Genomic DNA, 72089 nt, shown 5'->3' with positions numbered 1-72089 from the left:
ATAATGGCCGTGATACGTCTGGGCATTGAGTCAGAAAGTGGATGGCGTGTACAGGTACAGCTGCCCATGCAGCTTCGATACCACAGTTCATCAAGAGTAGTGACTGGCGTATTGTGACGAGCCAGTTGCTCGGCCACCATTGACCAGACGTTTTCAATTGGTGAGAGATCTGGAAAATGTGCTGGCCAGAGCAGCAGTCGAACATTTTCTGTATCCAGAAAGGACCGTACAGGACCTGCAAAATGCGATCGTGCATTATCCTGCTCAAATGGAGGTTTTCGCAGGGATGAATGAAGGGTAGAGATACGGGTCGTAACACATCTGAAATGTAACGTCCACTGTTCAAAGTGCCGTCAGTGGGAACAAGAGGTGACCGAGACATGTAACCAATGGCACGCCGGGTGAACGCCAGTGTGGCGATAACCAATACACGCTTCCAATGTGCGTTCACAGCGATGTCGCCAAATACGGATGCGACCATCATGATGCTCTAAACAGAACCTGGATTCATCCGAAAAAAATGAGGTTTTGCCATTCGTGCACCCAGGTTCGTCATTGAGTACACCATCACAGGCGCTCCTGTCTGTGATGCAGCGTCAAGGGTAACCGCAGCCATGGTCTCCATGCTGCTGCAAACGTCGTCGAACTGTTCGTGCAGATGGTTGTTGTCTTGCAAACGTCCCCATCTGTTGACTCAGGGATCGAGACGTGGCTGCACGATCCGTTACAGCCATGCGGATAAGGTGCCTGTCATCTAGACTGCTAGTGATATGAGGCCGTTGGGATTCAGCACGGCGTTCCGTATTACCCTCCTGAACCTACCGATGCCATATTCTGCTAACAGTCATTGGATCACGACCAACGCGAGTAGCAATGTCGACATACGATAAACCGCAATCGCGATGGGCTACAATCCGACCTTTATCAAAATCGGAAACGTCGTGGTACGCATTTCCCCTCCTTACACGAGGCATCACAACAACGTTTCACCAACAACGTCAACTGCGGTTTGTGTATGAGAAATCGGTTGGAAACTTTCCTCATGTCAGCACGTTGTAGGTGTCGCCACCGGCGCCAACCTCGTACGAATGCTCTGAAAAGCTAATCATTTGCATATCACAGCATCTTCTTCCTGTCGGTTACATTTAGCGTCTATAGCACGTCGTCTTCGTGGTGTAGCAATTTTTATGGCCAGTAGTGTATTTATGCTACCGGTTTGGGCATCTCATAAACGCCATTCCATGTATAGAGAATCAAATTCATCGATGCATGCACGCACGACCAGAGTCGTCAGTACCCGTACACCGTAAATTTTTTCTTGAGTGTGTATTTCGGAAGACCTGACAGCTGCTCAAGTCAAGCTGTTGTGAAGTCTCCGAAGTACACACTCCAGAAAAGCATTCACGGAATCCAGGGATTGATGGCTCCAGTTGTGCACGAATCGATGTATCTGATTCTCTATGCATGAAGTGCATAGAGGTCTGGAGATGGCATTAACGAGCTGTCGAAACTGATCGTGTAAATAAAATAACGATTTTTGAAAACATACGGCTAGTTGGTGATTTTTCTTTCGTAAATTCGTTAATTGTCATTGACTTTCATTAACAACTTACTTTTTAAGGAGGTACAGATGTGTTAGTGGAGTCAATAAAATAAAAACAACTTTTAGCACACTCTTAGCAATATCAACAAACTCTCAGTAGCTTGTACCGCCAATTCAGGGGACAGGGGTGGGGGTACTTTATGCTAACGCTAAACAAGTTAAAAATGCAACATTCGTTAATTTTTGTTGACTTGATCTCACAACATACTTTTGAAAACGGATGTCGATGTGTAGGTAAGGTCCAGATCCTGAAAATATTGAACGTTACGTTCATAGAGGAAAGTGACTTCCACTACTACTAACAAGGGGAGGCCACGCCTTTCGGACCACCGATTTACTCTGAACTTTGCTTGCGTTTAGTAGTCGATTTTTTATCGTCTAACTTATGGCGTTATGGAAGACGTAATAGCATTCTTATCTAAATTAACTGTGTGTCAAGTGTATTTCTCAAACTTCCCGATGTAAGCTTCACAAACTGAATTGCAAAAGAATAATTATCATCACGTAAAACAGTATGTACTTTTATGGTAGCCAAACAATTTATTATTGTTATTTTTGTTGCCTTTAGTTTGAACACTGGTTTGATGCAGCTATCCTTGCTACTCTGTCCCGTTCAAGCCTCTTCATCTCCGAACAACTGCTGCAACCTATATCCGTTGGAACTTGCTTATCGTAATCGAGTCTTGGTCTCCCCTTACGGTTTTTATTCCTGCACTTCCCCTTCGTTATCAAATTGACGATTTCTTGATTCCTCAGTATGTGTCCTTTTAGTCAAGTTGTGCCATAAATTTCGTTTTTCTCGAATTCAGTTCAGTACTTCGTCATTTATCAGTCGTTCTACCTACCTAACATTAGGCATTCTTCCATAGCACAACATTTCAAAAGCCTTTATTCTCTTCTTATTTTAAATGCTTATTGACCATGTTGATCTACATACAGGGCTACACTCTTATTAAATACCTTCATAAAACATTTCCCAACGTTAAATTGGTATTTGATGTAAATAAATTCCTCATTTCTTATTACCAGTCCTTTCTACTTCAACCAACATCAGTCATTTTACTGTCTAAATAGAAGACTCCATGTACTACTTCGCGTGTCTCATTTACCTATTTGATTCCCTCAGCATGACCTGATATGAAATTACAATGAAATGAATACCTTTAGCTGCATACAGGCGTTGATGTAAGTCAACGGGGATAGTTGAAAATGTGTACCCCGACCGGGACTCGAACCCAGGATCTCCTGCTTACATGCTAGACGCTCTCTCCGTCTGAGCCAACGACGACACAAAGGATAGTGCGACTGCAGGAACTTATCTCTGGCACGCCTCCCGTGAGACCCACATTCGCAACTTATTGTCCCGCACTATATTCATAGTGCCTCTGCTCATTAAACTCATTACTTGCGGCTTTACTGCCGATTCTCGTAAGAGCTCGGGCGCTGTTTGTGGATCCGCACAGAAGAAGATGGTCAAATGGCCGGCGAGCCTCAACTATACATACAGGGTGTTACAAAAAGGTACGGCCAAACTTTCAGGAAACATTCCTCACACACAAATAAAGAAAAAATGTTATGTGGACATGTGTCCGGAAACGCTTAATTTCCATGTTAGAGCTCATTTTAGTTTCGTCCACCTACGCTCAATGGAGCACGTTATCATGATTTCATACGGGATACTCTACCTGTGCTGCTAGAACATGTGCCTTTACAAGTACGACACATGTGGTTCATGCACGATGGAGCTCCTGCACATTTCAGACGAAGTGTTCGTACGCTTCTCAACAACAGATTCGGTGACCGATGGATTGGTAGAGGCGGACCAATTCCATGGCCTCCACGCTCTCCTGACCTCAACCCTCTTGACTTTCATTTATGGGGGCATTTGAAAGCTCTTGTCTACGCAACCCCGCTACCAAATGTAGAGACTCTTCGTGCTCGTATTGTGGACGGCTGTGATACAATACGCCGTTCTCCAGGGCTGCATCAGCGCATCAGGGATTCCGTGCGACGGAGGGTGGATGCATGTATCCTCGCTAACGGAGGACATTTTGAACATTTCCTGTAACAAAGTGTTTGAAGTCACGCTGGTACGTTCTGTTGCTGTGTGTTTCCATTCCATGATTAATGTGATTTGAAGAGAAGTAATAAAATGAGCTCTAACATGGAAAGTAAGCGTTTCCGGACACATGTCCACATAACACATTTTCTTTCTTTGCGTGTGAGGAATGTTTCCTGAAAGTTTGGCCGTACCTTTTTGTAACACCCTGTATATGAAGATGGTATCTGTTCTTTAGGACAGTCGGGAGGATGACGGTTCAAATCTCCTACCGGTCATCCTGATTTAGGGTTTCCATGATTGCCCTAAATCGCTGAGGCAAATATTGGTAAAATAGTTTTGAAAGGGCACCACGGCAAGCAGCCTTCTCCAGCTTTGCAACAAACTAGTTCCGTCTCTAATGGCCTTGATGTTTAGGGAATGTTAAACTCTAATCTTCCTTTCTTTTCAATTTCTTTTCACCAGAAAACACTGATTTCAAAATTAATTACAAACTTTTTGAATAAATTTAATCTGACCTTTTAGCTTCCAGGAACTTCTTAAGATGACAGAAAGTGGTTGTATCGTTTGCAGATCAGTATAATAAAGGAAGCAAGTGTTGCTTGGTGGGAGGATACCTTCAGCCTGAAATGGTACTACCGACGTTTTTCCGGCTTCAGGTCGCATCACTGGGGTGAAGGGATGACTGCCGTAGCTACGTGCGCCTTACTTCAAACGAGCGAGGCAGCGCAGTGGTTAGCACACTGGACTCGCATTTGGGAGGACGACGGCTCAATCCCGTCTCCGACCATCCTGGTTTAGGCTTTCCGCGATTTCCCTAAATCGCTTCAGGAAACTGCCGGAATGGTTTCTTTGACAGGGCACGGCCGAATTCCTTCCCCATCCTTTCCTGATCCTATGAGACAGGTGACTTCTCTGTTTGGTCTCTTCCCCCAAATCAACCCCAATCCTTGTTTCAGTGAACTGAACCTACCGATATCGTATATCAGCTTCGACCAGAAACGTAACGATGATGTGCCGTTGACGCCACAAGTGCGCGAACTGTTTAATATTTTTGGAATGTAGTTTGTGGTGCAAGGACTTTTTAGTAGCATAGCTTGAAGCCTACGTTAGGTTGAGAGGTTTGATTGTGAGCTGACAAAACTAACAAATGTGAATACGAGTCCTTGGATGTGGTGACGATCTGAGCCCGAAGTCTAGGTTTGGTTGAAAGATGACTTTTTGTTTGGTTGCTGGCGAACTGGTATCGGACGCTTCAGTTAACCAGAAAATATGGCCTCGTCGGTGCTTGGCGAGCGCTGCCCCTCGGCGGACAGTCGCCAGCTGGTAGCCGCTGAGTAACGAGATCCTGTCGGCCTTGCTCAGCCTCAGGGTTCATTCAAGCGGAGGACTGTCGCTGTCGCTATTCATTCCCGAGTTAACCGTACCGCCCGTCCATGGTTGCTCGACTGAGTTTGCGAGCAAGAGGCAGCAGTGCGTAAAGTCGGGGGACATTTACGGCTCTTCCGCTTTCAGTCGAAAGTTGCGCGGGCGCTCAGAAACTGCGTGGCGTTCGTTCGCATTTTTCCTCGAATGCGTTTACGAAGACGAAAGTCCGACGTTCATTTGTAGAACTCCGCTACTATCTGTGCTATAGTTCTCTACTACGCCTCCCTTTGCGCATTCTTTTCCTCGGAAGTGTTATCTTTACTTGGAACTGGTCCTCTTCTTTTCGCTGCTTTGTCCTCTTCCAGTGTCACTTTGCCTTCTGCGTGGTCTGCTTCCCTGAACCACCTCTTAGACTCTGCCTTACGTATTCTAGAAGTTTTCGAAGACTAACATTTGTACCATCGGTTTGTGCAATGGGAAATGGTTATTGTGACCTACCATACATTCTTCTTGTTCCCTTTCTAAGGCTGACACTATGTTGATCAACATTCGTTAACTGATTGTTAGAATACAGCGTGTGTTAGTCACATTTTTTTCCATCATATCCGATTCCATGGGAATTCCCAGCCAAACATTGTGATCCGTTTTCCTAAGGATTGTTCATAAAACGGAACGAAGATTGGAGCATAAAGTTCCTTCTACGTGGGGGTGATTAGTAACGGAGAACTTAGTCAGCTGGAGGTGGATAGCGGAAGGAACTAGCCGCGATACTTTTGTTAAAAACAGCCGCGTATTCGCCTGAAATGTTCGGTAAAAGTGCTGTCCAACTAATCTAACCGCAGCACCACTTTGATCGGTGTGTGGCATTTCCTGCGGTATGATGAAGTCCTGAGGCAGAACCTCTTCACACCCCAACCTAGAGAGCAGTGTGAGTGTGTGTGTGTGTGTGTGTGTGTGTGTGTGTGTGTGCGTGTGTGTGTGTGTGTGTGTGTGTGTGTGTGTGTGTGGTGTAAATAGCAGAAATGAGTTCTTGAGCAGTGTTGTATTACTTCAATATAAGCCGGCCGGGGTGGCCGAGCGGTTCTAGGCGCTTCAGTCTGGAGACGCGTGACCGCTACGGTCGCAGGTTCGAATCCTGCTTCGGGCATGGATGTGTATGATGTCCTTAGGTTAGTTAGGTTTAAGTAGTTCTAAGTTCTAAGGGACTGATGACCTCAGAAGTTAAGTCCCATAGTGCTCAGAGCCATTTGAACCATTTTTGAACTTCAATATAAATACACTCATGGAAAAAAATCACAACACCAAGAAGGAATTGTGCTACATAAACGAAAGGTTCGTACATCTGAAACATTAAGTCTACCCAAATTTTGCACCAGTCTCATTAGAATGGCGCTAATAGCGCCGCTATGAGAATACAAATCAGGTTTTGCTTTAAATACAGGTTGTAATGGTCATGAGCGTTAGGTACCTTTCAGATTGGACGAGGGGAATTGATGTTAGTCAAGAATGCCTTTAAGGCAACAGACACCATTATCAACATCTTACAGAGTTTGAACGTGGTCATGTATATTAGGATTATATATTAATATCTTCAGCTGCTGCCAGACGTTGATATATATCAACGGGGACAGGTGAAAATGTATGCCCCGACGGTATTGGAACCCGGGATCTGCTGCTTACATGGCAGACGTTCTATCCAGCTGAGTCACCGAGGGCGCATAGGATAGTGCGACTGCAGGGACTATCTCACGCACGACTCCCGCGAGACTCACATTCACACCTTTTAGGTCCACACACTATATTCGTAGCGTCCCTTCCCAACACACTTGAGGACTCGTGGAAGACATTCTTACCAAGTCCCGTAAGAGTTCGGTTAAAATGCGTGCATCCTCGCAGAGAGAGAAGGTCATGGCCGGTATTGCCAGAACTGTATACTTATATGGATATGGTGTCTGTTCTTTCGGACATGTCCTAAAGAACAGACACCATATCCAAATAAGTATGTAGGTCATGTATATGGCTACGAGAAGCTGGATGTTCCTTCTGCGATACTGCAGGAAGTCCTGACAGGAATGAAAACACTGTACATGATTGCTGGCAACGATGGTGACGAAAATGTACGGTCACAAGAATTCCGGGCTCCGGAGGGCCATAGGCACTACCTTGAGGGAAGACCATCATGTTCGGCGTATGGCTCTGGCGCATCGTACTGCATCTGCAGCAGCAATCTGAGCTGCAGTTGGGGCCACATTGATACAACGAACTGTTAAAAATCGGTTACTTCAAGGACAGCTCCGAGCCTAACGCCCTATGCATTCCAATGACCCCAACCCACCGTCATTTCCGACCTCAGTGGTGTTAAGCGAGAGGTCATTGGAGGGTAGGGTGGAGGTTTATTGTGATTTCTGACGAAAGCTGGTTCTGCCTCTGCGCCAGTGATGGCCGTGCGTTGGTTATAAGGAGGCCAGTTGATGGCGTGCAAGCAACCTGTCTGCGTTCTAGACATACCGGACCTACACCTGGAGTTATGGTCTGGGGTACAATTTTGGTTGACAACAAGAGCGCTCTCGTAGTCATCCCACGCATCCTAATCTGTCAGTCAAACTGATTATTCGACCTGTTGCGCTGCCATTCATGAACAGCATTCCAGGGGGTGCTTTCCAACAACTCACATACCACTATTGTAACTCACGTCCTCTACAGCGAGTTGACACGTTACTAAATCTGTTCCAGCGTCTGGCCATCCTGATTTAGGTATTCCGTGATTTCCCTAAATACCTCCAGGCAAATTCCGGGATGGTTCCTTTGCAAGGGCACGGCCGACTTCCTTTCCCATCCTTCCCTAATAAAAAAAATGGCTCTGAGCACTATGGGACTTAACATCTATGGTCATCAGTCCCCTAGAACTTAGAACTACTTAAACCTAACGACAGCACACAACACCCAGCCATCACGAGGCAGAGAAAATCCCTGACCCCGCCGGGAATCGAACCCGGGAACCCGGGCGTGGGAAGCGAGAACGCTACCGTACGACCACGACATGCGGGCCTTCCCTAATCCGATGAGACCGATGACCTCGCTGTTTGGTCTCTTCCCCCCAAACAACCCGACCCAACTAAACCTGTCTCCAATCGAGCACATATGGGACACTATTGGACAACAACTCCAGCGTCATCCGCAAACAGCAATAACGGTCAATGTTAAAAAATGGTTCAAGTGGCTCTGAGCACTATCGGACTTAACTTCTGAGGTCATCAGTCCCCTAGAACTTAGAACTACTTAAACCTAACTAACCTAAGGACATCACACACATCCATGCCCGAGGCAGAATGTGGACCTACGACCGCAGCAGTCGCGCGGTTCGAGATTGAAGTGCCTAGAACCGCTCGGCCACACTGGCCGGTTAACCGTCTATGTACTGGCCGACCAAGTGCAGCTTCATCGCATAAACTGACATCCGTCATCTATACAACGCAATACATACACGTTTGCATGCTTTCATTCAACAATCTGGCGGTTACATCGGTTACTAACATATCAGAATTTCACATTTGCAGTGGCTTGTCTCTCGCTTACATTAACCTGTAATCCTGCAGTGTTAATCACTTAAATATGTTACCTAGGTAACGAAATTTCACTACTCTACATTAATTATTGTATGGTGCTGCGATGCTTTTGTGTTAGTGATCGTCTCGAAATTCTCTGTCCGTATGTACTTACGAAGACATAACTAGTGCTGGGACACCTTTCAACGGGAGGGTACCAGGTAGACTGGACACAGTCACATATCTTGGGGTACACGACTAAGGAAGTGCTAGACGCGAATTCTTTGAAACAGCCACGAAATAACCTTTTGCTCTAGAAAAAACATAATACTTACAGTACGTAAATTGAGTTTAGTTTCCGATCTGTAAGTTATGTCGGGTATGCACAAATTTAATTTCATTTTAGCCTACATATTAGCTCATATTAAATATTTTCTTTTGCCTGAAAATATATGCAATTTTTAAAATTACCCTGTGATCGCATGTCAAAATCGTGTGAAAGGAAGTTGGTTACATCTGAAGATTGTATGGAAAGTCGCGAGTTCGTTATTTTTTGTATGGCAGAAAAAATATAGAGAACAACTAATACGTTTTTGAATGCATGTGACATTGTAAATCTTCGCCCTTTTGATTAACACGAGTATATCTCTTTAGTATGGAAATTAGGGGTACTTCAGAAGGAACGATTTTAAATGGCAGTTTTGCGTCGCAGTCTCTCTCTCTCTCTCTCTCTCTCTCTCTCTCTCTCTCAGAGAGCTAGAACCGCGCGACCGCTACGGTCGCAGGTTCGAATTTTGCCTTGGACGTGGATGTGTGTGAAGTCCTTAGGTTAGTTAAAGTAGTTCTAAGTCTAGGGGACTGATGACCTCAGATGCTAAGTCCCATAGTGCTCAGAGCCATTTGAACGGGCACAGTTACTGTGAAAACGATACAGTCTCTATTTTCGCCATTCAGCCGGTAGTGCCTGGTGAGCAAGTCGTCGACGGAGCGTTAAACATAATATCCGTTTCTTTTTACTTTCCCTCTAGTCCTAGAGGAGCCGTTGCACCACCCACGGTGGAGATGTTAAAGAAATTGTGAGTCCTAGAGACATAGCTTGCATAAAAATATTGTAATATAAAATCCAAGTGCACCCAGCTCACAAATATGGATGAAATGTGTGTCTTATAATGTCTGTGATTGTCAATGTGGATTCGTTAAAAAAAAACTCATTTGTTTGGAGCTGCACGAAGCATATGTGAATTTCTGTACCTCATGACCTCCTTTGTATCTGATCGTTGCAAAATGACCTTGACGATTTGTGTCCCTGGCAGTGTGGCGTAAATCGTGACCTCAAATGACAACCCACCTTATGATATCCCAAGTGTGGGATTGTTTACTTCAAAACCGCTCGTAAAGATTAAATAAAGTAGCTGTTAAAGAAATTTTCCCCTCGTCAAAACTTTTCAGCTACGAACCCATTTTCACTGAAATGGAGAAAATTAATCATTTCTTGAACAGCTCGATATATTCTGTCTTGAATATTCACCTGTTTGCCATGGTCACTCAAATAAAGTTTCTGAATGTTGTAACGTTAACAAGTATCTCCGTAAAATAATTTACCACCTTTTTGCATCACCTGGAACTGCTCATTGACCACCGTGCGTTTTGTGCAAGCATTCTGGAATACTTGTGTACGGCAACAATTCCCTTAAAAGAAGTACGAACACTACGTTTATGGCAGCACATATTGCGCACCTGCGTTGGTAAAAGCTTGAACACAGCCTGAATGTTAGTTTCAGAATGAAAGTGTCCCTTAGGTCAACGTAATTCTGCACGAGTAACGAAAAAGTGTCGACCACTTGTACTAACATCTGAAAAATTAACTCCAAACACCAGCATTAATAACCTTGCCTTTCCACCTGCTGTTGATGCAAATGTCCTGATAGCGAAGCCAACAGCTGAAACGTCGAAGCCAGCATCTGATTTATGTGCCGAACTGGTTTTCGACGGTATGAATAACGTTGTAGATTGTATAGTAACCGGAAAGGGTAGTCCTGTTACAAATGTCGTAATTAAATATCTTACTCGATATAATCTGAAATAGGTGAAATGGGAGAATTTGTTAAGGGAGAGCTGCACGACTGCGTTAAGTGAATAAAAATCACCACAATAAATGTGGTTTTTTTGACTAAGTGAAGAGTGGTAGTGAGACTGTTCCACGACATATCACCAGAAGCCACATTCCTACTGATAAGGCTTTTGCTTTTCTCATAGTACTGCATAATGTAATAGTGCACAGGAGATAGTTAATCGAGCTAATGGAGTCATACTGGAGGAGCGGGATTTAATCAAATTCCACGTAGTTTTTTTAATATCTGACTGGGTTAAATAAATAAAAATGAATAAATTCGGTATGTGAGGATGCGGTCGATTTTCTTTCCCCAATAGAATTACAGTAGTCCTCTTCTAACGCCACGTACACGGACGGGATATTTAATGTTCTTTCTTTTCAAAAACTGACGGCTAACAATTCTCGTTACTGAAGCACACTCTACGTGCCGAGTGCTTATAATTAAACTGACAGCGTTCAGAATGCTGCAGCGCGGGCTGTATACATCGCAGGGCGCTGAAACGTTGTAGGTATCTTCATTAACTGGCGCGCTCGTAGAACACGCTGAAATAATAATAGTTCCACTATCTGACACCAGGTAAAAATATGGCGCTGTACGCAGTCATAAAGTGAAATGTTTCCTGTTTGACGTCAGTGTGCTGTTTGCATTTGCCGAAGTGAGCTAATTTCCTTTAAGATGTGACTGTAGGTGTAAAGGATTGAGAAGTTGCACTTTTTCGTACGAAATGGATTGGCTATTGAGAAGAAAGACAGTGCGCTGCTGGTGAACTTATTTTACCATAACGGCAACAATAGCAGCGCTACATAGCAGGAATATCGTCGACCGGAACAGCTGCGAAGAGGGCTAAAGAATGTGATCAAGAAAGTTGAAGAAACAGCCCAGTCATGTGGTGCAGTAGAGAGAGGGAGACGGCCTATTTCCATAGCAGTTGTTGATAAAGTTGCTGTAGCTATAGCCGACCGTGCAGCACATGCCTCAAATTCTCCACCCAGTGCTAGAGCTGTGTCACGGTAATTCTCTCCCTCGCTCAGTAGTTCAAAAGATTTTGCGGATAATCTTACACTAGCAGCCCTATAAGATTCAGAATGCTCACCAAATGAAGGCTCAAGATATTCTACAACGTCGTGACTGTGTACTTCGCTTTTTGGCATACTTGGAAATGGATGACACTTTGCCGGGGAATATTCTTTGGAAGGACGAGGCACATTTTACTCTATGCAGAACTGCCGCACATGGGGCTCTAGTCCGCCACATGTTGCGCATCTTTCTGGTCTGAAATTTGGTAACCGTGGTAGCGTTACGGAGATGTTTAACAAACTCAAGTGGCAGACTCTGCAAGAGAGGCGCTCTGCATCGCGGTGTAGCTTGCTCGCCAGGTTTCGAGAGGGTGCGTTTCTGGATGAGGTATCGAATATATTGCTTCCCCCTACTTATACCTCCCGAGGAGGTCACGAATGTAAAATTAGAGAGATTAGAGCGCGCACGGAGGCTTTCAGACAGTCGTTCTTCCCGCGAAACATACGCGACTGGAACAGGAAAGGGAGGTAATGACAGTGGCACGTAAAGTGCCCTCCGCCACACACCGTTGGGTGGCTTGCGGAGTATAAATGTAGATGTAGATGTAGCGTACGACCCAAATTTCCAACTTCTTGCTCGCCGCACCACAGAGATCCCCGCCCGTTAGCACCCTACTCGTAGATTTCCGATTTCCCTAGGAGTTGGACCGTTGGTTCTGCACCTACACTGAAACTTTTTCATCATACAGCCATCGTGCTCATAGAGCTATAGAAGACAGAACAGGCACGGGTCATATGCATAATTGTGTCTTCGGGTGATGAAATCGACTCGATAGCGAACTTCTTCCGCGGACAATGTGCATGGGGGCTTCATTAAATATGATCGAAAATATTTTTGGTAGCTGTTATGTCCGATTACGCTGTGTCTCGTAAACGGTTGGCCCTGACTAGTTTTTGTACGCAATCTGACTGCATAGAATAACAACAAACAATGAAAGAAAATTTTCGGTAACACAGTTAATTAATTAAGTCCCCAGCAACTATAAAACCTACTAAACCAAAGCACAAGTATATCTGTTCTGTATGTGGGAGTGTGACTCAACGTACACATCTGGCACGGTTCTTCTTCAACAGGACAAGAAATTTCAAATACCATTTATACTGACGTGCTAAAAAAAAAATAGAAATACTATAATTGCGTAAGGAAAGCAGAATTGCACTCTAATACAAGAACACAAGCCAGATGCTTTGTTGACTGAACCTGTAATGACGCATTATTTAGGACACTGAAATAATGAGAAAAAAGAAACGAAGTTTGTTATCTCATTTATATTGATGAAAATCACTCTAATCCTTACAATATATCTCCACACCGACTCTCTACTACCACATCTCAACAAGACTCTTCAGTATCACATCTCAGCAAGCACTGCCTACTAGCACATCTCAACAAACACTCTCTGCTACGAGTTCTTAACAAGTACTGACTACCACGAGACCTCGACCGGCACTGACTGCTACGAGCTCTCGACAAGCACTGACTTCTACGAGTTCTCTCCAAGCACTGTGGAGGCGGCAGAATAATACTCTTTGGCGCAATCTCTGGCGCAGTGGCTCAGTGTAGCCACCTTTCAAATGGCATTACGACCCATGCAGCAGTTTTCATTATTCAGCCTCCTGTTCGTTCCTTTTTGAAACCTAAACCTGGACAGTTTGCACAGCTCACACCAATACCCAAGAAAGGAAGCAGGAGTAATGCGCTGTATTACAGACCAGTATCACTAGTGTTGATTTGCAGGAGGATTTTGGAGCATACACTGTGCTCTAACACTACGGATCATCTCGGAGAAAACGATTTTTTGCCAAATAGCCAACACGAATTCAAAAAATATCGTTCTTGTGAAACACAACTAGCTCCTTATTCTCACGATCTAATCAACAGGGGACGCCATTTGATTCCATATTTTTAGATATTTAGAAAGACTTTCACGCTGTTCCTCGCAAGCACTTTCTAATTAAATTGCTTGGTTTTGGTGTGTCGCCTCAGTTGTGTGACTGGATTCATGATTTCCTGTCGCAGTTCATAATAACTGAGGGAAAGTAATAGCTGCCGTTCCCTTCTGTTGTTCCAGATCTACATAAACGATTTAGGAGACAATCTGACGAGTACTTTTAGATTTTTTGCAGATGATGCTGTCATTTATAGTAATGCAGTGTCATCAGATGACCAAACGAATTGCAGAATGATTTAGACAAGATATATGTACGGTCAAACAGTGGGAATTGATTTTAAATCAAGAAAAGTGTGAAGTCATTCACATGAGCACTAAAACGAATTCGCTAAATTTCAGTTACACGATAAATCAGACAAATCAAAAGCCTGTAAATACTTATGGGTTACAGTCATGAATGGTTTAATGGTTCAGATGGCTCTGAGCACTATCGGACTTAACATCTGAAGTCATCAGTCCTCTAGAACTTAGAACCACTTAAACGTAACTAACTTAAAGACATCTCACAATCCATGCCCGAGGCCGAGCGGTTCTCGAGCGGTTCTAGGCGCTTCAGTCTGGAACCGCGCTACCGCTACGGTCGCAGCTTCGAATCCCGCCTCGGGCATGGATATGTATGGTGTCCTTAGGTTAATTAGGTTTAAGTAGTTCTAAGTATATGGGACTGATGACCTCAGATGTTAAGTTCCATTGTGCTTAGAGCCATTTGAACCATTTTTATACCGATCAGCCAGAATATTATGAGCACCGACTTACTGTCGATATAAACCCGTCCAGGCTAAAGCAGCGTCACCTGGCGAGGAATGACAGCTATTCAGACACACGCACGGTGCATATAGTATCAGTGAGCGTACTGTCCGTGTGTAGAATGCGCAAGGCGCGCGTTCTATCTGAGTTTGACTGGGGGCAGTTTGTGATGGCCGGGAGGCTCGGCATGAGCATTTCGTTAACTGTACCACCTCCCGGGTGTTCGAAGTGTGCTGTTGTGTTTGTCTCCAACACGTGGCGAAACCAGGGTGAAACTACGTCCTGAATGCAGGGGGTTGGGCAGCCTCCCCTTATTGTAGATATGAACCATCTTCGTCTTCATATAGGTGAGGCTTGCCGGTCAATGATTTTCTTCAGTGCGGATGCACTCACATTGCTCAAACTCTTACGGTAATCGGTAGATTGACTGGCGCGAGTAATGAGTATAGTGGGCAGGGGCACTACAAATGTAGTGTGTGGGCCGGCCGGAGTGGCCGAGCGGTTCTAGGCGCTACAGTCTGGAACCGCGCGAACACTACGTCGCAGGTTCGAATCCTGCCTCGAGCATGGGTGTGTGTGATGTGCTTAGGTTAGTTAGGTTTAAGTAGTTCTAAGTTCTAGTGGATTATGACCTCAGAAGTTGAGTCTCATAGTGCTCAGAGCCATTTGAACCATTTTTTTTTGTAGTGTGTGGACAGTATGTTGGAAATGTGCCAGCGTTAAGTCCCTGCAGTCGCACCATCCTCTGTGTCTTCGATGGCTCAATCGGATAGAGCGTCTGCAGTGTAAGCAGGAGAACCCGGGTTCGAGTCCTGGTCGGAGCAAACATCTTCAACTGTCCCCGTGGATATTTATCAGCGCCTCTGTAAGGAGCGAATGGTCTGAATTTCATTGTAATTTCATCCTTATTGCGGATGTCGGACATCGTAGGCTGGGCAACTGGTAATACAGGATAGGTGCGGACTGTGGCGGAACTAACATCAGAGTTTAACGCTGGGCAGAGTACAAATGTGTCTGACCACATAGTACACCGAACACTCCTAACGTTGGGCCTCCGTAGCCGAAGACCCACGCATGTGCTAATGTTAATACCACGACATCGGCAGCTACCATTGAAATGGGGACGTGACCAACGCCTGTGGACGCTGCTGCAGTGGCAGAGCGCTGGATATTCTGATGAATCCCGATACTTTTTTGATCACACCGACAGGAGAGCGCGAATTCGTCGTCTTCCATGCGAACAGCTCCCGTACACCTGTCCTGCGAGATGGAAACAAGCTGGCAGGGACCCCATTATATTCCGGGGCCTCCATTGATCCAGTAGGGCTCGTGCAAGGCACCATGCCGGCCAAGGAGTATCGTCACTGGTTGGAGATCACGAAAACCCCTTCATGACGATTATGTTTCCCGACGGCAGTGGTATTTTTCAACAAGATAATGCCCCGTCAGAGGGCCAAGAATGTGATGCAGTGGTCGCCCTCTCCTCCTAGTTTACGGGAATTAGATTACATGCACGTGTAGATGTGCTGCCAACTATCTCCAGTGACCTAACGTGGTTAGCACACTGACCTCGCATTCGGGAGTACGACGGTTCAATCCGACGTCCGGCCATCCTGATTTAGGTTTTCCGTGATTTCGCTAAATCGTTCTAGGCAAATGCCGGGATGGCTCCTTTGAAAGGGCATGGCCGACTTCCTTCCCCATTCTTCCCTAATCCTATGAGACCGATAACCTCGCTGTTTGGTCTCTTCTCCCAAACAACCAACCAACAACCAGTGACCTAACAACGTCTCATAGCTTCCATGCCACGACGCGTCGTCGCTGTCATCCATATGAAAGGTGGACACACCGGCTGTTTCGTAGGTGGCCACAACGTGCTGGCTATCCACCCGAGATTCATTTTCGTTCTTCTTCCTGGATTTTGAAACCTCCGCAAACGTTAGGGAGCACAGTTGAGAGCAGATCTCGACACCTGATGTTCTGGGGCTAGTCCTCCGCCTGTAATGACCTCAACGAGGAGGGACCGTTTAACTTTCCTCCGACTTGTGGAGGAGGTGGACCGCATGCTTCTCAGCCGCTCACACGAAAGTGTGCGGAGGTGGGCAGCACTGTGGCGCAGTCTCATTAAGTGCCGCCGGAGAGGAGGCGAGAGCGGCTCGTTAGCAGTGGGCAGTGCCGGGAGGAGCTGGCTGGTCTGCTGTCGGCGGACCAGTAATGAGCGGAGAGGACAGCCGGCCACACACACGGGCGGACGTGTGGCCCGCTCAGAGCGCTTCTCGTGTTAATGAGCGCCGCGCCGGGTCCCGGGCGCTACGCTTGCGTTGCGTTGCGCCATGCCACGCCGCGCAGCGCCGCGCCACAGGCAGACGCAGATTTACGACCGCCAAATGGGCCGATTATCTTTGTCGGCAGACGCAGACACACACGTGCGCCGCTGCCGCCACCTTCTGGCGCTCACGTGCCGCCGCCAGACACCGGAGGCGCCACTCTGCCGTACCAGCGCCAATCTCAAGCTCCGCACTTCGCAACGTAGGCGCCGCGCCGAGCCCGTGAACCATGTGAACAGCCCACTGTTACTGCGAAATGGCGACTTCGTCCCTGTAGCGAGAAAGCGCCTTATTTGAAGAAGTGACCCTAGGCTTCTCAGGAGGTTCCCACTCTTAGAAAACGCGTAATCAGCCCGCATCTCGTGGTCGTGCGGTAGCGTTCTCGCTTCCCACGCCCGGGTTCCCGGGTTCGATTCCCGGCGGGGTCAGGGATTTTCTCTGCCTCGTGATGGCTGGGTGTTGTGTGCTGTCCTTAGGTTAGTTAGGTTTAAGTTGTTCTAAGTTCTAGGGGACTGATGACCATAGATGTTAAGTCCCGTAGTGCTCAGAGCCATTTGAACCAAAACGCGTAATTCGCTCTATACGTACGAGGGGCGTTTGAAAAGTCCGTGCAAAAATAAAAATTACTTAGTTGTTTGGGATAAACTTTTTTTATTTTTCGACATTGTCTCCTTTTAGACTTACAAACTTCATCCAACGCTGTTCTTATTTTGTTGATCCCTTCCGAGTAATAGGAATTGTCCACGTCTGCAAAATAGCTATTAGTTGCTGCAATCACCTCATCGTTTGAATAAAATCTTTGTCCCGCCAGCCATTTCTTCAAATTGGGGAACAAATAGTAGTCCGAGGAAGCCAAGTCTGGAGAATAGGGAGGATGTGAGACGAGTTGGAATCCTGTTTTTGGTCAAGCGTGAGCAATCGCGGAACCCATCATGCGGATAGCTTTCTCATGTCCAAATGTTTATGCAAAATATTATGTACCCGTTTTACTTTTGTGACCACAACTGCTGAGGTGTGTGCTGGTGCACTGTCGTGATGGAAAAGGACTTTTTTGCGGTCCAATCGCCGGCGTTTTTCTTGCAGCTCGTTTTTCAGACGGCCCAATATGGCTCTGAGCACTATGGGACTCAACTGCTGAGGTCATTAGTCCCCTAGAACTTAGAACTAGTTAAACCTAACTAACCTAAGGACATCACAAACATCCATGCCCGAGGCAGGATTCGAACCTGCGACCGTAGCGGTCTTGCGGTTCCAGACTGCAGCGCCTTACGGCCCAATAACGATGAATAATATGCACCTGTAATATTTTCACCCTTTTAAAGATAGTCGATGGGAATTATCCCTTGCGAATCCCATAAGCCGGCCGCGGTGGTCTAGCGGCTCTGGCTCTGCAGTCCGGAACCGCGGGACTGCTACGGTCGCAGGTTCGAATCCTGCCTCGGGCATGGGTGTGTGTGATGTCCTTAGGTTAGTTAGTTTTAAGTAGTTCTAAGTTCTAGGGGACTTATGACCTAAGATGTTGAGTCCCATAGTGCTCAGAGCCATTTGAACCATTTGAATCCCATAACCTTTCCGACCGAAGGAATGGTCTGCGCCTTTTTTTGGTGCAGATTCTCCCTTGGTAACCCATTGTTTAGATTGTTGTTTGGTCTCAGGAGTATAGTAATTTATCCATGCTTCATCCACAGTCCTGCGGATTCATCATGAACAGCTGCAAACAATCCATGCAACACTTCACAAGATTCCATTTTTGGTCAAGCGTGAGTAATCGCGGAAGCCATCATGCGGATAGCTTTCTCATGTCCAAATGTTTACAAAAAATATTATATACCCGAAATTTTTTCGGTTTTTTTTGGACAATCACTCGACTTCCTTGATTCACACGAATGTCAAACACAAAGAATTAGACCAATATGGTTGCAACTTGTTGTGCGATATTTCCAAAGATGCTACTAACTAACGATACGCGCTGGAGGTGCCACCTCTCGGACTTTGCACTGACTTTTCAAACGCCCCTCGTTAATGTACACGATGATAATAACTAAACTTTCGCCTAATTTTATCAATTTTGAGTGGACAACACCGCAGCTGTTCCGTAAATTATACCGTAGGAAAAACCACAACCAGCCACAATTTCTTTTGATTTTATTGTATTGTGCCTGAGCCCATAGTCATATGGTCGCGTATATCTTTGTGCAGGTGTTACATCTGTGTCTTCCGGAAAAGACAGAGATTTGGTTTTCTTCTATAGTCTTTACTGATCAATGAACGGAACTAAAGCAATCATTGATCAGTGTGAACTGTAGAAGAAAGGAGGGCTTTCCAGGAATACAGAGATGTAAATGCTACAAAGAAGTGAACGCTACCATATGACCATGGCCTCGGGCACGAAACTAGTAATGGTTGCAGTGTTTCCTAGTATAATAAATTTTCACTACTTGAGAGCGCTCCCATGAAAACCGACTGACCGTAGGACGACGGGACTCTGTGGGAACATTTGTAAGGGTATACTGAAGAGAATAACGAAAAAAGTATGCTTCATCACTCTACGTAATGCTCCAAGTCCACAACTTCAGTTTGTGCAAGAAACCAAACAGCAAAGTAGACTCGAATGTTTGCGTCAGGTGGAGAAACTGCTGAGTAATGTGAAGTTTGCACGGAAACTATTACACATTTTGTTTACGTAGGCTTTCCCGGCGTAGTAAGTCTTGAAAGTCATTTCTGGTTTGCTGCCGGATCCTAAAATCAACTTGACTCGATATTTCGGCGATCCAACTGGTCGCCATCATGAGGAGAATGCTGCTTCTGCTGATGAGTCCCGCAGAGAACTTCTTACCAAGGCGTATTCCACTTATTCCCTCCAACTTTAGAGCTTCTTCCTAGGTTCTAGTTAGTACCTCCAGGACGGTATTGAAGAGAACTGAAAATCCGTTTCCTTGCCTGACCCTTGTGTTTATTTCAGTGGACTGAGAGATTTCTTCAAAAATCTTAAGCTGCGAGATGGTATCTATCAGGTTTTGTTTTACGATTTCGCTCCTTTTTGTATCAATCAGAATTCCTCCAAAACGCTAAACAAGGTTTTCTGTCAATTGCGTCGTGTGCTGTTTTGAAATCGACAAAACTGATTACGTCCTCTGGCTTCTCATTGCTCTAGATCCCAGAATGCTCTTGATATTGAATAACTGTTCCATGCATGGCCGGCGTTTTCGGAAACCAGCTTCATATTCTCCTATGATTTGAGCGGTCTGTTCTTCAGCTCTTCTCAGCAGGAGTTTGAAGAGTACCTCAGAAGCAACTGAAAGTAAGGAGATCTCTCAACATTTGCTCGAGTCCGTCCGGTTGCCTTTTTTACGAAGTAAATAGATGAGAGCACATTTCCCTTGCGTTGACATATAAATTGCGAAAAGATTAATTTCTTCACCTAATTTGTAATGCGTAAACGTAGGAGAATTGTCTTAGCGGTTTTTGGGTCTCCTTTTTCCCACAGTTGCAGTAACACAAGTAATATAGGTTATATTCCGTCTTTTTCAACCGTAATAAAAGTCTTATGTGAACCAAGGCGTTTCGCTTCTTTTCAAAGCATCTGCAGTGATTTTGTTGCTTCCTACTGCATTCCTTATGCTCCTCCACACACAGGTGCTCGATTTTCAGTGAGATGAAGAGCAATGTTACGAAAATCGAGCACCTATGTGTGGAAGAGTATTAGGACTGCAGTTGGAAGCCAAACAATATGACCATTGTAGATGTTTTGAAATAAAGCGAAACTAAATGTTAGTAAACTGCGTAACTCATCTAAGCATTGACCCAGAATAGTCTGTAGTATACTTCTTCTCGAGAGTGTGACGTAAGGGAAAGGGGTGTGTCCTGCACTGTTAACGAATGAAATTCCAAGAAAGCAGCCACATCTCGCAGTAATGGCTTCCAACTACCTTGCTAGAGTGTGGAAAGGCATCACTTCAATGTGATAGTGAAATTCTGTATCCAAGAAGACTCATGCGCCAAAGATATTAATACTGAAGTCAATAATATAGAGATTTCGTCATTATAAGTCAGTAGAACAAATAATTTGCGCATCTCGCAAAATACACGAATAATGGATAGATGCAGATATATTGTAGCATCAACACATCTAGCGAATTAATGAAATCTCTTTCGGCCCAATAATAATTATGAACCCTGTGATCGAAGAGTATCTACAATTCATCGATGACTGAATTTTATAAGCTAATATTTTAACGTTGTCGTAATCTACGTCACATTAGACTGACGTTATCCAGTCAGTGCAGATTTTCTGAGATGTGCATCGAACGCGGATCGTTCGTATAATGTACTGAGCGAACTTATAGTTACGAGTGGACACCGTCAAATGATTTATACCGACTGTATGTAGTTCATTAGAACATCACCTGGGTCAACACTGACTCATAAAAGAAGTTCCTCCCCTGACTGATATATGACGTGAACTGGTCTGTGGTCCATTTAATACGTGCTAATTCACGGGGCCACGATACACCTAAGCAAGGCTAACTGGGTCCAGCGGTGGAACCGGTTTCTCTTTAACACACCGCCACCTGCCTCATTTGTCAAGCCACGAATAAAAAAGAATCCAGATTTAGGTACAGTGAAAACAGTGTCGCAAGAACCTAGGGCATTCCGAATTTTGTTTTTTGCTTTCGCCTCTCTACTGTCACATATGGTCCAGCCCATATCATAACTTACATTATCAGTTATCCAATCACTAATTAAACGACTAGTGTATTTAGAAGTCCCATTGTTGGGTTGAATGTGTAGCGTTGGCCGAAAATATTCCTGTCTCTAATATAATCTGGGCCTTACTGGAAAAGTTTTTTAATGTTCTATTTAAAACAAAAGACCTATAACCCATCTCAAGAGCAAAGAAGGGTCCACTAGAACAACACTGGCATTCTACATTTATTATACATCTGTCAGCGAAATGGATAGATAGTCACCGAAAACACAAAATGTTATCAAGAGGAAACACACTCTGTGATGAAACGTGACTGGACAATGACAGATATGTAACTGCGTTGTTGATAGGAGGCAGCGAGAGTCATCGTAAAGGTATTACGTTGAAAAGACGCTAGAAATGTAGTGTTGTGTTTCTTGTAATACAAAAACACCTATTGTGATTTAGATAAGTTGGTTTCACTGTTTCTTTTCAAATGAATTGCTTTACAGTGGCATTCGTTATAAAAGTCGTATCGACCATGTCTTTTGAATGTCTTTCATGTGCGGTAACTTTGTTACAGAGACACACAACCGAACGAGGTGGTGCAGTGGTAATACACTGAACTCGTACCCAAGAGGGTTGCTCTTCGTATCCCTGTCTGGGGCTCCAGATTTTGATTTGCCGTGCTGCCCGTAGACGCTTAAAACAAATGTCGGGTGGGTACCTTCGAAGAACACGGCCGAAATCCTTCTCCCCACCCCTATGAGTTTTTTTCTCCATCTTTGATGACCTTCTCGTCAATGGGACGTTAAACCCTAATTTTCTATCCCTCTTCTAGAGACATATCAAGATTCACAAGCTGCTACATATTCGTGAATAAAGGTAACAATCCAGAGAGTACAGAAATGCTTTCTTTCACTCCAATCGATGATCACGTACAAGTTGTCGTCACACTGTCGTTTTCTGTCCATAATACCCATGATCAGATCTCGCAGGAAAAGGGAAACGAAACACAATATACATCTTGTACACAATAAGTTATAATATAATGAAAAGGGACTAATTTCGTGCATATAAAAAACACGACCTAAAATCTGATGCAACAAACCTGAACAAAACACAAGAAACTTTATACCGTGTGTCCCTTTCAGTGCTCCCACATGTCAAAGCCTAAGGAAAAAGATAGTACTGGAGATATGATAATGAAATTGCACCCTATGCTAGAGCATATCAAAGAACTTAATTATTAATCATCAGTACAACTCTAAATGCGAACCATTTGTAACTGAAGAATATCGAATCTATATTCTGTTTCTTGAAGTGTTTTTCGTAACATGTCCTCTATTACTGTTGCAATCCCATCAGTGATACGACGTTTCAATATCGAAGTATCATTCGCTGCCGTCGCAAACACGCGGTTCTTCATGAATCCTCACAAAAAGAAATCCAGGGATTTGCAAACAGCCATTGACATTACCCCACACAAGACATTTAGTTTAGGGCTATCATGAACATGTTCAATGATAGCTTGCGGTTGTTGCCGAGTAACAGTTCCTGATACGTAAAAGGTTGCGTCATCTGAGAATAAACAACTTTCCAGGAGGCTGGCATTCATGTCAATATGCTGCAGCAAATTTTTGTCGGCATGATTTGTCTTTTGGCATCAGATATCGCAGAATTTGCTCTTTGTAACCCTAAAAAAGAAGATGCTGGTGAGCCACAGGATGCATTGTTATCTAAGGTATATTAAGTTGCGAACTTGTCTGCAGAATTAACTTACGTAGGCTTCTGAGAAACGCTTGTCTGAAGTCTTCCAGGTCTCTTACAAAACACTACAACCTGCACCGCCACAGTGTTTCAGAATTCTTCCAGCCGCCAGGAACGTATGAGACCATTGTTTATTTGTTTTCACATCATGTGAATCACATACCCACAACCTACGATAATTTCTTTGCACAGTAATCGCAGACATTGCTTCTGCAAACCAGTCTATTGGTTGTGAGCGCTGCTATGGAGTCGCCATTTTTAATTCAAGTGATTCTGGTTCACTCCGGCGACAATAGTTGGACCGTCTGAAGCGATAATATAACTTATTGGAGATGCTCTAGCCTACGGTGGAATTTACTTATCACATCTAATGAGCCTTTGAAATGTGGGACGTATATGATTAATCCAAAGAGCAGTCATCATAAGAAACGATGTGAGCTCGTGTCGTCGAACAGATATAATAGCAACTATACGTGTTTTACTAAGTTGTACGTAAATATTTGTCAAATGTGTGTGCAACAGCGACACAAAAAAGGTATTCGTGTCGTAGCTTTTGCCGATATGATACGATACGCATGGTATGCATCAAACCTGACGAACGATAGAACAATTTTTCAGAATGTCAATCAGGTGTGTTTCCCAACAGATAATTTAAAAACAATTGTTCTTGTAAAAACGCATCGTTTATCAGATGTGCTCGATGTCGTGCTGTTTTCTGTTTTCCATGTTTCTATGATAACTGTCACTCTGGTTCGTGCGATACTCCAGCTACTTCTGGTCACTAATTGTTAATTATGTGCGAGTGTATACGAAACTTTTCAATATATTGTATCCACTTGTATATATTGTGATTTATTTCAAGTTTTATTTTTCCACGACAAACGACTTTCAACAACTTATTATATGCATAATTGTTGCAACTGATTGCCGGGAATTGTGTGTGTGTGTGTGTGTATATATATATATACATTTGAATTACAAAAAAACAAATAATAAAAAAAGTTGCATGGCGTGGGATTCGATCCGGTTACCTTCAGATCACGAACCCGAGCGCTTACCGCTGCGCCACGACGCTGCAGAAAACTGTTAATCGTAGAGAGTATTTCACCGCAACGGTTTCTTTTAACTGTCGATTTTCTCGACAACGGCTGAGAAGTGCATCTTGGTGCTTTGCCACATTACACCTCTGGCCATGAGCTTTTATTGTGCGCAGTATGAATCGAATCTGAATTTCACAATTGGCGGCCTCACCTTGTAAGTGAGTTTGAACGTGGTGTTACAGTCGGCGCACGAGCGACGGGATACAGCATTTCCAATGTACCGATGAAGAGCGTACTTTCCGGTACGACCATTTCACAAGTGTACCGTAAATATCAGAAATCCGGCAGAACATCAAATCTCCGACGTCGCTGTGGCCGCTAAAAGATCCTGAGAACGTGACCAACGACGACTGAAGAGAATCGTTGAACGTGACAGAAGGGTAACCCTTACTCAAATTGCTGCATATTTCGATGCTCGGCCATCAACAGGTGTCAGCGTGCGAACCATTCAACGAAGCCTCATCGAATGTACGCTTGATAACTGCACGACACAAAACTTTACGCCTCGCCTGGGCCCGTCAACACCAACATGGGACTGCTGATGGGTGGAAACATGTTGCCTGGTCGGACGAGTCTCGTTCCAAATTGTATCGAGTGGATGAACATGTACCTGTATGGAGACAACTTCATGGTTCCATGGACCCTGCATGTCAGCAGGGGACTGTTCAAGCTGTGGAGACTCTGTTAGGGTGGGGCGTGTGCAGTTGGAGTGATATGGAACCCCTGATACGTCTACAAACGACTGACAGGTGACACGTACGTAAGTATCCTGTCTGATCACCTGCTTCCCTTCATGTCCATTGTGTATTTCGACGGACTTGGGCAATTCCAGCAGGACAATGCGACACACCACACGTCAGAATTGCTACAGGGTGGCACCAGGATCACTCTTCTGTCTTTAAACACTTCCGCTGGCCACCAAACGCCCCAGACATGAACATTATTGAGCATATCGGGGATGCCTTGCAACGTACTGTTCAGAAGAGATCTCCACCCCCTCGTATTCTTACGGATTTATGGACAGCTCTGCTGGATTCATGGCATTAGTTCCCTCCACCAGTCCAGTCCATGCCACATCGTGTTGCGGTACTTCTGCGTGCTCGCGGGGGCCTTACATGATACTAGGCAGATGTACCAGATTCTTTGGCTCTTCAGTGTAGTTTGCTGAGAACAGCACTGCCCTTCGCATTACCATTGATTCGGTCTCTGGCCCGGCCTGTACTGATTCATTATACCCTCTCTACGATGCCAAGCTAACTTTGCCCACAACTAAAAAATATCAAGCTAAGTTTGTTTATATCTAATGACGATGTCACTTTTGCTTGGCCGTAAAAGGATTGTATAAGTCCTCTTGTGTTTTAATCAATTAGGTACGCTTCATCAGATTTTTATGCTCGTGTTTCCCACATACACCAGTAACCCACATCCCCAGTCTCTTTTAAGAATCGAACTTCCATGGATAAAACGTTTTCAGAAGTCATACTTGATGCTGGAGTTTTAACACATGAAAAACTAAAATTTAAGTAGCGAAAAACTGTTCTCCTTTCATTATTTTGTGGGGCAGTAAGCTAGAAAAAGGTTCGAAAAGGTTTGAAATTACGCATAAAGTTTGTTGAAGGTCAGTAAGTGCACTCATTCTCCAATATTGGATGAATATAATCTGTCTAATTTGTGCACCGTGAGTTCCATTACCTCAAAATATTCAGGGTATATCATAATTAATGGCGTAAACGGGTATAACTGAACGCACACGACTGTATAAGGATAAAGGTCTCAGTAAACATAGGTCCGCAAAAGTACAGTTTGCGAGATACTTGTGACTTTGTGGTTAACAGCCACCACTGACTTGATTCTGTGTAAACGTTATTCCAGTTAGGAAAAGCTAACAATACTGTACAACAAATAAATGGTTCAAATGGCTCTGAGCACTATGGGACTTAACTGCTGAGGTCATCAGTCCCCTAGAACTTAGAACTACTTAAACCTAACTAACCTAAGGACATCACACACACACACACACACACACACACACACACACACACACACACACACACACACACACACACACCCATGCCCGAGGCAGGATTCGAACCTGCGACCGTAGCGGTCGCGCGGTTCCAGACTGTAGCGCCTAGAACCGCTCGGCCACTCCGGCCGGCATACTGTGCAACATTATGATAAGTTATTAGAGATAATTTGGCAGTAGTGCAGGCGTTTTGAATGAACACGACAACAGTCACATTACTGTACTCGAAGTTAAAGATGGTATTCGAAGTGTCGTCCTTGTAACCGGATGCAGGAGTGTACCCGTCGCCGCAATGAGGTTCGAAGTCTTTCAAACACACCTGGAATTCTTGACGAGCGTTGACTAGTACCTGCTCCATTTCTTCAACGTGCTAACTGGAGTGGCGTTCACTACACCTCTAAAGTGGTCCCAAACACAGAGATCCATGAGATTCACATCAGGGGATCTTGGGGGGCAACGGTACAGGTCCTCCTCGCCCAGTTCATCTTTACTATATTGCAGTATCTGTGTTGATAAGAAGGACAATTCAATGTTCCTTCCAAGATGCCTACACACATACAAGTGCGAAAGAACATGCATCGTACTTCCGAACAACAGAGACACTGCAATGTCATATTCATCCGCAGACACCGTGCAAGCGATTTTCAATTAAAATGACTCCTCTGTACGAAAATATACTTAATGTATTTACGAGTACAACTTGTAGACACATGGTGGACATCATACGAAAATACAGGTCTGGTCGTGAGTCATATTCGGATCACCTAATGTTAAGCCAAGATAACTGGGGAACGAGTCCCCGTTCGATAGAAATTTCATTGTCGTCATTCCATTATACAGCTGGTGGTTGTCTATATTCACCACTACGAATTCATTTCTTGCAATCCATCTTTGGCCATATCGGCGCCGCAGATATCGTCTCAACAGAGCAATAATATGTGCCGATGCTCCATCATGCATACACCATATTTTATGGCATTTTTCGAACGAAACATCCTCAAGAAATCCTGCAAGACGATGCCGCAAAAAGAGAAGATAATTCAACCAGCTGAATTTGTTTGCTGACATGTACCGCCAAGTGTGACGATCACTTAGTAGCCTAACCACACATTAGAAGAGAAACGTCGCCGATGTGGAGATTCATCCACGGCTTGTGGATTGGAGCCTAGATAATTCCAAACGTGAAAGTTGTGATAATGAAACACCATCAAGAGTGAACCCCGCATCATCTACAAATAAACTGTTACTGTCAAACGTAAGGTTGTCTACAGTTTGATCTTGCATTTACTGAGAGAAATTTAGTCTAGGACCAAATTCCGCCTCACTAAGACACTGAAAACGTTGGAGATAGCAAGGGTGCATTACACTGCGATGCAACATTCTCCAAACACTACTGTGGCTCATTCCAGGTGTTTGTGTGTCATGTGTCCTCATCGAGATTCCTGGAGAGTGTTCGACTGTTTCCAGCTCCACATCTGCCAGCACAGGTGTAATTCGCGCACGCCTTCCCGCTCGCGCAGCATGTGCAAAGCTCCCAGTTCCTCAGAGGCGCTAATGCAGCCATGTAAACGTTCGACACTATGGGAGCCTCCGCGCATATCTTTCTTGGTACAAGCGTGCAGCGTCCCGTGAATTGCCGTTAGCCCTACCATGCATACGCGCATACTCCTCGTAATCGTAATGTTCCATGTTGCCACCAACACTCGTACCACGCAGCTGACGCTGAGCAAACAACTGGCATGAGTGCTACTCTGTCTGTGTACTGTACTGTCGTGTGTATCCATTCTGTTTACAACTCCACCTCTCGAAAATGTAAATAAAAACGGCAAGGCATGCGGTGTTTGCACAGAATCAAATAAGTAACTACAAAGTCTCAGTTACCTCGCGTTTGGAGACTATATGTACTCAGACTTATTTGCTTCTAGTATTGTGTACTTTTAACAGCATGCGTTTACGCAATTAATTATAATCTCCATGCATACACAGTTACTAAGTATAACACTTCTCTCATTGTGTTAAAATTTAAATGCAAGATTATACCTCTAAATGAGTAGCTTCTCTAGCACGTTAAACTTTAAAATTCGGTCAATAATTCCAGTATTTCTTTTGTAACTCTTGGAAACCGTTAGATACGCCACCTGCAACTGTGATCGGGTGATTTGTATTGTCGTTGTATCCGTTCAATAATACCGATTATTACCTTTAAATAATTTCATAACTTAGTGTTTACGAGATGTTTACTGTCCAGCAGATTTGGTTTGCCTTTTGCTGACAGATCTGCAGATGGTCATTATAGACCGAAACCGACAGTCTGGTATGAATGTATTCGGTGTCATGGTCTGTGATTTAAAAAAAATGGTCCAGATGGCTCTGATCACTATGGGACTTTACATCTGAGGTCATCAGTCCCCTAGAACTTAGAACTGCTTAAACCTAACTAGACCCTAACCTAAGGACATCACACACATCCATGCCCGAGGCAGGATTCGAACCTGCCACCGTAGCGGTCGCGTGGTTCCAGACTGAAGCGCCTAGAACCGCTCTGCCACAACGGCCGAAGAAAGACGCATCATGTAGTCGTTATTCCTATAACATACTCGTTTTGTGGCCAGCTTCGAAGCTGCCGGAAATGAGAAACAAACAACTGCTACGTAGCACCATCTTTTGTATCCCGCCTGGAAGGCGGCGCGTGGGTCTGCTCCTGAAAACTGAAAGGTTGGCCGAATGAAGGAAGCGTGTAGGAACAGGTGAGGTAAAACACATCGGTACTGCAAGTAAGGAAAAGTGCTTTACTGGTGCATGAATATATACACAGGCATACATAACTTTGTACGTAGTTGCGAAGGCTGAGACCTGTCGTAAGTAGAGCAAAGTCTCTATATGAAGTGAAGTGCCCCGGCCGTCTGTTCTTGATCAGATGGGTAGAATCTGGAGCGGAGCTCGTAGATCTGGACAGCGCCTGCTAGAGGGCGCTGTCGTCGGTGTCGTAGTGCCAACCTATGAACCTGCACCTACGCCGTGGTATTGTAGCTATGGATACCACACCATCCGAAAAGATTTATTTGAAGTACATATAGGTTTTACCTCATTGTATCAATGGTTGGTGTCTGTTCTTTCGGACACGTCCGCAATTGTGATAAATACTGTCTCTGGTGGTGCAATGGTTAACGCGACTGACTACTAAGCACTCTCACCCTTCCCATGGTCAAAGTATGGCACCGCCGTCCGGACAGTCTGACGAGTTTGCTAATAGAAGAACTAGCACCGCCCTCCCTGTTGGCACCTGTGCCAATACACCATGTCCCCTCCTCGCTCTTCTACATCGGTGTCTTTTACCTCGAACTCAGTTACGTTCGACTTGCCTTACCAACGACTCAACTGGCGACAGCAAAGACGGTTTATCGAGTCCTGCAGCGTGGACGATCCGATAACGTCGTGGAGAGGAAGCACCCGAACGTCAACTGGCGAGAAGTGTGGAGGACAATTCACCACGTAACACTGGACACTGACGTCACGGCGATGTGGTATATCACTGTCAACGGTAAGCAGGTGACCAGATCGAGGCTACATGCGATCCACATGGTAGACTCACCCACGTGCACGAGCTGTGGCGTTCAAGACAACGATGAAGACCGTCTTAGCTGTGGCGAGTCTACGGCAGTGTGGCACTTAGTGAGGCAAATGTCAGCATACTTCCTTCGAGTAATGCCGAATCATATCGACCCTAAGACTATCTTATTCCCGGATGAGACATATTACCCACGCACGAAAACTAATGCCATGACGTGGCTTCGTGGACATGCAGTGCATTATTTGTTTCAAGACGGCACTAAAGACACTTTAGACTTTTGGAACTATCCACAGGAACGACATTGCAAGATCCTCCGTAACCCAAAGTATCGAAAATATTTTTCCAATTATTTGTGGAGTGCGTTCCACGACCCTCCACGTAGCTGGAACATCACGGGTAAGAGAAGCTAAAATTACAAGACGATGATAGAACACTACACGGTACAACGTGGGATCTACCTTGGTCATTACGAGAAGTTATACCTGGATGATACAGCAGATGGAGAGTTTCGTCGCGAACCCTCGCACTCTATAGCTTATAGCAGTATTTGCCCCATTTCCTCCTTTTGTCCCCGGAGCTAAAAGGTCTTCGCAGTTTATATTTCCCATCCGGTGCAAAACGTAGCACCGGTTAATGGTGGTATGGATTCCACCCTTAGGTTTTGTTTCATGGCTCCCTTAACTCCACACTTTGCTCTCTTTCTTTATGCCTTTTGCTACAACTGTAAGCATGTTTTCAGGTATGTGCGTTCCCAACTCGACGCAACGAGTGTACTTACTAGTTTTCAGTTACTGACTATTAAAAAAATACAATAAAAATAAAAAAATTAAAAATAAATACATGAAATAAAAAAAATTCACAATAATACACCAACAGCATCCTTTGTACCACAATACATCCCCAGGATGGTAGGGAGGAGACATCGTGGCCGGGCCTCGGGTTGCGACCCCTGCCCACCTTGCCTCCGTCACCCCACTAAATTAAATTAAGAAAAAAAAAGCAGGAGATCCAGGGTTCGAATCCCAGTCTGGTACACATTTCCACATGTTGCTGCTGATTCTGCATAAAGTCCTGATGCCGCTGGTATCAGTAGTTCCTACGCTTTCCTTTCTCTGCACCCTCTCGACCTTCAATTTACAAACATAATGTATTTTACCTCAGGTAATATTTGGTTTACTGTGTCGACTGGTAACCGGAAAAAAATTATAGTCTCCGAACTATGTTCGAAACTGGGAATCTCCACGGTAAGCTTACTGAAGGTGTTCGTGTATTCCGTTGATTTCTTTCTGCTGCGACTGTTCAGTCCTGAAGACCAGTTTTTTCCACATACAAACGCCCCAATTACGCAAATAGCAGTTTGCGTTTTCTTGCGCATCAGACGAGTCCGACAATTCTGAAACACCCAGTAACAACTAATCAGTATGCTTAATACCTGTTTATCCAGGGCTAAAACCCCCCGCAGCCAAGAAACTTGTTCCCAAATTATTCGTCGAGACTAATAGCGGTAGCTGACCATTTGGAAATTAGGGCTCATTATGGCTGAAATTGGCTTTTGTTAAGGGTGTGGGTGATTGTGAGGGAGACCGACCGTGGAACACCCAAGCAGAAGACCGAAGGTACGACGGGAAAAAAGAGGAAAACGAAATCTTAAGATGGTGAAGCAATAAAATACAATGTGTAAAGGAGGGAGAGAGGAAGCTCTGTGCGTTGATCTATAGTGCAGCGAAACGTAGTGAAAGCTCATAGAGTTTATGCAAAGACTGGCCACTTAAGTACTTTGTGCGATCAGCATATTTTCTTGAACGAGGCATTTATTTCATCGATGTCTTTTCGTTTGCAGCTGTATTATGGTTAGCGAGTCGAGAATCTATTAGATGTATGGTTAGTGCTGTTTCGAGTATTTTCGACTCACTAATCTTAGCTGGGGTTAAACACCTGCTCAAAATCTTAGACGGCATAGGAGGTTGTAAAACTCTGCACTCACATTCCGAATAAGCGAGATTCGAATTTGTAGCCACGATGGGCATCTGCAAGGGGGTGTGGGTAGAGGGAGAAGACCCTTCCCCCTCTCCAGAAATATCGAGTACAAACTTTCTATTCTTAACAGAATTCACATATACTTTCAGATATGATTAACTATGATTCCACTAAACTACAGGTTTAGGCGATCCTGGAATAATGTCAACGACCACAATGATAACTACTATGGCCTTAACAATCGCTGCACAACATTTTGTTCTTTTCCATACTCTTCACGAGAAATTGTGCGGTTTCTTTCGCCTCAGCTGCGTTTTCGCGCGGAGCTAAACTCAAGGCATATGTGAACCTTTGCAGAAAAGTGCTGAAGTAGAGTCCCCAATTTTTTTTCCTCTTGATTTCCTGTAACCGCTATTGTTGAGTACAGACCTGGCGCAGGGTGAAATCAGCCTCTTGATGCCAATTGCGGAGGTACTTGACCGAGTGTTAACGGCTCCAGGTTACTAAAACCGACAATGGCCGGGAAAGCGGTGCGCTGGCCCAGTGCCCCTTCATACCGCATCAGGTTTCGCCATTGGCAGAGGATGACATGGTGGTCGGACGGAACCTTTGGGCCCTCCTGGGCGTGTAGGACGGAGTTTAGTTTATTTTTTCTTTCAGTTTTAGTTGGACTAGCAAAAGAAGTACGCGGTAGTATTTACAGTAGGTGTGCTTGAGCGAAGCCTTCGTAAAAAATCGTTAGTCGTCTGAAACATTAATAACACGGGTTTTCATCCAGCTCATAGTCCATGGTGTCTGCAACAATGTCGATTTTGTACAAAAACTTTAATTTTTCTAAGTTTTCAGAAAAATTCGTCGTTCTGCAAACGTGTTTTATAACATTCTAGACGTTTTTGTCTTTTTTTAATGATTATATAATATTATTTTTTGTGTGCTTTACGTGGCCATTTTTATAGCATGCACTGTGGCAGGTTTCAACATGCCATGCGATTTTACTGAATCAAGTACATACCTTCGTTAAGGTTTTTTAAAGACCAAAGAAATGGACTTGAAACAGTAACTTCTACAAAAGAAGCCCTGTTTAATGCATGACGTATAACAGTTGTGTATGTCAATGAGTATCGTCGTATATTGAAATCCAGTGCTGGCAATCAATATTGCCTCATATCCAAAATTACCAATTCATAGTTCTACAATGTAGGCTGGCAATGGCAAGGAAAGCGTTTCTGAAGAAGAGAAATTTGTTAACATCCAGTATAGATTTAAGTGTCAGGAAGTCATTTCTGAAAGTATTCGTATGGAGTGTAGCCATGTATGGAAGTGAAACATGGACGATAAATAGTTTGGACAAGAAGAGAATAGAAGCTTTCGAAATGTGGTGCTACAGAAGAATGCTGAAGATTAGATGGGTAGATCACATAACTAATGAGGAAGTATTGAATAGGATTGGGGAGAAGAGAAGTTTGTGGCACAACTTGACCAGAAGAAGGGATCGGTTGGTAGGACATGTTCTGAGGCATCAAGGGATCACCAATTTAGTATTGGAGGGCAGCGTGGAGGGTAAAAATCGTAGAGGGAGACCAAGAGATGAATACACTAAGCAGATTCAGAAGGATGTATGTTGCAGTAGGTACTGGGAGATGAAAAAGCTTGCACAGGATAGAGTAGCATGGAGAGCTGCATCAAACCAGTCTCAGGACTGAAGACCACAACAACAACAACAACAGTTCTACAAAAACGCAAACTTTAGTCTTTGTAGTGTCACCGCCAGACACCACACTTGCTAGGTGGTAGCCTTTAAATCGGCCGCGGTCCATTAGTATACGTCGGACCCGCGTGTCGCCACTGTCAGTGATAGCAGACCGAGCGCCACCACACGGCAGGTCTAGAGAGACGTACTAGCACTCGCCCCAGTTGTACAGCCGACATTCATAGCAATGGTTCACTGACAAATACGCTCTCATTTGCCGAGACGATAGTTAGCATAGCCTTCAGCTACATTTGCTACGACCTAGCAAGGCGCCGTATTCAATTGATAATTAATATTATGAAGCATGTATCATCAAGAGAGATGTTCTACAATTATGGATTAAAGTTAAGTAGTACAAGAATTTCGTACTTTATTGCAATTCTCAAGACATTGTCCTGTTCCAGACCTCACGCCGGTCTGCGTGTATTTAGACGCGTGCATTTCGGCCTCCTCTAGAAAAACAGTGTTGGCTCTTCTGCCAACACTACAGTCTTCTCTGCCTCCCTGTTCGGTAAATTTCTGCGTACGCCCATGGTATCCAGTGGAGTATACCGCGGATTGTCCAGAGAACTCTGCGTATAGCAATGAAAATTCGTAATAATAATTTGTGTTGGGTATTTTCAAAACTTATTTGCATTCTTCAGTTCATTACTTCCATGCCATAGTTTACTAGGCAAATTCTGTACATTTTGCTCTGTCATTAATTTTGCAAAGGCTAACAAGTTTCCTCAGATGTCTTTGGTTTGAATTCTTCTTCCTGGGTCATTTGATAATATTTGTAAAACGATAAACTACAGTTTCATATTCATTTCGTTTTCTGCTCGCAGCTTTTTGAGAAATTTGAAGTTGTGTCTTTGCCCTTCTATGTACTGTATTTAAATATTAAAATTACATCTGGAGGACAAGTTTCCTGCCCACAGTTTCGGTTTTCATTGTCTTCTAATACATCTAACAACTCAACTGTTCTATAATTTTTATGTTATAACATTGCAATTAAGCTACTTGTAACGCAGCATGTCAGAATAAAATGCTAAAAAAATGTTCAAATGTGTGTGAAATCTTGTGGGACTTGACTGCTAAGATCATCAGTTCCTCAGCTTACACACTACTTAATCTAAATTATCCTAAGGACAAAAACACACACACACACACCCATGCCCGAGGGAGGACTCGAACCTCCGCCGGGACCAGCCGCACAGTCCATGACTGCAGCGCCTTAGACCACTCGGCTAAAAAATGCTAAAGAAGCTGCCTTACCGTACCTGAGACACAGTTCAAATCTTGGATGAAAGTGAGACGACATATCATCGTTCTCAAGATTATACTATTGTTTGTCATCTTGAGGCGTACTCATTATGTGGAATAACAGTTAAGCCACAGTTACTTGTATATCGAAATAATAAGTAACCAGTTGCATAAAATAATTTCTTTGCTGGTTGCGGGCACATAGTGCCCTTTTCAGAAGCTTATAACTATCGATTTGCGAGTGTCAACAATAAAATAAAAGGAAATTAAATTTCTTTTACTCTACTGGTTGCTAATTATTTAGTTATGTACGACTACAGTTGCTGACGATGGACAAAAAACTAAAATTATCTTTAGTTTGTAGTCATATTGTTTGCACATTTGTACTAAGACAACATGGAAAATTTGCGTCTCTAATGATTTGTTCGCGTCTGTGTACGAGCGGACTTGAAAATGTCCATTGTTAAGCCAGGCCAAGTAACTTTAATTAAATGCTACACTACACTACACTGTGACACAGATGCATGACAGTACAGTTCGTTACGATCACTTGCTCGAAGATAGAAATCCTTTCCCTGGTTACGGGGCCAATTCGAGAACCGCTGAGTGACCATCTACATCGTTGGAAAATGTGCGATAGCAACGAATCTGTTTGCTGAATGCCTGGACAGTGTCATCCGCAATAATAGGGATCACCTACATCCGTTCTTATGGTGTTATTTATTATATTGCTACCAGTTTCGATGCTTCAGTAACCATCTCCATCCCTTAACTGACGCCGAGGGGTTAACTCAAATCGTACACACGATTCCATCAGTGGCCAACATCTAAGAACGGGTTTTCGCAACTTTAGGAGACACATCATCGTTGTTACAGGTAGTCTGCGAAAACCATTTAATAGACGTTGGCCACTGATGGAATCGTGTATATGATTTGGATTAACCCCCTTAGCGTCAGTTAAGGCCCGAAGAATATGTATTGAAGCACCGAAACTAGTAGCCGTATAATACATATCATAAGGATGGCTGTAGATGTTGCATTTTATTGCATAAGTGAATGACCGAAATCTCTCAAACATCCAATCTGAAGAATGGACGTACAAAATGTATCGTCTGTGGTCGATGTCGATGGTTTTCCTTTCTGATCAGTGTCATCCACGTCTGTGCGGTCTTGGTCAGATTGTTGGTGTCGTTTCACTGAGGTTCAAATGGCTCTGAGCACTGTGGGACTCAACATCTTAGGTCATAAGTCCCCTAGAACTTAGAACTACTTAAACCTAACTAACCTAAGGACATCACACACACCCATGCCCGAGGCAGGATTCGAACCTGCGACCGTAGCAGTCCCGCGGTTCCGGACTGCAGCGCCAGAACCGCTAGACCACCGCGGCCGGCGTTTCACTAAGGCTTGACGTGGTAATATAGTTGGTCCACATATCACCAGATTTTCACGGTGACTCTGTGTGCAGTTTAGACGCTTTGCCCACAAGAATCGTACTGTCCCACACACTTCTACTTTGGAATACTTTTCCGGATGCCGCGGCCTTTTATTCTACACTGTGGTGCACCCGTTAAACGTACCATAGCAAAACTGTCTCTGCGGGAAACCCAGAACTTGTACTCTCTTTCGACAATGCGCCACATTTGTTGCACAATGGTCGTAGTGTGGGACATGTATAACGTACTTTTTGAAGTTCCTTTGTAATACGCAGGAATGAAAGGTAAGAAGTGAGGGAGTAACTTTCTTCGTTCGGGAAACATCAGTAAACGTTTCTGGAGGAAGCTACATAGCAGTTAAGAAGCCCATAAGACAATGCAGAGGCCGGCAGGAGTGTCCGAGCAGTTCTAGGCGCTACAGTCTGGAGCCGCGCGACCGCTACGGTCGCAGATTCGAATCCTGCCTCAGGCATCGAGAATGTACGGTCGCAAGAAGACCGGTCTCCGGACGGCCACGTGGCACTACCTTGAGGGAAGACCATCATGTTCGGCGTATGGCTCTGGCGCATCGTACTGCATCTGCAGCAGCAATTTGAGTAGCATTTGGCACCACAGTGACACAACGAATTGGTACAATTCGATTACTTCAAGGATAGCTCCAAACCAGACGATCTGTAGCGATCCCAAACAACCGCCATTTGGAGTTGAGTAGTGTCAAGCGAGAGCTCACTCGAGTGGAGGGTGGGGGTGTGCGGTGTTTTCTGATGAAAGGTGGTTCTGCGTGTGTGTCAGTGATGGCCGTTTGTTGGTTAGGAGGAGGCCTGTCTGCATGCTAGACACACTGGACGTACCCCTGGATTTATGGTCTGCAGTGCGATTTCGTGTGACAGGAAGAGATCTCTAGCGGCTATCGCACGCACCATGACTGCAAATCTTTGCATCAGTTTGGTGATTCGATCTGTTGTTCTGAATGGCCAGCTTTCCAGAGGGTGTTTTCCAACAGGATAACGCTCGCACACGTACCGCTGTTGTAACCCAACGTGCTCTACCGTATGTCGACATGTTTCATTGCCCTCCTCTATCACCAGATCTGTCTCCAATCGAGCACATATCGGACTTCATCGAACGACAGCTCCAGCGTCATCCACAAACAGCATTAATCGTCCCTGTATTGAACGACCAGGTACATCAGGCATGGAACTCCTTTCCACAAACTGCCGCCCGGCACCAGTACGACACAATGCATGCGCGTTTGCATGCTTGCGTTCAACATTCTGGCAGCTTCCCCGCTTATTCATGTACCAGCATTTCACATTTTCAATGGATTCTCTCGCGCTTACATTAACCTGTATCTTGCAGTGTCCCGAAATTTCATTACTGTACATTAATTTTTTGTGATTCTTCTTATGTTAGTGTAATTCATTAATTGAGCTCGAATTTTTGAAATTTTTGACAGGGGCTTTTAAATTTGTTTGTAAAATACTCGATATCCAGCCCGTCAAGCAGAACTCTCCTTTTGTGCACACTGAAGTCATCACGGATAATGTTCTTGGCAGTATGGTTTTTGCGATGCAGATATTAAAACGTTGTTTTTTTTTTGTGTATCGTAGAGTGCTAAGTAATTCTCATCTAAAGTTTTGTCATGCTAGTTTTGAGATTCGTTGCAATTAAGTTTTCATTTTGGTCTCTTTCTGTTGTTGCAGGTGAGTATCTGATCCAGAGTTCTGTTGCTGAGTTTGACGCGATGCTGCGAACACTCCGCCTAGCAGGTAGCAGTAATGTAAGAGTTACAAAACATCCATATCCGTGATTACCTTAGGTTAGTTAGGTTTAAGTAGTTCTAAGTTCTAGGGGACTGATGACCATAGATGTTAAATCCCATAGTGCTCAGAGCCATCCATATCCAACATATCCGTAAACAAGAACGCCCAATAATTAGTTACAGTTTTACCGTTTATTCGTATTATGTTCTGTCAGATCTTGCTGCATAACTCCCATTGCTCAAGACTGTACTCAGTAGTTATATGTTGGTCATTTTGATTTTTTGTTTTAGGGCTGTCTTTTCTTTTTTGTTTCGTTTTCACTGGTGATGGTGCCATACAGAAAAGTCACGTAGCTTGATGAAATAGTAACATATTAAAACAAACAAGCAGAATATTGTTCAGAAATGAAATCGGTATTTTACGAACAGAAACTGACGTCTAGAGGGAAACATTACAATGGTTTATCCTGTCTAACACAGTAAAGAAGGAACCAACAATAAAAAACCAACTGTAGTCTACATCTACATGGATACTCTGCAAATTACATTTAAGTGCTTGGCAGAGGGTTCATCGAACCACCTTCACAGTTGTCTATTATTCCAATCTCGTATAACGCGCGGAAAGAACGGTCACTTATATCTTTCCGTACGAGCTCTTATTTACTTTATTTTATCGTGGTGATCGTTTCTTCCTATGTAGGTCGGTGTCAGCGAAATATTTTCGCATTCCGAGGAGAAAGTTGTTGACTGGAATTTTGCGAGAAGATTCTGTCGCAACGGAAAACGCCTTTCTTTTAAAAATGTCCATCCGAAATTCTGTATCATTTCTGTGACGCTCTATCCCTTATGTTGCGATAATACAAAACGTGCTGCCCTTCTTTGAACTTTTTCGATGTATTCTGTCAGTCCTGTCTGGTAAGGGTCCCACACCGCGCAGCAGTATTCTAAAAGAGAACGGACGAGCGTAGTGTAGGCAGTTTCCTTAGTAGATCTGTTACATTTTCTAGGTGTCCTGCCAATAAAACGCAGTCTTTGGTTAGGCTTCCCCACAACCTTTTCTATGCGTTCCTTCCAATTTAAGTTGTTCGTAATTGTAATACCTAGGTACTTAGTTGAATTTAGGGTTTTTAGATTAGACTGATTTATCATGCAACCGAAGTTTAACGAAATTCCTTTTTGCACTCATGTGGATGACCTCATACTTTTCGTTATTTAGGGTCAACTGCCAATTTTCACTCCATTCAGATACCTTTTCTAAGCTGTTTCGCAGTCTGTTTTGATCTTCTGATGACTTTATTAGTCGAGAAACGACAGCGTCATCTGCAAACAACCTAAGATGGCTGCTCAGATTGTCTCCCAGATCGTTTATATAGATAAGGAACAGCAAAGGGTCTATAATACTACCTTGGGGAACGCCAGAAATCACTTCTGTTTTACTCGATGACTTTCCGTCATTGACTACGAACTGTGACCTCTGACAGGAAATCACAAATCCAGTCACAAAACTGAGACGATATTCTATAAGCACGCAATTTCACTACAAGCCGCTTGCGTGGTACAGCGTCAAAAGCCTTCCGGAAATCCAGAAATACGGAATCGATCTGAAATCCCTCGTCAATAGCACTCAACACTTCATGTGAATAAAGAGCTAGTTGTGTTTCACAGGAACGATGTTTTCTAAACCCATGTTGATTGTGTGTCTATAGACAGTTTTCTTCGAGGTAATTCATGATGTCTGAACACAATATATGTTCCAGTGCCATTAGATAGAAATTACTGGTAACGAATGTGAACTTGTAATATACAAAGATAAATCCACAGCAGCAGCCGACACAGATTGTATGGGTCATATATCTTATCTGCCTGCGAGCAAATCAGCAACAATAATTTTTCACTGGCAGTTCGGAATTGATGAGACGACCGTAAGTGCTTGCATGGATGCTAAAGAGATCAATTTGCACTTTACAAATTTCCAGCATTAGCGACGATAGCAATGTTGGTAGCAATCTTGGAGCACTAAGATATCCAGAAGGAAGTTGAGAAGGTACTTTCGTGATTAGCGTTGTCGCTGCTAAATAAACCGTAATCGTTATTCTGAAATTTGCAGGGATGTTAAAGTTAATGAGAAGTAGTTTTATTCATACCGTCTTAAGTATACAGCAACATTCAAGGCAATGAGGAAGTAGAGAGATAGGTGCTTGTAAATCAGTGTTGTGGCAGTAAAATAACTTTACTTCGCGACACACTCGACAAGAACTCAGATGATCAGCAGAATTATACGCACACTACAACCCCCCTCCCTCCTCCCCCCCCCCCCCCACTCCCCGCCACACACACACATAATTCACAGTCACACGTACATACATAAAGAACAGCACTACAGGTTCGTGTACAGCAATCGCACTCAACAACTAAATATTTCAGAAATTTTCTACAGCTGTTTAGAGACTGACATTTAATCATGGATGCTACAAGGAAGCACGTGTTTACAAGTAAGCCTCATGGATACGCTAAATTGAACCTGCGACATTCAGGTGTGAGTATAAAAATTGTCAATGGAAATCAGAAAACTGTTAAAGTTACTCGTAAGTTTCGATTATAAACTGCCATCTTCCTTGACGAGTCTGTTGATTTTCAGAGTCATGAACCATCAGAGAACAAAATCTTCTCACTTAGGTACGAGTAGCGTTGGGATTGACGTATGGTTGACAGCATTCGGTGTTATGTGTATTATGAAGTAATGAAATTTAGTACCGTAACTGGGACCTGCAGCAGAATAATGTACTCGAACGTACAGTTAAAAAAACGTAATGTTTCTATAGATTAGTAAACGTTTAGGTATTAGGAATTATTTTCTGTTAGTATTTGTCTAGAGCATTGGATGTCAAAAATTAAGTATTACTGCGACCCGCGGTTCTCAGTCGTATTTTATAATAAACATCTAGCATAAAACAGCCGAATCTTCAATTTATGTTAAGAACTTCTTAAGAGACTAGTTTGTTCTTCAGTAACGGCAAATCATCGAGTAAAACTGAAGTGATATCAGGTGTTCCCCAGGGAAGCGTCCTTGGGCCTCTGCTGTTCCTAATCTATATAAATGACCTGGGTGACAATCTGAGCTGTTCTCTTAGGGTTTTTCGCAGATGATGCTGTAATTTACCGTCTAGTAAGGTCATCCGAAGACCAGTATCAGTTGCAAAGCGATTTAGAAAAGATTGCTGTATGGTGTGGCAGATGGCAGTTGACGCTAAATAACGAAAAGTGTGAGGTGATTCACATGAGTTCCAAAAGAAATCCGTTGGAATTCGATTACTCGATAAATAGTACAATTCTCAAGGCTGTCAATTCAACTAAGTACCTGGGTGTTAAAATTACGAACAACTTCAGTTGGAAAGGCCACATAGATAATATTGTGGGGAAGACGAGCCAAAGGTTGCGTTTCATTGGCAGGACACTTAGAAGATGCAACAAGTCCACTAAAGAGACAGCTTACACTACACTCGTTCGTCCTCTGTTAGAATATTGCTGCGCGGTGTGGGATCCTTACCAGGTGGGATTGACGGAGGACATCGAAAGGGTGCAAAAAAGGGCAGCTCGTTTTGTGTTATCACGTAATAGGGGAGAGAGTGTGGCAGGTATGATACGCGAGTTGGGATGGAAGTCATTAAAGCAAAGACGATTTTCGTCGCGGCGAGATCTATTTATGAAATTCCAGTCACCAACTTTCTCTTCCGAATGCGAAAATATTTTGTTGAGCCCAACCTACATAGGTAGGAATGATCATCAAAATAAAATAAGAGAAATCTGAGCTCGAACAGAAAGGTTTAGGTGTTCGTTTTTCCCGCGCGCTGTTCGGGAGTGGAATGGTAGGGGGATAGTATGATTGTGGTTCGATGAACCCTCTGCCAAGCACTTAAATGTGAATTGCAGAGTAATCACGTAGATGTAGATGAACAAACAAAAGTACTTATGGGGAAAGTAATATTATAAGGTGCATAGTTCTAATTAACGGTGGTGAATCTGGCCGTGAGCTAAGTAAAATTGGCCACTCACCTCAGGGACAGGGGGGTAAGTGACGTGGCCACTGCTGGTTTAGTCTTCTAGTACTGACAAATGACGGGCGTTCGCGACTAGCGCCGATTCGCTGTTACGGTACGAGTTTTGACAAGAAAGTAGCATGGATTCGTCTTTGCCCATTATAGAAACGGTCGTGTTAAAATGCGTTACATATTTGTAGCATGGAATATGAAATTAAATTAAGGGGCTTGTAATACAGCATAATTAATAGAAGAAAAACGACATTCAAGACATTTCCTAAACATTTGTGATCGTATCTCATATTCAATTAGGCATTTAAATAGAAAGTGAGAAAACACAACCAGACCTTAGCAGGCAATTACGATATCTTGCGGTCGGCCAGAGTGGCAGGCATCTGAAACGGAGAATTGTCGACACGAAGTATTCCGAATGGTGCCGACTTTTAACGATCAGTGCTTGGGGACCGGCGGCCTTACCGTAGCTAGTGTATTTGGGGACTCATAATGTACTAATTTGTGTTGGTTAGCGATTAATAAAAGTATCCGTACATACCCGACCCGAGGTAACGCCCCACAATGTCAGTGCTGGCTCTTAGAGAATAAGGGGAAATGTAAGGCGAATGAGTAGGAAAAGCAAATCTGTAATGTTCGGATACAGCATTAGTAGTGTACTGTTTTACACAGTCACGTTGTTTAAATATCCGGGCGTAACCTTGCAAAGCGGTATGAAATAGAACGAGCATGCGAAGACTGTGGTTCGGAAGGTCAACGTCGGTGTAGTGGGAGAATTTTAGGAAAGTGTGGTTCATTTATAAAGAAGATCACATATAGGACGCTGGCGTGACCTACTCTGAATACTACTCGTGTGTTTAGGATCCGTACCAGGTCGGATTGAAGGAGAACATGGAAGCAATTCGGAGGCAGGCTGCTAGATTTGTTACCAGTAGGTTCGAACAAGACGTAAGTGTGACGGAGACGATTCACCAACTCAAATGGGAACCCTTGAAGGGAAGGCGACGTTCTTTCGAAGAACACTGTTGAAGAAATTTAGAGAACCGTCATTTGAAACTCACTGCCGAATGTTTCTATTGACACCATCACACACTGAACGTGAGTACCACGAAGATAAGATACGAGAGATTAGGGCTCATACGGAGACATACAAATAGTCGTTTTTCCCTCGCTGTATTTGCGAGTGGAACAGGAAAGGAAATGACTAGCAGTGATACGGGGTACCCTCCGCCACGTACCGCTCGGTGGCTTGCAGAGTATCTATGTAGATGTAGACGTAGATATAGAGTGTAGCACTGCGGGAGGTCAAACGTCGCCGATCAACACTATAGCTAAGAATAAACACTTTTAACAATGCTGGGTATTACATGCGTAGATTGTATAGTTAATGAAGAGATGCGGAATCGGATTACGATACAACTAGTATAACGAAGATGGGGAATAGTTAATTAAGGGATGGAGGGAAGTGTGAATGTTGGACAGGACGAGAAAGGTGGGCGGGTGAGCTGTAGAGGAGAGCATGAATACAGTAATCAGGTTCAAATGATTGTGGGATAACAGATGTGAATGCTATATGGATTTCTACATCTACATGGATACTCTGCATATCACATTCAAGTGCCTGGCAGAGGGTTCATCGAACCACCATCACAATTTTCTATTATTCCAATCTCGTATAGCAAGAGGAAAGAACGAACACCTGTATATTTCCCTTATTTTATCGTGGTGATCGTTCCTCCCCAAGTAGGCCGGTGTCAACAAAATATTTTCGCATTCTGAGGAGAAAGTTGGTGATTGGAATTTCGTGAGAAGATTCCGTCGGAACGAAAAACGCCCTTTTTTATAGTGATTTCCAGCCCAAATCCTGTATCATTTCTGTGACACTCTCTCCCATATTTGCGATAATACAAAACGTGCTGCCTTTGTTTGAACTTTTTCGATGTACTCCGTCAGTCCTATCTGGTAAGGATCACACACCGCGCAGCAATATTCTGAAAGAAGATGGACAACCTTAGTGTAGGTAGTCTCCTTAGTAGGTCTGTTACATTTTCCTGCCAATAAAACACAGTCTTTGATTAGCCTTCCCCACAACATTTTCTGTGTGTACCTTCCAATTTAAGTTGTTCGTAATTTAATACCTAGGCATTTGGTTGAATTTACGGCTTTTAGATTAGACTGATTTATCATGTAACCGAAGTTTAACGAATTCCTTTTAGCACTCATGTGGATAACCTCACACTTTTCGGTATTTAGTGTCAACTTCCAATTTTCGCACCATTCAGTTTTCTTTTCTAAATCGTTTTGCAATTTTTTTTTAATCTTCTGATGACTTTATTAGTCGAGAAACGACAGCGTCATCTGCAAACAACCTAAGACGGCTGCTCAGATTGTCTCCAAAATCATTTATATAGATAAGGAACAGCAAATGGCCTATAACACTACCTTGGGGAACGCCATAAATCACTTCCCTTTTACTCGATGACTTTCCGTCAATACTGCGAACTGTGACCTCTCTGACAGGAAATCAGAAATCTAGTCACATAGCTGAAAAGATATTGCATAAGTACGCAATTTCAGTATGAGCCGCTTGTGTGGTACAGTGTCAAACGCCTTCCGGAAATCCAGAAATACGGAATCGATCTGAAATCTCTTGTCAATAGCACTCAACACTTCATGTGAATAAAGAGCTAGTTGTGTTTCACAGGAACGATGTTTTCTAAACTCATGTTGGCCATGTGTCAATAGACCGTTTCCTTTGAAGTAATTCATTATGTTCGAAAACAATGTATGTTCTAAAATCCTGCTGCATATCGACGTTAACGATATGGGTCTGTAATTTAGTGGATTACTCCTACTACCTTTCTTGAATATTGGTGTCAGCTGTGCAACTTTCCAGTCTTTGGGTACGGATCTTTCGTCGAGCGAATGGTTATATATGATTGTTAAGTATGGAGCTAATGCATCAGCATACTCCGAAAGGAACCTAATTGGTATACAGTCTGGACTAGAAGATTTGCTTTTATGAAGTGATTTAAGTTGCTTCACTACTCCGATGATATTTACTTCTACGTTACTCATGTTGGCAGCTGCTCTCGATTCGAATTCTGGAATATTTACTTCGTCTTCTTTTGTGAAGGCGTTTCGGAAGGCTGTGTTTAGTAACACTGCTTTGGCAGCACTGTCTTCGATAGTATCTCCATTGCTATCGCGCAGGGAAGGCATTGATGGTTTCTTGCCGCTAACATACTTCACATACGACCAGAATCTCTTTGGATTTTCTTCCAGGTTTCGAGACATAGTTTCGTTGTGGAAACTGTTATAGGCATCTCGAATTGAAGTCCGCGCTAAATTTCGAGCTTCTGTAAAAGATCACCAATCTTGGGGATTTTGCGTCTGTTTAAATCTGTCACGTTTGTTTCGTTGTTTCTGCAACAGTGTTCTACCCCGTTTTGTGTACCAAGAAGGATCAGCTCCGTCGTTTGTTAATTTATTTGGTATAAATATCTCAATTGCTGCCGATACTATTTCTATGAATTGAAGCCACATCTGGTCTACACTTATATTATTAATTTGGAATGAGCGGAGATTGTCTCTTAGGAAGGCGACAAGTGAATCTTTATCTGCTTTTTTGAATAGGTATATTTTTCGCTTCGTTTCCACTGCCAAACAAATCTAAGGCAAAGCTAATAAGTAAGGGTGCTATAAGTTACAATGGAATGAGGGTGTTTGAAGTAGTCGCTTGGAATTGGGGAGATATGTCAGTATTCTATGATAAACAGTGAAATTGCTATATTAATTATTAAAAGTCAGGATGAACATTGCAATCATAAGACGCATCCCCTTTGTGTGCCAGTCCAAAACTACAGGGTGTAATTTAAGAAGATGATTGATTGTATAGCAAACAAAGGGATTCTGTTGTTTGTAAAACTGAGTGACAAGACAGTGGAGAAATCAATATCCTTGCGAAGATCACTGTCAACTGTTTACAGCCCGACACGAACACACACGTAAAAAGGTTCAATTATGAAAACTCGTGAGGAAATTAAACAGTGTCGCCGGGCATCTCACTGTTTCATTATAATTTGAGTGTTACTGCACTGAAGACATACAACAGGGAAAGCTGAATGGCAGGAAAACGAGGGACAAATACGTGTCCATCTATTGAGCGGCTGGTGTTGTCTGTTTGGCGGAGAGAAATCGTCGTGGGCCTGACGGCCGTAATGTGTCGGCACGGATACGATTATGTTTGTGTTGACGTGACTTTGCTGTCTCGCTAGAGACGTGCATACACAACTTGATGAACCAGTGGTAGTTCAAAGGAGGATTCACCGCGGTAAAATGAAGCGTATGCCCAGATAATTAAGCGGCGATTGTTGTTTCAGACCAAGCGACAAAGTCACTGACCCGCGATCGTCTCGGTGTTGCTTCAGACGCCAGCTTTGGGAGCTACTAGAGACATGAATATTTAATTTCGCGGTAAAGATACTTCTGAGTAGCTAAATGTTGCACCAAGAAACTCTTCAAGAGCTACATGCAGAGTTACTACAAATCTGTGGCTGATTTGGTTCAAGCGATCAATGTTTTATAAGGACAGATTTTGGTAAGAGCTACATACAAACCATCCATAAATTTTTGCATAGTGTATTTGTTCTGTTATTGTGGGAGCACTACATTTTTGAATTGTTGTTACAAAGATATTAGCATATAAAGTCGATAACAGTACTTTAACGAAAAAGTACTGAAATCAATGAAAATAAAGTAAAGCCTTTCATAACCTGCTTCATGGATTGTGATCATATGCAGCATATATTTATAAACGAATATAGCGATAATGATACATTCTATGGCTGAATAATGCTTCATTGTAGAACTAGCAAAAAGTTGTCTAGTAATTTTCCACTTCGCGGGTTTTTTTGCTCATTCAAGGCTCTGTCTAACAGGTGTTTTAGATGGACGTAAATTTCAGTTTCTTCCATCACATGCATGATTTTACGTTTCTGTAACTTCCGTCATATTTGTAATGATTTATTAATTGGTTCAAATGGTTCTGAGGACTATGGGACTTAACGTCTCAGGTCATCAGTCCCCTAGAACTTAGAACTACTTAAACCTAACCAACCTAAGGACATGACAATTATCCATGCCCGAGGTAGGATTCGAACCTGCGGCCGTAGCGGTCGCGCGGTTCCAGACTGAAGCGCCTAGAACCGCTCAGCCACGATTTATTAATATTAAGTGTTTTGTGGTTGGTGTCTTTTAAAAGTGGAGCAAAGGTCGACGGGCTATTATCGCTTATTGTCGAGTGTTCTTTAAACCGTGTGCTAACTTTCCTTGCTGTTTGCCCAATATAAAATGTTGAACGTTCTCCACACTTAATTTTGTAGATTCCTGATTGCGAAACAGGCTCTGGTTTTTGTGGTATATGTGTCACTAATCGCTGTAGATTTTATAGGGCATCTATAGCTAGTGTAGAATTTTGTATTGTTTAAACATCGACTAAGCTTGTCGGAAACAACACTTAGATATGGCCACAAAAATATTGCTTCTCTGTTATTCGGTCTTTGACTGAAGTTATTCCCCTGTTTTGTGACTGTTCCACTACGACCAAACCTTCCACAGCAGGTCATTTCCAATAGCTACATCATCCCAGTACCTTCCTAGTTATTGTCAACAGAGGCTATCACTGTTGTGAATAAATGGTAATAATAGAAATAATAATAATAATAATAATAATAATAATAATAATAATAATAATAATAATAATAATAAAAGGCTGTTGGAAAGGAGCACGAGGATGTAAAGAGCAACTGATAATAGATGCAGAGGTGACATATCAAGCTAAAACTAAACAAAGATCGCTACACTATGCATACATTGATTACCAAAAAGCTTCTGATAGTGTACCCCACTCATGGTTACTACAAATATTGGAAATATACAAAGTAGATCCTAAATTGATACAGTTCCTAAACATAGTAATGAAAAATTGGAAAACCACACTTAATATCCAAACAAATTCAAATAATGTCACATCACAGCCAATACAGAATAAGCGTGGAATATACCAAGGAGACTCATTAAGTCCTTTCTGGTTCTGCCTTGCTCTGAACCCACTATCCAACATGCTAAATAATACAAATTATGGATACAATATCACTGGAACATACCCACACAAAATCACACACCTGCTATACATGGATGATCTAAAACTACTTGCAGCAACAAATCAACAACTCAACCAATTACTAAAGATAACAGAAGTATTCGGCAATGATATAAATATGGCTTTTGGAACAGATAAATGTAAGAAAAATAGCATAGGCAAGGGAAAACACACTAAACAAGAAGATTACATATTGGATAACCACAGCGACTGCATAGAAGCGATGGAAAAAACAGATGCCTATAAATATCTAGGATACAAACAAAAAATAGGAATAGATAATACAAATATGAGAGAAGAACTAAAAGAAAAATATAGACAAAGACTAACAAAAATACTGAAAACAGAATTGACAGCAAGAAACAAGACAAAAGCTATAATTACTTATGCTATACCAATATTGACCTACTCATTTGGAGCAGTGAAATGGAGTAACACAGACCTAGAAGCACTCAATACACTTACACGATCACAATGCCACAAATACAGAATACATCACATACATTCAGCAACTGAAAGATTCACATTAAGCAGAAAGGAAGGAAGAAGGGGATTTATCGACATAAAAAAACCTACATTATGGACAGGTAGACAATTTAAGAAAATTCTTTATAGAACGAGCAGAAACTAGCAAAATACACAAAGCAATCACTCATATAAATACATCGGCTACACCACTGCAATTTCATAACCACTTCTACAATTCTTTAGATCACATAACATCAACAGATACGAAGAAAGTAAATTGGAAAAAGAAAACACTACATGGCAAGCACCCGTATCATCTAACAGCCACACATCGATCAAGACGCATCCAACACGTGGCTAAGAAAAGGCAATATATACAGTGAGACGGAAGGATTCATGATTGCGATACAGGATCAAACAATAAACACCAGATATTACAGCAAGCATATTATTAAAGATCCCAATACCACAACAGATAAATACAGACTTTGCAAACAGCAAATAGAAACAGTAGATCACATCACAAGTGGATGTACAATACTAGCAAATACAGAATACCCCAGAAGACATGACAATGTAGCAAAAATAATACATCAACAGCTTGCCTTACAACATAAACTTATAAAACAACATGTTCCCACATACAAGTATGCACCACAAAATGTACTGGAGAACGATGAATACAAATTATACTGGAACAGAACCATTATAACAGATAAAACAACACCACATAACAAATCTGACATCATACTCACCAATAAAAAGAAGAAATTAACACAACTAATCGAAATATCCATACCCAATACAACAAATATACAAAAGAAAACAGGAGAAAAAAATTGAAAAATACATCCAACTGGCTGAGGAAGTCAAGGACATGTGGCATCAGGATAAAGTTGACATTATACCAATTATACTATCAACTACAGGAGTCATACCACACAATATCCACCAGTACATCAATGCAATACAGCTACATCCAAACTTATATATACAACTACAGAAATCTGTAATTATTGACACTTGTTCACTTACCCGAAAGTTCCTAAATGCAATGTAACATATACCGTACAGTTAAAAGGAAGTCACGCTTGATCAAGGTCCGCGTCACCTTCCATTTTTAACCAGACATAACGTCTGAGACAAGAAAGAAATAATAATATGAATAATGAACTTTTATCATTCTAACTTCGGATGAGTGTAACACTACACTGGAGAGGTACTTGAATGCCGCAGCAGCTATGTGAGAAATTTCCAAGCGGTCTTGCTTTTAAAGAACACCACAGGCAAGCCATTTTATTGCTACACATTCGGTGGAAATAGCCCCCGAAGCTATAAAAATAGCTGTTCAGCATACATGGTGTCTAATGGACGAATGTTGTAGTCGACGGAAGAGTGACAGCAATGAATTTTTAAATTACACCAGCATGGTAATAAGAGAATGAAAGAATTCTCTTGCCTACGAAGCAAACTCACACGACAGGCGCAACGAAGGGGGCAGAAGTGGACAGGAGCAGTCAGCAGTATTCACAGTGAGTATTGCAATAACAACTACTATTGTAACTTCAAATGTACACAGTTTTCTTACTCTCTGTATGTAGAAACTTTTGTGAAGATATCAAGCAGGCGTAAATTGAGAATGTGCACAATGTATAGGTACACAGTTTGGGACGTCTGCGAGAAGGGGAACGATGATGACTGCTTAATGGTAGTTCTTACTTTCACTATTCGGCAGACTTCAAGTGCGTGAGGTGGCAGAAAGTAGCAAGTAAGGGTCCTTTCGCGAGTGGCTAACGTGAAAGGGGCACCCAGAGAGACTTGCTGCTGTTACTCCTGAATGTGCGAGACATTCCGGTGGTAGGCCAACGTGAAATTGTCGCGCTAAAAGCTGTTGGAGGCTGTGGCCGAAAGAGGAGCCGGGTTCGGATCCCAGCATAGTCATCAAAAATTGGGTTTCTTCTACACTATTGGCCATTAAAATTGCTACACCACGAAAATGACGTCTACAGAAGCGAAATTTAACCGACAGGAAGAAGATGCTGTGATATGCAAATGATTAGCTTTTCAGAGCATTCACACAAGGTTGGCGCCGGTGGCGACACCTACAACGCGCTGACATGAGGAAAGTTTCTACCCGATTTCCCATACACAAACAGCAGTTGACCGGCGTTGCCTGGTGAAACGTTGTTGTGATGCCTCTTGTAAGGAGGGGAAATGCGTGCCATCACGTTTCCGACTTTGATAAAGGTCGGATTGTAGCCTACCGCGCTTGCGGTTTATCGTATCGACATTGCTCCTCGCGTTGGTCGAGATCCAATGACTGTTAGCATGCTCTTGACATCAGGTGGATTCCATCCAAATGTTGTCTGCAAGTGTCTCTGCACTGTGGTTGGTGATCGTGTCTCATGGTACTACAGGACACACTGTGCCTTCTCCTGATTGGTTAACATGGCTTCTTGGGCACTGCACCTCATCCACTACTTACGTACTGCGAACCTAAAACAGAAAAAAACTTTTATAGTTGTAAACAATTCGACACAAGTTTCATATCTGTACCTTACTTCTAGCCTGAGTTATCAATTTGTGTAATCAGGGAAAGACTTTTTGGGCACCCTGTATTTCTCAATCATCTGGAGAGTAAGCTCTTTAATGAAAACAGTAGACTCAAAAGTAAAATACTCTATTAGTGGAGATATGTTGTTGATACCTTGCTGCTAGTCGATGGAACAGAAGAAGAGGTTGAAGAACTACTTCAGTATTCAATTATTTCCATAAAAACATAAATTTCACGACAGAACATGAGGACAACAAAAGCATAATCTTCTTGGATCTTAAAATGACCAACCACCAATAAAAGGATACCCGGAAAACACGCATACACAGACGTAACACTGGACAACTCGTCATGCCGTCCGATCACACACAAACATGCTGCATTTAGGGCCAAGCTACATAGAGTACACGCTCTTTATTTATAAGAAAACAGCCTCAGGAATGAGACACATACAATAAAGAGCAATGCCATAAGCAACTGCTGTAGAGCCAAAACTTTTGACAATTTAGACAGACAAATAGACAAAAGTAAGGCAACAAATGGGAACACTGTGAAAGAAGAGAAAATATTTGTCAGTGTCCCATACCTGGGCCCCATATCACAAAAAATCGCCAACCGTTTCAAATAAACAAATGTAACAGTTGCATTCTCAACCAATAATATGTTAGGAAACTTACTCGTCCATGACATAAAATCAAATTCACAAACATGCAACAACAGCGGAGTGAGCAAAGCGTCATGCCCTAGGTGTCCTGCCTAGCATGTTGGGAAAACAGGCAGAAACTTCAAAACCCGTTTTCAAGAACAAGTAAATGCTTTCATGTTGGACCACTTCGAAAAATCAGTTATTGCACAACATATGCTGGAAACGAAAGATATCATCAACCGTCTAGAAAACAATTTGGTAGTACTACATAACGAAGCCAATGGGAAGACGCTAAATCTGTTGGAACAACTGGAGATATACCTCCACAAAAAAAAAAACAGACTCTATGTTAAATGAAACAGATTTCGCAAGCTACAGTTATTTCAGTAATTTTAAAGACCTATTCTAAAGTTATTCCCTTCGTATGTCAATTGTTTAATAATTAGATCTCTGGCACACGAATAAATTTTTGATGACACCATGTACAAAAACACGTATGAAGTGTTCACAGACATGTGCTCGCAAATTTGCCTCTTGAGTGAAGTGGTATGTATGAACAGGGTGGAGAAAAAAATGTATGCCGATGCTAAAAAGTTGAAAACATTTTTCTTGGATTATGTGGTAAGTTTACACTGTTCATTTTTTCCACTATCTCGCACATATTTTCTGTGTTTGACTTACGAAATTCATAACCTAACATCAAACATTTTCATGACAGGGATATACATTTAACTCCATTAAAGAGGAAAAATAAAGCATGTATTAAGTCCAATTACTCCTGATGATGGACCCACAGGGTTGTGACTTAAGGCGCTTTTTAATTAATAGTTCCAGTGTAGAAAAATCGCATGAAAGTAGCGAGGGAATCACCCGTGAGTTCCAGAATGCTGCCAACAGTCAAGATAATAAAATGCCTGTGCAGAGGTAATTGAAAACAAAGTGGTAAAGTGGCCGAGCAGATCCTCAAATGCCACACATTTCTGTAGTCAATGTTAAGCGACGCTAGGCAGTGGATGACTGGAATCAAATGATTTTGAGTGATGAGTCGTGCTGTACCCTCTGTCAATCTGATGGAAGGGTTTCGGTTTGGAGAATGCCTGAAGAACGTTACCTGCCCAATGATCTACGGCGGAGGTAATGTTCCGGTATGTGCGTGTTCTTCGTGTTAGTTTGAGGCCTTTATTGCGCTTAATACAACGCTAAATGCGAGAGGAAACGAGCACATTTTACACCTTTATGTTCTTCACGCATTATAAGGAACAGTTCGAATACGACGATTGTTTGCCAGCACTGTGAGACAATGTCTTACGAACATCATCATTTCTGAACTGGGCTGGCGGCCCAGTGTCCCACCGAACCCAATGGAATACCTTCGGAAAGTGTTAGGACGTTGACTGCGCTCCAGAGCCCAGTGTCATTACCTTTCGTGATTTCGGTCCCTGAGGAAGAAAGGGCTGCCAACATTCTGGCACCTTAATGAAAGTGTTCCGAGCATATTTCAAGCCGTTGTAAGGATGGAGGGTGAAAGCACCTCATATTAATGTCCACGCACATGTGACTGGATACTCTTGATCAAATATAATTCTTGTTAGTTTCTGTCGGTAAGAATGGTTGATCTCTAACATTTTCCTGGGAGATTAAAGAACGTAGCGATTGATGCCAGGAGAGGAGGAGATTAACGCTCCATCGACAACGAGGTCATTAGAGACGGAGCACAAGCTCGGATTAGGGAAGCATGGAAAAGGAAATCGGCCGTACCTTTTCAAAGGAACCATCCCGGCATTTGCATTAAGCGATTTGGGTAAACCAAGGAAAACCTAAATGCAGATGGCTGGAAGCGGGTTAGAACCGTCGTCCTCCTGAATGTGAGTCCAATGTGCTAATCACAGCTCTACCTCGTTCCTCGATTGATGCCACAAGCCGACTACTTGCAGGTGATACTTAGACAGCAATAGTGCAGCTCTGCCTCATGGGGGAGAGCTAGGCTGGTGATCCATATTTAGTGAATTAAAGCATAATAAGGAGAATAAATGTCTTATCTGCGGGGTTATTGTGATAACGTCGCTTAGCAGCATCGCATGGCTTTACTTCTTCTGACAAGCTATGGGCATTAATGTTTAGCCCTCGCGGATGAAAGCGAAATTCCAGTTCTTCCTTACTGTCCACAGCTGAGAAGAATGCACAGCAGGAATGTGGCAGCGGTTTTGCACTGTGACATACTCTGGACGTAATAGTAAATGTCGTTCTGAAAACATTTTTGAATGCAATTGAGTGAACATAGTCACTGCGATTTACTTGAAGTCTGAGCTACGTAAATATAGGAAAATTATCTCACCTTCTCAGAACACAATTACTTTTGGAATAACATGAAGCAAATTGTCTGCTTGTATTTGCACGGCATAAGCAGCTGCTTCTCAATAATTAATTAGTACTGGTGCTGTATGTGCAAGTACTGGAGAGCGTTTTTCCCTTACGATACATTTTTCATTTTATTCGGTAGAAACATCACGAATGGTTGGATTTTCTCTTTGGTTCCTTGCTTACAAAGCAGATGTGATGCCTAGCATTCATGTTTCACAAGAAGTTTCGTCTCTGGCACTTGTGCTGTACGTAAATAATAAAAGAAAATATTAAATAAATGGCGAAAATTTGAACACACGTAGCTTTCCTGACCGCCAGATGGGGTCGCACACCTGTGGTGGATTAACAGTTGCATGGAGAGACTTCTAAGGAGCCTGGGGCTCTTTCTAGCCTCCTGCAGGTAGCATACAGGTACACTAAGAATTTGTTTCGTGTCTAGCAGTGTAGCACAGCGTACTACAGTCCAAGACACATGTTCCTGTTGTTGTTGTTGTTGTTGTTGTTGTTGTCTTCAGTCCTGAGACTGGTTTGATGCAGCTCTCCATGCTACTCTATCCTGTGCAAGCTTCTTCATCTCCCAAGACCTACTGCAGCTTACATCCTTCTGAATCTGCTTAGTGTATTCATCTCTTGGTCTCCCTCTACGATTTTTGCCCTCCACGCTGCCCTCCAATACTAAACTGGTGATCCCTTGATGCCTCAGAACATGTCCTACCAACCGATCCCTTCTTCTAGTCAAGTTGTGCCACAAATTTCTCTTCTCCCCAATCCTATTCAATACCTCCTCATTAGTTATGTGATCTACCCATCTAACATTCAGCATTCTTCTGTAACACCACATTTCGAAAGCTTCTATTCTCTTCTTGTCCAAACTATTTATCGTCCATGTTTCACATCCATACATGGCTACACTCCATACAAATACTTTCAGAAACGACTTCCTGACACTTAAATCTATGCTCGATGTTAACAAATTTCTCTTGTTCAGAAACGCTTTCCTTGCCATTGCCAGTCTACATTTAATATCCTCTCTACTTCGACCATCATCATTTATTTTGCTCCCCAAATAGCAAAACTCCTTTACTACTTTAAGTGTTTCATTTCCTAATCTAATTCCCTCAGCATCACCCGACTTAATTCGACTACATTCCAGTATCCTCGTTTTTCTTTTGTTGATGTTCATCTTTTATCCTCCCTTCAAGACATTATCAATTCCGTTCAACTACTCTTCCAAGTCCTTTGCTGTCTCTGACAGAATTACAATGTCATCGGCAAACCTCAAAGTTTTTATTTCTTCTCCATGGATTTTAATACCTGCTCCGAATTTTTCTTTTGTTTCCTTCACTGCTTGCTCAATATACAGATTGAATAACATCGGGGAGAGGCTACAACCCTGTCTCACTCCCTTCCCAACCACTGCTTCCCTTTACTGTTACTGTTACTGTTACGAGAAATCAATTTTAGAACTAGTTGTTACCCACAGCTGCGCTCGCAAATGGTTCAAATGGCTCCAATTACTACGGGACTTAACATCTGAGGTCATCAGTCCCCTAGAACTTAGAACTACTTAAACCTAACTAACCTAAGGACATCACACACATCCATGCCCGAGGCAGGATTCGAACCTACGACCGTAGCAGTTGAGCGGTTCCAGACTGAAGCGCCTAGAACCGCTCGGTCACATCGGTCGGCAAACAATATTCAAACTGTTGCATACCATATGGTGCAACATGCCAATGCGAAACGGTGAACCTTTTTTAAGAAGGGGGATGGCGGGAGTAACTATTCTTACGAAACGCTATTACACGAAAACTATTTTAGAATGAAGTATGTGTTCAAAAAGAAGGAGTAAAACTTCTCATAACATTAGTTTGAGCAATACTAAGCTTAAAAAATTGAACAATGATTTAAAAAGAAAAAATGTTAACATAAAATTTCTAAGAAAAACAAACAGCTTAATCGGTTGATACGTTAATGCATGGCTCAGGGAAGAGAGGTGGTCTTTCTTTCAGCTCTGAGCGAGTGAACGAAGTTAAGTATCTGCCAATAATCATTCCAACAAACTAGTTGCGCAGTGATGCAGTATTACCTAAGACTTCTTCCCTAAAAGTCATGCATTTTTATTCTTTTCACCGTTCAATATATACACTACTAGCCATTAAAATTGCTACCCCACGAAGATGACGTGCTACAGACGCGAAATTTAACTGACAGGAAGAAGATGCTGTGATATGCAAATGATTAACTTTTCAGAGCATTCATACAAGGTTAGCGCCGGTGGCGACACCTACAACGTGCTGACATGAGGAAAGTTTACAACTGATTTCTCATACACAAACAGCAGTTGACCGGCGTTGCCTGGTGAAACGTTGTTGTGATGCCTCGTGTAAGGAGAAGAAATGTCTACCATCACGTTTCCGACTTTGATAAAGGTCGGATTGTAACCTATCGCGATTGCGGTTTATCGTATCGCGACATTGCTGCTCGCGTTGGTCGAGATCCAATGACTGTTAGCAGAATATGGAATCGGTGGGTTCAGGAGGGGAATACGGAACGCCGTGCTTGATGCCAACGGCCTCGTATCACTAGCAGTCGAGATGACAGGCACCTTATCCGCATGGCTGTAATGGATCGTGCAGCCACGTCTCGATCCGTGAGTCAACAGATGGGGACGTGTGCAAGACAACAAACCTCTGCACGAACAGTTCGACGACGTTTGCAGCAGCATGGACTATCAGCCAGGAGACCATGGCTGCGGTTACCCTTGACGCTGCATCACAGACAAGAGCGCCTGCGATGGTGTACTCAACGACGAACCTGGGTGCACGAATGGCAAAACGTAATTTTTTCGGATGAATCCAGGTTCTGTTTACAGCATCCGTGTTTGGCGACATCGCGGTGAACGCACATTGGAAGCGTGTATTCGTCATCGCCATACTGGCGTTAGACTCGGCGTGATGGTATGGGTTGCCGTTGGTTACACGTCTCGGTCAGCTCTTTTTCGCATTGGCGCCACTTTGAACAGTCGACGTTACATTTCAGATGTGTTACGACCCGTGGCTCTATCCTTCATTCGATCCCTGCGAAACCCTACATTTCAGCAGGATAATGCACGACCGCATGTTGCAGGTCCTGTAGGGGCCTTTCTGGATACAGAAAATGTTCGACTTCTGCCCTGGCCAGCACATTCTCCAGATCTCTCACCAATTGAAAACGTCTGGTCAATGGTGGCCGAGCAACTGGCTCGTCACAATACGCCAGTCACTACTCTTGATGAACTGTGGTATCGTGTTGAAGCTGCATGGGCAGCTGTACGTGTAAACGCCATACAAGCTCTGTTTGACTCAATGCCCAGGCGTATCAAGGCCGTTATTACGGCCAGAGGTGGTTGTTCTGGGTACTGACTGCTCAGGATCTATGCACCCAAATTGCATGAAAGTGTAATCAGATGTCAGTTCTAGTATAATATATTTGTCCAATGAATACCCGTTTATCATCTGCATTTCTTGGTGTAGTAATTTTAATATCCAGTAGTGTACATCAAATTCATCCTTGCTGTCCTTAACAATAAATCATTCTTCATCTGACAGATACAATCAGAAGTCAACACAGCATTACTAAATGCGTCCATCATCTGTCATACTTCAACTAAGAATGTATCAGACTGCGCAGAGGCAAAGACTGTGCCTCAACAAGACCAAAGATTGTGTAACAGTGACTTGCTCTGTCTCTCTGACGTGCACATTGACAACTTACAAAAATCAAAAAGACAATCCCTCTTACAAAAGATTAACAAATAACCGAAAATGGAAAGAAGAGTGAGTATAAGAGAGTACACAGTGGGTAACGTGCTGGGCTTTTGCTGCTAAAGACCGGAGAGCTTTGGCGTGACCCCGGGGATGAGACCGCAGCGCAGCAGCAAGGAGGCGTTTGGTGAGAAATCGGGTGCCGCTGCGGCGATCCGTCTGCGGTGGAGTGGAGCGAAGCGGCTCTGGACGCTGATGGGATGCCAGGGTGGGCGGGGCGCCGCCCCATCAGTTATGGGCCGGGCAACGCTTCCCCGCGCACGCTGAGCAACTGCCTCTGGTGCTCTGTGCGCCTCCAGCCGCATTACTCTCCTCCCACGAATGTAATATGCGCTGGCTTCAGTGAAAATTGCAACCCGCAGAAAGGAAGGCCCAGAAGAATCCAAACTCGGACAAGGAGCGAAATTGTGCTTCACTGTTAATAATTTAACGTAGCAGAGAGATGAATGAAATCTCTTTCTACATCTACACTGAGGTGACGAAAGTCACGGGATATTGATATGCACATACACAGACGGCAGTAGTATCGAGTACACAAGGTACAAAAGGGCAGAGCATTCGAGAAGCTGTCATTGCTATTCGGGTGATTCATGTAAAAGGTGTCCAGTATGATTATTGCCGCACGACGGGAATTAAAAGCTTTGAACGCGGAACGGTAGTTGCAGCTACACGCATGGGACATTCCATTTCGTAAATCGTTGGGGAATTAAATATTCAGAGATCCATATTGCCAAGAGTGTGCCGAGAATACCAAAGCTCAGGCGTTATGTCTTACCACGGACAACGCAGTGGCCGACGGCCTTCACTTAACGGCCGAGAGCAGCGGCGTTGGCGTAGGGTTGTCAGTGTTAACAGACAAGCAACACTGCGTGAAATACTGCAGAAATCAGTGTAGTACACGCGACGAACAACAACAACAACAACAATAACAATAACATCCGAACAAGCCTTGAAGGCCCATCGGTACCGACCGGCCACGGTGTCACCCTAAAGCCTGAGGCGTCACCGTTCGCAGATACAGAGGGTCATGTGGTCAGCACACTGCTCTCCTGGCGATGGCAGTTTTCGTGACTGAAAATCTGACAATAAGGACGGAAAAATTTGTGAAAATTATGAAATGTTATGTTAGGAAAATTATTCCGAGTAGACCAATCTTGCTGATGGACCATCGCCAAGTGATTCTAGAATAATATTCACTCTGCAGCCGAGTGTGCGCTGATCTGAAACTTCCTGGAAGGTAAAAAATTATATGCCGGATAGGGACTCCAAGTTGGAACCTTTTGCCTTTCACGGCAACGTACCTACCTACTGAGCTTCCGAACGCAATTCAAGGCCCACCCTCACAACTGTGAGGGAAAGGCAAAGGTTCATTTCCTTGTTCGTTACACAGTTTTTCTTTGCCAGAAAGTTTCAGTGCCAAGTGATTTAAACCTAAATTCCTTTTGAAGGGCAATTATTTCCTCTATTAAAAAGAAAAGTAGTTTTCCTCAGATACGAATGAAAGACCGGAGCGATACACATACAGGAAAGTCATTTCCTGCAAGGCGAAAGCAAAATATCGATAAATCTATATCTACGTAATTGCTCTGCTATTCACAATTAAGTGCCTGGCACAAGGTTCATCAAACCACCTTTCAGCTGCTTCTCTACCGTTCAACTCTCGAACAGCGTGCGGGATAAACGAACACTTAAATCTTTCCGTGCGAGCTCTGATTGCTCGTATTTTATTATGGTAATCATTTCTTCCTATGTAGGTGGGCGCCAACAAAATATTTTCACACTCTGAGGAGAAAGTTGGTGATTGAAATTGTATAACAAGGTCGTGCCACAGCGAAAAACGCCTTTGTTTTAATGGCTGCCACCTCAATTCGTATAAAATAAGAGCGGCACTCATTCGCCCGATTTCTCGATATTACAAAACTAGCTGCCCCTTAATTTTTTCGATGTCCTCCTCCAACCCTATCTGATGCGGATCCCCGACTCCCCAACAGTTCTCCAGAAGAGGACAAGCTTAGTGTAAGCGGTCTATTTAGTAGACCTGTTACATTTTCTAAGTGTTCTGCCTACAAATCGCCCACAACATTATCTATGTGATCGTTCCAAATTAAGTTATTCGTAATTGTAATCGCTAAATATTTAGCGGAGTTTGGAGCCTTTAGATTTGTATGATTTGTGTAACTGAAATTTAGCGGATTCTTTTTAGTGCTCTTGTGGATGACTTCACACTTTTCTTGATTTAAAGTCAATTGCCACTTTTGGCACCATTTGCATATCTTGTCCAAATCATTCTGCAATTCGTTTTGATCACTTGATGACATTACATAACATCATCTGCAAAGAATCTTAGAGGACTCCTCAGATTGTCTGCTAAATCGTTTACGTATGTCAAAAACAACAGGGGGTATGTAGTACTTCCTTGCGGAACGCCAGATATTACTTGTGTTTTATTGGATGGCTTTCTATCGATTATTACGGGCAGCGACGTTTCTGAGAGGGAATCATGAATCCACACAACTTAGACGACACTCCATAAGAACGCAATTTAATGAGAAGTCGTTTGTGGAGAACGGTGTAAAAACCATCTGGAAATCTAAAAACATGAACTCAGTTCAACACCCCTTTCGACAGCACTCATTACTTCGTGAGGGCCGGCCGTAGTGGCCGAGCGGTTCTAGGAGCTTCAGTCTGGAACCGCGCGACCGCTACGGTCGCAGGTTCGAATCCTGCATTGGGCATGGATGTGTGTGATGTCCTTAGGTTAGTTGTGTTTAAGTAGTTCTAAGTTCTAGGAGCCTGATGACTTCCGCTGCTAAGTCCCATAGTGCTCAGAGCTATTTGAACCATTTGAACTTCGTGAGGATAAAGAGCTACTTGTGTTTCACGATAGTTTCTGAATCCATGTTGGCTGTTTGTTGATAAATCGTTTTCTTCCAGGTGACTCGTAATGTTCTAACACAGAATATGTTCCCAAGTCCTGCTGCAAATCGACGTTACGGGTGTGGGTCTGTAATTCAGCGGATCACTGCTATTTTCTTTTTCGGGTATTGGTGTGACGTGCAACTTTCCACTCTTTGGGTACAGGTCTTTCTTCGAATGAGCGGCTGTATATGATTGCTAAGTTGGAGCTATTGTATCACCATACTCCGAAAGGAACCAGGCTGGTATATAATGTGGACAAGAAGCCTTGCCTCTCTTGTGTTTCAGCTGCTTCGCTACACTGAGGATGTCTCCTTCTAAGTTACGCATGTTGGTAGTTGTTCTTCATTTGAATTCTGAAATATTTACTTCGTCTTCTTTTGTGAAGGGATTTCGGAAACACATGTAAACACGTGGCAACCCCATAACATGTAAATAAGTCATTGTTAAATGTCTTCCGCGTGCCGTGCATGCAGTGGCGCGTATAATGGTTGGTTCAGGAACCTGGCGAAGCACGAAATACAGTGATTTTCAAAAACTGACTATGTTGTACGGCGTGGGAAACTTGTCACTGTTGACAGTAGTGGAGTGTGTTGGTGCCGTGACGTCACACGGTGCCTGCGGCGCTGTGCCGGTAACGCTTGAGGCTCTCGCGCGAGGCGGCGACCTACTTGTCACCGGGAGGTATCGACAAATTAAATAACCCGCGGCAGAGTAATTAAATGTGGCTGCGGCGGCATTGTTTGCGTGTGTAACCAGCGCCGGGCCGCAGCTGGCCACCAGATGGCGCGAGCCATTGTGTGTGGACCTCCTGGGACCGCGAGCCGTACCAGGCAAACAGCCTCCGGCAGGCACACCGACACACCCCTACTGTCGATACGCGTTTGTTTAGCATGCGCCGGAGCTCCAGGAGTACAGGATGCTGGTGCAGTTAGGAAAAGAAAATTGAGGAGCCGTTAGTCGACGACCAGTTTGGCTACAGGAAGGAGTAAATGCACCAGAGAGGCTGCTCGGACGTTACGCTTCGTTAATGGTGGAAAGACTTCACTGAATTTGCCGACACAGGAAAAGCTTACGACAACTCAAAACGCGGCAGGATGTTTGAATCGTCCAGAAAAATAGACTGCTGGAAAAAAAGGCAAGGGCAAGGGTAAGATCCTTTTGTTAGGTTGATGCGTAAGTACGCAGGGTTTTCCGTAAGTTTTATTAAACACAAGAGAAATACGTAACAGAAAACTTAGTCATCAATAATATATTCCCATTCGCTATTTACAACAGTCTGTCAACACTAGGGTAACTTTTCGATTTCGCGATCGTACGAATCACATAGTTTAGAGGCGAAGAACTCGTCAAGCAATGGTCGGAAAGCAATTCCCATCCTTGAAGGTTGTTCGATAGAGAGCGGAAGAGGTGAAAATCTGAGGGTGTAACATCACGTGAATACGGTGTGAGGAATGACGTCCCAACCCAACTGCTGTCTAGAGCTTTTTGTCAGTCTAACAAAATGGTTCAAATGGCTCTGAGCACTATGGGACTTAACATCTGAGGTCATCAGTCCCCTAGAACTTAGAACTACTTAAATCTAACTAACCTAAGGACATCACACACATCCATGCCCGAGGCAGGATTCGTACCTGCGACCGTAGCAGTCGCGCGGTTCCGGACTGAAGCACCTAGAACCGCTCGGCCACAACGACTGGCTCAGTCTAACAGAATACAGTTGGACTTTATCCTAAAGTAGCGTCAGTTCATACAGTCTTCATGGTCGATGTTCTTGTACTGCGTCGGCAGTGATCTTACACCTCTGGAAAGCAATTCGTAGTACACCACACCGTCTCTGGTCCGCCACGTGTGTAACATTATGTTCCGTGGATGCACGCAGGTCTTTATACGGCGAGCTGCTGCTTTGTTTGGGCTTATTCATTCCTTTCTTTTCCTTATGTTGGCATAAAGACACCATTTCTCGTCAGCAGTAACGATAGAGGATAGGAATGGTCGGTGTTGTTCACGATCCAGTTGGTGAGGAGCAGCTTTGGATCCACAGGTGGCCACCCGCTGATATTTGTCATTTTGGTTTAGAGCATTCGGTACCCATACAACTGATTTTTGAACTTTCCCCGTTGCATACAAATGTCTCACGATGGTGAAAAAAAATGGTTCAAATGGCTATGAGCACTATGGGACTTAACATCTGAGGTCATCAGTTCCCTAGAACTTAGAACTACTTAAGCCTAACTAACCTAAGGACATCACACACATCCATGCCCGAGGAAGGATTCGAACTTGCGATCGTAGCGGTAGCGCGGTTCCAGACTGAAGCGCCTAGAACCGCTCGGTCACTGCGGCCGGCACAATGGTGAAATGATCACAGTTCACTACATTGGGAATTCTCGAGTACGCTGACGTAGATCCTAGTGGATTAGTCGTTTAAACGATCTCCATCAAATCCCTAAGGTCTTTCTGAACATGAAGTAGCACCAATGTCAAAACGATCCTCCTTAAAACGAGAAAACCTTTTTCTCTCTGTCCAGTGGCATTATTTCGAAAATATTTCTGGCTGTCTCCGCTGCTGTCACCCCTCCCTCTATTGGATGTAAAGAGAGGAATTCGTCGGAAATGTTCAGATTTCTCCGCTAAGCACTCCATCTTCTAGCGTCCGCAGCTCGACTCACTATCTCCGAATGACGAAATGACAACTCATATAAGCAACACTGAATTACAGATAAAAAACGACAATAGATAAATAAACCCATAGCAACCGGAATACCAACATGGAAAACAAAAACGCTACGAACTTATGCACGAACGTAATGCATACTAGGTGAGAGGTCGGCCATTAAGACCTGGTACCAAGAAAGGCAGGATTGGGTTACGATTGTGGACGGGGCCGTAATCAATTGCTGTTGGTTAGTTTATTTTTCAGTCTCGTACACTCTATTTGGAAAAAACAGCAAACAAAAAGGTGACAGTAAATTAAGAAGTGTTCCACGGCTGAAGGCCTTAATGACAACAAATTCAAACCTATTTCTCGGCTGAAGGCCCCAATAGTAATAATTTGAAAAGCGTTTCACGTCTGAAGGCGTGAATAGCAATCTTTTAAGAACCAGTTAAACATCTTCAAACTTGAAATTACAGTTATAATTTTTAATTTTTTTTCAAACAATCATAAAATCTGATCAAACCAAGAAGAGGAGAGGGGGGCGGCAGACGTTGCTCCAAGGACCGACCTGGGAAAGTCCCTCAAAACTTCGCAAGTGATGAGACAGGCAGCCAAGAGTTGCATTCACTTCACGAGGTGGTAACTTAGACTAGTGGCAGTTTAAACACATAATCAATAATCATTTGCCGATTCTACATAACTTGACCAATGCAACGATGGAATAACACAACCAAGCCGGAACCGACGGTCAGCAGTACGTCCTCAGACTCCGGTGTTAAGAGCATCCGCAAGCAGAAAGGAACCACTACTGCCAGAGCAGGAGGCCCACAAATTAAGGAATCCTTACCGGACAGCAGCGGGTAGGCGAGGAAAAGTAAGAAACATACACTAAGCTCCAGGGCAGGTACCTGGGGCGTTAGCGGCCACTAGGCAGGAAAAATACTAAATAATAACATATAGAATGCAACAATTAATAATAAGACATGGAGGAAGGCTAATTAGGTTTCTCCTTCCCCAAACGCTCCACTCGCTGCTCTTCATCTCGGCGACACCGCGAGCAGCAACACGCAAGAAAATGAGGAGATCTCACAATGGTGGAGGTTTCACTTCTTGAATTAAGGTCCACTCAACTTAAACTTCCTGGCTCCGGTTGACAACGAGGTTGTACCCTTCGCGACTACAGCCCTTCCATCCGGCAGTGCATGCGTGCCACCAGTGGTCTCGGCGTGTTTCTCGCGCTGCTCGGACCTGGCTGCTCTTCCGTCCCCAACCGAACTGCCGACTCACACGACACGGAAACACCACAACGACGCCCCAAAATTGTGCCACCGTTACTAGATATCGATAACAGCCGTTGCTGTCACTAGCAGACAGACAACGCTTGAAAATGGAGTGGCGCCAATGAACGCAAGAAGAAGACGACAACTGTAACTATACCAACTAAACGATGCCAACCTAGCAACGGCACCAACGCGAGCCGCAGCACGGCTCGGTCATCGTTGTAGGAATACATCAAATGAAACACTCACGCAACAGTAAACCGTGACCAGATACTCTCCCCCTCTGGCGGTAACGTAGGCGTGTGTTCCACATGCAAACGACCGTGAAGGTGCCGAATGGCATCGTGCGATAGACTGTCCCAAGAATCATGCCCCTGTTGTTGCAGCAGCACATGAATACCAGCCTGTGCAATGTTGTGAGCACTGGTTACTTCACTCTGCAGAAATACCGAATGTGACCGCGAATTGTAACTTATGGCAACCCAAACTATGAGTCCAGGATGAGATCTGTGTGTCGTGGGAGAACACACTATGGAAGAGGCAACTCAACAGGTCTATGCCATATAGTGTATGTCCGTCATTCACATGCAGACAGAAGCTGCAGTCGTCACTGAAGACGACAGAGCGCCCTTACACTCTCCAGTGAACTCTTTCATGACACCAGAGTAGCTATGCTTAGCGGTGCTATGCTAGTGGTAGCCTGAAAATAGGGATAAGCAGACGGGTACCATTTGTCCCTGATGACACAGCCGGTACAACATGGACTCCGATTTCGTCCCTGGCTGATGTTCGATCGTCCAGCGTTGCTTGCACAATGCGTTGATCTTGACATGCATCTACACTACGTCGGTTCCACAACCTCCTTCGTCTGCAGACTTGGAAATGTTGCACAGACCACTGCTGAAATCCCGTTCAGATGGGTGAAGGTATTAAACAATAAATAAATGAATGTTTCAAACACTCTTCACCACTGCCTATAGAGTAAAAAAAAAAATGTTCGCCTTATTACGCCCAAGTGCAACTCAACCTATTTCTTGATTATGTCGATTTTTTTTTGACGAAGTAAATATAAGCTATGGTGAGAGAAGCATGATAAAAAAATATTAAAAAGGGTGTACGGCAGGAGTGCAGTCTAAAGCCCTGCTGGTCAACCTCCACATCGAAGAAGCATTTGCGGAAATCAGAAGTTCTATTCTGGATGAAAGGATATCAGTGATAATATTCATTGATGATATTTACTACCCACAGCGAAAGCGAGGAAAAATTACAGGATGTTTTGAATGGAATGAACAGTCTAATGAGGAAACTGGATTAAGATGGTTCAAGCACAATGGGACTTAACATCTGAGGTCATCAGTCCCCTAGACTAAGAACTACTTAAACCTAACTAACCTAAGGACATCACACACATCCATGCCCGAGGAGGATTCGAACCTGCGTTCACAGCAGCAGCGCGGCTCGGGACTGAAACGCCTAGAACCGCTCGGCCACAGCAGCCGGCCTGGATTAAGAGTAAACAAGTAATACGAAAGTATTGTGAAATAGTTGAAATGAGATTAGGAAAAAATACCAAAATTGGGGACTACGAAGTACACAAAAAGGAGTTGTGCTACACTGGGAGCAAAATAATACGTAAAGGACGAAGGAAGAAGGACGCAAGTTGTATAACAGAACACACAAAGAGAGCATTACCCGCTGATCTACAAGTATCAAACTCAGCCCTTAATTTGAGGAAGTAGTTCTGGTAATACCCGAGTACAGCACTCTACAGAAGTGAGTTGTGAACTGTGGGAAAACAAGAATAGATGAGAATCGAAGCGTTTGAGATACGATGTGTGCTGGCTTGTGTGGCGGAGCGGTTCTAGGCGCTTCAGTCTGGAACCGCGCGACCGTTACGGTCACAGGTTCGAATCCTGCCTCGGGCATGGATGTGTGTGATGTCCTTAGGTTAGTTAGTTTTATGTAGTTCTAAGTTCTAGGGGACTGATGACCTCAGATGTTAAGTCCCATATTGCTAAAAAAAAATAGTATACGATGTGACTGAATGCTAACAATTAAGTCATCATCATCATCAGTTATCTGCTATATTAGCAGGTCCTTTGCCTCTCCATTTTCTGCGATCCATTGCTTCCTTCTTAAGGCTGCTGTATGTTGTACCGTCCATCATGTCATCCAGTATCTGGAATCTCTTCCTTCCTCGCTTCCTTTTCCCTTCTACATAACTTTCTAAAACTGTTTTTATCAGTCCGTCATTCTTTCTTAATATATGCCCAATCCAATTTCTTTTTCTTCTCTTTATTACATCTAGTAACTGCCTCTTCTCTCCCACTCTTCTCAGTACTTCTTCATTTTTTACTCTGTCCATCCAACTTATTCTTTCCATCTTCCGCCATGTCCAGATCTCAAAAGCCTCCAGCCTTTCTCTTTTTTCCTCATAGTCCATGTTTCAGCGAAATATAGAACACTCCATACAAGACATTTTATGAGTCTCTTTCTGAGTTCTCTGTCCAGACCGCTGCAGAAGATTCTCCTTTTCTTATAAAACGCCTCTTTTGCTATTGCTATCCTTGTTTTAATTTCTGTGGTGCACTTCCAGTTGCTGTCTATCCTGCTTCCAAGATACTTAAAATTTTGCACCTGTTCTAGTGTTTCTCCATTCAGCACAATTTTTATTTCCTTATTTCCTCCTATTGCCAATACTTTTGTTTTATTTGTGTTAATTTTCATTCCATATTTTTTTCCGTTAATTGCAATGGTGTCCACCAAATCCTGTAATTCTTTTTCCCCTGTGGCTAGAAGGACCATGTCATCAGCAAATCTCAAGCAATTAAGTAGAACGATAAGAAAGGAGGTGTTTCTCGGCAGAATGGGCAAGGAAAGGGATAGATGAAAAACACTGTCAAGAAAGTACAGGATGATAGAATATGTGTTAAAACACCAAGGAATAACTTCCATGGTAGCAGAGGGAACAGTAGAGGTCACATTAGATGTAGAAATCTTGAGAAATCAGCGATAACGTTACACAAACTTATGGAAGGGCACAAGATCTACTCTGAGAAAACGAAACGCATCCACTACTGGCATTACGTAAAAGAAGAAGCGATGGAAATTGGCATGTGCTGTAGCAATCTTAAGAAATACGGACGTTAAAAACCGTGTTGTGCTTGACAAATCGGTTGACTGGGTACGCAGTGTGCTGCCGACGACTAATGCCGTCCTCTCACACGACGTTGAAACGTACATCTACAAGGAGCTGGTGACGTTACAACGTGAAATTCCACTGGCCACTACACTGCGAAGCGCGGAATGAAGAAAGTGGCGTGTCAGATTTTTGCCTCGGGCAGAGGAATGGAAATGGGTCAGAACTTAAGAGACGCCATATTGCGTGGAGTCAAATTCCGTATTTCGTATGATATGAGTACAAGCTCTTTTAAAGCATCAGAATATTAAGGATCTCTCGAAAAATGCTGTTTTAGGTACGATTTGTTATAACGAAATTACAGACACTACATGTCGGTAGTTAAAACCTTCCTCTGTTTTATGCTTTTAGTCCTGTAGCTTGGTGCTAAGAAACCAAACCGTTTAAATGCTACGGCACAATGATGATCTATGAAAAGCGCTAGTTATGAGTACAGTTTTTTATAGTTAACTGCCAAATAATGACATGAGTAGATACAACAGATACACGTTGTATGTCTTATAACTGAACGACCGCAGCCTTGTCGATTCTGTAGCATCGTGAACTACAAAGAGAGAGATAATTGGTTCGTGTCCAGCTAAGTTTAAACTTTTTTTCATCTTTTGTTCTCTAAAAGATTCTGGATCTTTATTATCAATTTAATAGAAGTATTACCTGCGTCAGTCGGTATTATTTAATATAAATAATGTATTTGTCGCAACTGCCTAGGCCAGCGACTCAAATGTTCCCCCAATGGCCGCAGATCTTAATGTGACTGCCGCTCAAGTTCAAAAAAATGGTTCAAATGGCTCTGAGCACTATGGGACTCAACTGCTGAGGTCATTAGTCCCCTAGAACTTAGAACTAGTTAAACCTAACTAACCTAAGGACACCACAAACATCCATGCCCGAGGCAGGATTCGAACCTGCGACCGTAGCGGTCATGCGGTTCCAGACTGCAGCGCCTTTAATCGCACGGCCACTTCGGCTGGCTCTAGTTCAAAGTAAACACAAGTCACACACTGAAAGTTTTTTTATTATGAACCTTTGTGTAATAATTATTTACTTGTGGTTTTATAGATTATCTCATGTTTGTCTCTTTATCGGTAAATATCTTCTTCAGTCCAGAATGAGATTTTCACTCTGCAGCGGAGTGTGCGCTGATATGAAACTTCCTGGCAGATTAAAACTGTGTGCCCGACCGAGACTCGGGGCAAGGTCCCGAGTTCGAGTCTCGGTCGGGCACACAGTTTTAATCTGCCAGGAAGTTTCATCTTCTTCAGTGGTTCTGAATTGCTTCAAAAAAGTCTCCTCTTTCGTTCTAATGAAATTATGAAACGAATACCGCTCTTGAAACCTACGTGACTAAGTACGTTACCAGACTGATGTAGTCAATACATCATCAAGAATTTGGATTCTATGCATGCGCAAAGTGACATTAGACACTACACGTTAACTATATTCAATCTAACACCGAATGGGAAATGGAAAGTCACTGAGTTAACGAATAATTGTACTAATATGTATGTCAGGTCGTTGTACAATATTACGTAGTGTTCCTCTAACAGAAATGATCAGTTCGACCCGTAGACGAGTTCAGAATCATCTTTATTATTTTCTCGGCCCACTAACAGAATTAATTCAGTTACTTTATGTGCGTCCATTTTCGTACAGAAACTGTGTGCTTTACGCGCCAAATGCAGCCAAGAACTGCCTCTGCAGAGCACCGGGTTCGGCAATCACGGTGAGGAGCACGTTCCGTGTGAGGTGTCATTTTGCGTGATGTTGTGGGGACGGGGTTTGCACGTCTGCTGTTGGGCGATGACAGCCACCTGTGATAATTAACATCGACTAGATGACAAGCTGCATCTGAATATTGGGACTGGCAGTACGGAGACTTACATTAAAAAAATTGAAAGTCATCCTAGCGGCAGAGGCTAATTCATTTACAACTGCGAAAACAATACTTGATTCGTAACACGTCAGTCGGTTAAAAGGGAACCTTTATAGAATCACTTCTTCGGTTGTTTATCTGTCTGTCTGTCTGTCCGGCTGTCCGACTGTTAATAATCCCTTTTTTTTTTCAGGAACGGGTAGAGGTATCAAGCTGAAATTTATGTCATACAGTCTACAGCCCCGTGGCGGTCTAATAAACGTCACCTTGTAAGTCAATGCAGTCGGCCATTTTTCTCACATACTTCGATACTAAAAACTTCACTCATCAAAATGTGTAGGGTACTTATCTTTGGCCTAGAATCAAGAAATTTGCCAAGGTGCAAGGCTCACATTACAACTAAAGGAAGAAAGTCCGGAAATTGTGAATTTGTCATTATAATAGGCGTTTATTTTATTTTATTTTATTTTTTTTCTTTTTTTTTTCGTTTGCTATCCAATTGTCCGTCCGTCTGTTAAGACCCCTTTTTCTCAGGAACAGGTAGATACTTCCAGTTGACATTTACGTCACATATTAAGTTCTACAGTCCGTTGGTGGTGTTACAAAAGTTAACATTTAAATCAATGCGATCAAAATATACGGCCGTTTATGTCATATATTTTAATACTTGCAAACACATTCATCAAAACCTATAGGGTACTTCCCGTTAAATTCATGAATTTTGGCAAGAAACGGGGTTTCACAGTACAAGTAACCGAAAAAAATTAGAAAATTGTTAATGTCTAAACATATCACACGGAAACAATATTTGTTTTGTTACCCGACTTAAAATTGAGACATTCTCGAGTGTTGTGAAATGGATTTGTAACTTGCGAATATGCTTGTATAACGATTATACGATTTAATAGTAACATATGAAAATTTGTACCAGACAGGGACTCGAACCCGGATCTCTCGCTTTACGTGAGCAGTGGCCTTAACCGCCTTAGCTATTAGTACACGATTCACGCCCACACCCACACTTCCATATATCCTAGTGTCTACGTTCCACAGTGCGCGCATACAAATGCGAAAATCGTACAATTTGTATGCGAGCATCAAGCGACATAGGCAATAAGATATATGGAAGTTTGGGTTTCACCGTGAATCGTACACCGATAGCCTAAGCAGTTAGAGTAACCACTCGCGTAAAGCGGGAAATCCGGGCTGAAGTTACGGTCAGGCACACAGTTTTGTAAGTTACTAGTGAATTGCATAGTTCTTGTACAATCGTATTCGCAATTTGCGAATGCATTTCATAATTTAATACAGCTATCAATCGTCAGCAGTGTCTGTTCCTTCGGATATGCATGCATGTCCGAAGGAGTATTACATCGAACTATACAGTGTGAAATAAAGACACTGCCCTAATGAATTCTCGAATGCCTTGGAAGTCGCGGGACTGGTATCTTGACATTAACAATGTTGATGACGACGTGTACTGCACGTATGGCTTGTCTGTTGCTGTGGTCTTCAGTCCGAAGAAGTTTGATGCAGTACTATATGCTACGCTATCCTGTGCGAGCCTCTTTCTCTCTGAGTAACTATTACAATGTATCTGAATCTGCTCACAGTATTCATCTCCTAGTCTTCCTCTACGATTTTTACTTTACTCCTTCCCCCCCCCCCCCTATCCCCACTTTCCTCCAGTATTAAATTAGCGATCCCTTGATGTCACAGTCAGCAGCTCGTGGTCGTGCGGTAGCGTTCTCGCTTCCCACGCCCGGGTTCCCGGGTTCGATTCCCGGCGGAGTCAGGGATTTTCTCTGCCTCGTGATGACTGGGTGTTGTGTGATGTCCTTATGTTAGTTAGGTTTAAGTAGTTCTAAGTTCTAGGGGACTGATGACCATAGATGTTAAGTCCCATAGTGCTCAGAGCCTTGATGTCACAGAATGTGCCATATCAACCAATCGCTTCTTTTGGTCAAGTTGTGCCATAAAATTCCGTTCAGTACTTCATC

Source organism: Schistocerca piceifrons, chromosome 4 (assembly GCF_021461385.2).
Source record: "Schistocerca piceifrons isolate TAMUIC-IGC-003096 chromosome 4, iqSchPice1.1, whole genome shotgun sequence".
Taxonomy (NCBI): domain Eukaryota; kingdom Metazoa; phylum Arthropoda; class Insecta; order Orthoptera; family Acrididae; genus Schistocerca; species Schistocerca piceifrons.
This window is presented reverse-complemented; position numbering follows the sequence as displayed.